Here is a 62,220-nt window from a genome sequence, read left to right on the forward strand (position 1 = left end):
TCCACGTTAAGTAAAATAATGTGTTATCCACATTTTACGATGGTGATGACAGATGGTGCGAGGGTGAGGATAGTGGTGTTTTTGTAGATGATGTTGATTGAATAAAAAAAATTACGAGTAACATATGTAATTAGGTAGCTCATACAACATGTGATCCATGTAAATTAGATATTAAAAAGAAAGGGTAACACATGCTAACACAACATGTTACCTGTGTAAAACATGATTTTTTTTTAATAAAAGTAATATAATGTAAGACAACGTGGTACCAGTGTGATATATATATAGGAGAAGAATTTAGGTCATGAAAGACTGCGTAAAAACTTCCCATAATGTCCTTGGAATTGTGCAAGTCATGTAAAATTCTGATTTTTATCACATTAGAATTGTGCGTTCACTTGAGTCCATTTTTCTTCTTCTTTTCTTTGATTTTGCTCGTCCATTTTCTATTCCTGTCTTGCGTTATGCCAATGTCCCTTCGAATAACCAAACTTAGCATATTTTTCATTCAAACCTCATCCCAAAGTCAATATTCATCCTACAAAGCAAAAGCGTGGAAAAAATTAATCAACAGAATCTCGAATCATAAGATTAAGAGCTCAGGTAAGTGTAAAAACTACTACTATCATCCCTAATAACATGTTTGGTCTGAAAATTCTATAAGCACACTTTAAAATAAGGGATAAATATTTAGTCACGCTTTTATATTTGTTAAATTTTTTGTTGCATATTTAAAATGCAATGGACGTATATATCTTTTAATCCTTATCAACAAAAATTTCGGACGAGAGTGGAAAAAGTTACATAATTGTTTACATTCAAATGAGGTGTCAAAAACAGAGTGAAAAAAGTTTTTTTTATTTGGTTGAATAAATTATAATCCAATTATATCTCATCATATCATGGGTATGTAAATCATTATGTAAACTATTATATATATGTAACATAACTGGTAAAAAAAACTATTGTGTGATCAATATCGATTATGTTATATCTACATCACAGTTTATAGACTTTTTTTACCAACAGATGATATAACAAGATTTGATTAAGTCAAAATTTCACTAACCAAATGAACCAAAAAAAAAAAAAAATTCTCTACTTTCCGTTTTGCCACATCATCAATTTATAAAATAAAATCTGTAAATGATTATATACAATAAGAGTGTATTTGATTGCCTATATTTTCTATGAAAAATGTATTTTTTCCATCCAAATTCCTACTTTTGTACTGTTTGATTGCCATTTTTTCCATGAAAGATAAGTTCTCACTTTTGGTCACGTGATCATATTTTTCTCAAAATCAAGGAAAATGTTTTCTTTAGGAAGAGTATGATTTTATTTTCCAAGGAATTTACTCTCTCTTATTTATTCACTTTCTTTCATTAACCCATCAATAAAAAATAGACGAGTATAATATTTTCTATGTTAAAAATTAAATCACTAAAACACATTTAATTGACAATTTTCACACAAATAAATTCTATGCAATTGAATTACCTATAATTTATTTTCTTTTCATACAAATCCCATGCTTGCAATCAAACGCTTCTTAAGTATTTATTTATTTATTTATTAGTATTTTTTTTTTATCACTATAGCCATCAAAAGAAAAAATAAACAAATCAGCAGACTCGCCGCCCCCAACTACGTAGCCCAACTCAGGCACGTTTCCACTTCTGCCCTAATAAATAAAAATTAATGTTATGGAATTGACTTTAAATTTCCTACCTCAAAGGTTAAAAAAAAAAAAAAAAAAAAAATAGAAGATGTTCTTTATTTTAAAGAATATATGTATAAATAAGTTTTAATCGACTCTAAATTTTAATTTTTTAAAACAGATTGAAGATTGGAGAATGAAACTCATTTTCTATTCTTTTTATTTGCATAATTGCATCTAATAAGTTAAAGATTTAAATACTGTAATTCTCAAATTATTCAGATCATTTTATGAGTTGATTGATATTAAAAGAATATATTAAATAAAAGATGAGTGTAAAATAATAAGTATTTAGTGAAAAGCAAAATAGAACGTCAAAATAGAAATCCTATTAAAACTTATAAAAAAAATTAGCTTCTAAATTTAAAGGTTCTTTCTATTATATATGATGTTAATTATAAATAGAATTTCTCGAATATATTCTTATATGATTTTGGGGGTTCGAAGTACCGATGGATTCTCATGCATAGCCCATCTAAGCCTTAGATTTCATCGAGTACAGAAGGTCAACAAGGTTTAATGGTTAAGTTAGTAGGTGGTTGTTTGGTACAATGTCGAGTTTGTCACATTGGATCATTGACCATATTTGAATCTCAAAATTTGATTAATATGTTCTTTGTATGATTTCGAGTTACATGGATAAAATATTTAATCAATATGAGTTAGCATATGTGAACTCGACCAGTAGATATTTTGGATTAAAAGTAACATAAATTCATTAACAATCGAATTTTATGTAAGTTTTAATGCGTGAAAAAATGAAATTTTTATAGTTGTCTCTACGTATATTTAACAATTCATTAAGATCATCATATCTGTTCTAAATCGAAATTAATTTATAATATAGTGAAGCAAACTACAATCATTAACATGCTTTCAATTAATGTTAAATGTCAACAAAGGAAGAAAAAAGGAAAAAGGAGAAAGTGAAAGATTTGATATTTATGATTACTTCACTTTAAACAGATGAGAAACAGAGACCGTCCAAAAAATTTCACTCATAAAAAAATAAAAAAAATAAAAAAAACCCTAAAACCATAAGTCCTACTAAAATATTTGTTACATCCCTGAACTTGCAAGGGGCTTCAATTAAGTGCCAGCATTACATTAAACGTCGGCTTTAAGGCATGTGACTAGATTTGTTTTCGTCATCTTCTTAAGTGAAGACCATGACGCATTTGCCTCTATCTTCACCTCCAACGTCATCTATCTAGTCTTTGTGCGGCACTACACTTCACGTGAATCAGTGACGACCAAAGGTCTTTTACAAGCAGATTTCCTAGTCGCCTGTATTCATAAAGAAGTCTTCCAAAGCAATTACCATAATAAGTTCATAGAAGAATCAAGGAGAATCTTTTGAGATCAATCTCCACTAGAAAATCGATTGCACAAGAAAACAAGTTCGAAGGAGGAAATCTACCATAACTAAACAAGGAATCATGCAAAATAAGAGCAGGACGCATGTATTAGGGTTGCACGTCCAATGTCTTGTTATACTAGTATTCTTCTCCAATAAATATTGACACACGTGTACAGGCTAATGTAAACTTTTCATTATTATAATAACTGTGGCCTTATCTCTACTTGCTTTTCTCTTGCATACCAATTCTTACGCTTACAAATCGTATCGACAGTTGACTTGATCATCAAAATGTCATCAATCGTCGACCCTTTTTCTTCTTGGCTAGTGCTCTTGGCACTAGCATGTCAACTAGGACATGCTCGAGGTTTTGTCAACAGCAAGATCCTAACAATTTTCAAGGTCAATATCGATTTTTACTCTTTCGTATAATAATATTTTGATAATACGTACTCAAAGAATGCGTATTTGTGAATCTTTGAGATTTTTACTCTTTCGTATAATAATATTTTGATAATTTGTACTCAAAGAATGTGTATTTGTGAATCTTTGAGATATACAACACAGTTTGTACAAATTAAAATTCAGCTTTTAATATAATCAAAGTCAACAATTAATTTTAACCACACATTTTATGAGATTCACAACTTTCCAATAATATATTTCATTAGTTTTTATCAAAATCTATCAAAATTTCAATTTTAATCCCCAACAAACAAGGGCATAATATGAACATGTGAATTAAAAGTCAAAATTTCCGCTCCAAAGACAATTATGATAGAAGAATCACAATTCTAATTGAGTCAATCAAGTAGAAAGCAAAGCCGATGTTGATGGATGAGAAATTTTAGGGGAAGGAAATGATCACACAAACATTCCATCGAATCATTCTTTACAAAAGACACTCAACCTTTTCTTCATTTCTTTGATTAAAATTTTACCTATTAAAGTATGCTATAATCACTAGAAAATCATGTAATCGTGTTTCACAAATCACCTTTTCCAACAGGTAATATCACAAATATGCAAAAGCAATATCTTAATTTTGTTTAATATCAGTTAAAATCTACCGTTGAGGATTCAATTACTACAAACTTGATGATTGACGAGCCACATGCTAAAAAAATGGTTTTATTAATCCAAATGTTTACTCATGTAAAGTTTGAGGGCATAGAACACCGATTTTATTAAAGTTTGAAGTCATTGTACGTAAACAATTTTAACGACAACTTGAATAATCCAAAATCCATATTAAAGAGTCATTAGATCATTAGTCGGGTTTGACCAAGAACGAAAATAGGCTAAATTTAACACGAAGACACCAAACAATACCAACTAAACTCGAGAAGCAAGTAAACTAGCCAAGAATCATAGTCACGTAGAGGAAAGTTGGATAATGACATTAGTGATAACATTTAAAAAACATGGAGTAACATGAGTGGGGACACACCCTATACAAGGTAGAATCTCATTTCCAAAGAGTTAAAATTTCAAATCATTCTATAAATTAATAACCATTTAGCCCCATTATAATTATTTAAAATCTGGCTTAAACATTAGTCTCAGATATTCACCTTCAAAAGATTTCCTCTCGATCTAAATTTTGATTGATTAGCCCTTTTCTTTCCTATTCCTACTCTAATAAGTCACTTTCAAATGGATAGATGGCCTCAATCAGAGTTTGACAATTTGATTAAGATTCGACAATTTCAAGGATTTATTCAATGGTACTAGTAGATAAGGGACTTGTGGCTACTTCTCTAATCTTATATTTAATAACGTAGCCTCGAGTGTTGTGCTCTACCGACAAGGATCGTTACATACTTGACTTACGAGAAGCAACGTTGCCAAAACTGAACCTTCAACTTCAAAACGAGTTAGAAGATTAACCTTACATCGGAGATAATAGATCAAGTCCCTTGTTCTATTTGTGCTGGTCGACGAAGCAAGAATATTATAGCCATGTTATTAAGATCCAGTTTGATTTAATTAAAATCAAAATTTTAGTAGTTTTTTACACAAGTTGATAAAATGTGTAAATGAAAAGTTGATAATGGCAGTACATACCATGAAATGTGTGGTTGAAATAAGTTTGAAAAAAAAATGAGTTTGAGAAAATGAGTAAAAATGATGGGGTAAATGAACACCCCATATTGATGGAATGGAAATGAGTATATGCATGAATATGGCCAACTCAAGTAACAATATTCTTTGTATTTTCTCCTTGAATTGATCAATATTAAAATTAATGATCGACAAATTTTATTATGTAACTTTTATTTTTAATTTTGTTAACTATAAGATAGCCCTTGACTAGCTCAACCAAGTATATCTCATACCAATTTTTAAATATGCGATTTTCATACTATAAACCAACATAGTCGGAGACCAATTTTCTCGATTTTTTCAGTCTAATTGATCAGCCAAGTCCATTTTTCCAAATTAGAGACTCGAATACTTGTAAAAATAACACACAAATATAAGAATGGGATGAAATCAACCCTCATCATAACTCAATTATATATAAAAATCTGCAAAATCAAACCATTCTAGCAATCAATGATCAATTCCAATCCAAAAAAAAAAAAAAAAAAAAAAAAAAACTGAAAATCAAACCATTCTAGCAATCAATGATCAATTCCAATCCAAAAAAAAAAAAAAAAAACTGAAAAAAATGCTCACTCGATAAATGAATGACTCAGGTAATTGATCACTAACCAAATTCAGATTTCAAAATCTTTCTTTCTATCTATATATACTCTCATTGAGAAGTATTTGGGTCGTCTTCTCCACTGTCATTAGCCTGAATCTGCTGATGCTGTATCTCCAATGGATGATGCACTTGCTGAGCCTGCCCAGGATTTATACTCAAACCACCTCTTGAGTAAGCTGCCAACATTCTCAAATTGGACTCACCAAATCCAAGATGCTGTGAAGGTGGTTGTTGCTCCTGCATTAGTCCACCTTCAAGTTCAAAATTCCCCGGGTAATTAAATCTCGCAGACATGGGAAATTGCCACACTTGTGAGGGTCCTGCAGCTGGCCACGGTGGGCCTGCCGCACTATTACCTGCTAAAGTCTGCACGTTGCCGCCTGAGCCACTGGCAGTGACGGGCAACATCCAGAAAGTACTGCTGGTGGCGGTGGTGCTCGGTTCTGGCGCCACTGCCCACATGGCAGTGGTAGGCAGCATATTACTATGCCTCAGCGAACTTGTTTGCATGTCATAGCTCTTGAGTTTTCTATTGGAAGGTGAACTGGAGCCTTCTCCTTGGGAATTATTGGTTCTTTGTTCTTTGAACAAGTCTTCTCTATATCTCTTTTCAAAGTAATTCTCTGTCGTACCTTGTCGAACAAAGGCGCCACCTCCGCCACTGCCTCCGTCGCCTAAGGTATTTGTAATTTGAGCCGCTTGTAAAAGATTAGGGGTTTGATGCTGGTGAAACCCTGACAAGTGAGAAGAATTGTCTTCATAAGGGCGGTGCGTTAGTCCAAGTGCACCGTGAAAAGAATGTGGAGCCGATATCGAAGGCGGAGCCGACAGAGTGGAGCCGCTGCTTCGGAGAGAGAGATTGAGTGAGGAAAAATTGGCTGGAATGGTTCCTGTCCCCGTGGCAGCTATGATAGCCGGCTCGGCTTGTTGCAAGAGCCATTTGATGGTTTCACCATCAGACTTATGGCCTAATTCTCGTGTCAGCTGAAAAACCCTAGCTGCACAAGTGACCGGCATCCGGATGCGCCGTCCTCGACCGTCAACTTTCGTGTGCCGGTCCTTGGTTGTACTTTTGGGTCGTTTCTTGGTCGAATCATCGTTGGTTTCCGATCTGGTGGTCACGATGGCTAAGGAGGACTCCACAAACTGTGCTGTTGGTGGTGGTTGAGCGGTGGAGGTGTTAATTAAAACAGCAGCGGAGGCTGGAGACGATGATGAACAATCACGACCACCATGTGGTGGTTGGACTTGAGGTGCGGCTTGTTCGTTGGTATTTGAATCAGTGACTTCCATTATTTGTGGGGTAATCTTAGAATTTTCTTGGTGGGTTCAAGCTTTGATATTTCTATATGTTTCCTTTTTCTCTGTGTGATGACTTATCCACCCCATCTTCATCAAGAGAAAAAGCCTTTAAAAAAACTTTTATGAATTGGAAGAGTTGTGAAATTGTAGGGTATTTCTCATTGACCTGTTTTCTTTTCTTGTAAAAATCACAAGTATAGAATTGCTGTTTATTCACCCTTCCAACACGATGTGCATCCATTTATAGTGCAAAATTAAAGGCCCGAAATTGCCACGTGTACACTCTTTTGTTGACATTATTGTTGACATTCCAAACGGTGTCAAATGTTGATTGGAGGAAAAAATTGTCAAAAATTTAAATTGTCCAATGGTGTATTGCCACGTAAAGGATGATATACGCCTAGCATCATTGCTAGAGGTTTGTACCATCAAGATGTGTGTGTGTTATACCCATAAATATTGGTAGGTTTGAAAGGATTGAGTGAGGCCAGGGTGGCAGATAGAAAACTCAGATAGAACAGCCCATCTCACATTTTGGTGGTATTAATTTTGATTATAGTGACACCCAGACATGTTAACAATATTTAAGGATGTTTACTACGATAGTTGGACGTAATTCATTAATTATCATTAATAGAGACGCATCATCAATCACGTGACAATAAGTCATTTAGATCATTGTCCAATAGAATTGTGATGCAATTTTATGCATTGGACAGTGAACACATTATTACTTAATATATCGGTGATGTATATCTATTAACGTTGGATAACATTAGTCATAAAACATATACCCGCTATTTGGTTTGAATTAAAATTTAATTAAAATCTTAAGTCAAAGTTAACAATTAATTTTAAACACTCACGCATTTCATGAGATCAGCAACTTTCATCAATTTCTACTAATTATTTGATTTTAATCTACACCAAACAATGGATAATATATTCCAACTAACAAGCCAGGAAATTAAACTTGGAACCTCTTTCTTAAGTAAAATAATTTGATCATAACAGATAATCATCAAAATGTGATTAAATCAATTAACCCCAGAAATCAACACACATCCTCATCCTCAATCATATTAATGATATTTATTTAATATTATAAAAATGCATAATCTTATCACAATATTTAAAGGGTGTGGATTTGAGCATCTTCTTCAATCTAAATATTTTTCTATTTTTGGTCCAATTTTGTCTATTACATACACACTTGGAATAAACTCTTTTTCAGTCTTTATTTATTAAAATAAAAAATATGGAAGAGAAATGGATAATGCAAGTTTTATTGGTTCTTCAACGAGAGCAAACAATATAGATTCAATAGATTAATCAAATCGTATTTAAAATTCACTACATAAATCTTATTCACACGAGATGTTCGACCTACTACTATATCTTCCACAAAGTTACTATTGTCCATAACACGAGAATTTTTCTTGATTGCACTCCTTTGTTGTGGCTAATATTAAGTTTAAAATTAAGGGCTTATACAATAAGTTTTTTTTTTTAAAAATAAAATAATAGATTTTGTGAATTATTTTATTTTATTTTTAAGAATGTGTCATTAAGAAATTAAAAAAAAAATAAAGTGTTTACGTGTACAAAATAATTTCATTGAAAAAAATATGTACTTAAAAATGAATTTTAAAGAATCGGTAACAAAATGGTGCTAAATTTTATTAATATTTCACAATTTTTTTTTTTTTTTTTTCAGAAATAATAGGGGCCCCCAACCCTGTTTGGACTTCGTTTTCAAGAAAAAACAGTTTACTGGACTCATTTACTCAGCTGTCACTTGTACGTTGATACTCATATTTTTCTGTTCCTACCAACCTTCCCATTTTAGCCTTTTTACCCCAATTTATTTACCATTTTAGGTAAGAAAAGAACAAATTTGTACCAATATCAGATGTACAAATCATCAACTTAAAAGAGTGAAAAGGCTGCAACTTTGATTGTACCTTTTTCAGTGATTTACGACTGCTACTGTCAAGTCTCCTTATGAGACGGGGTGGTAAAAGTGAAATTTGATGGAAAGAAAAGTGGGTTTTACATTAATACCCCTTTATTTTAGTGCATTTGTACTTAGCATTGGATCCACAAAGTTGATGCGTCAATGTCAACAGCAATGGAGCTGTGCTCATGTGTTGCTACAATGTGTTGTGTGTTGTAGCATTTGAATATTGCCTTGAGTACAGGCATTATTTTTACAGGGCCTTACAGGCTTCTCACTGTAGAGGGAGGTCGATGGGTTCAACCTGTATTATTAAAAAATAAAAATTGAGCGGACTACACCAATGTGTCTAACCTGGCAGAGGCTTACTGCCTATACTTGAAGCACCATTGATAGAATTTTTACATTTCATAGTGAAATAGGCATATAAATGACACGACTTTTGAAATATCATCTTACTATTTATTAAAATTATCCAATGTAGAAAGGTTGAGCGACTCGTCAATTAGAATTCGTTTTGAGACGAGTCATGACTGAGTCGAAAAGGTCGGCTCCCTCTTTGAATTACTTTATTAATTTCTTTTAAAAAAATTCTTGTTTTTGCACTTTTTTTTTTTTTAATGAGGCTGCTCGACTTGGTCCATGTGACCTACGAGCTAGAGGGTCGAACAAAATTTAGAATTTGAACATAAGCCAAGCTCAAGTGTTTAAGTGCCGAACCAAGCTAGTCAAACTCGAGTGTTTAAGGGTCAAGCCAAGCCGATTTGGTCCATTGCCAATTCTAATAATGTGAGGAAAACAACAAATGTCAACTCGCTATGTAACACTTCCCCCTCACCTCCGACACTAAAAAAAAATGACAAATGTAAAATAATGCATTCATCTTTAATGGAGCTCATCTCCGGTTTGTGACAATATGTTGAACGGTTGGCAAGAATTTAACCTCCACCCTACAAAATACAAATTATAGTAAAAGAATATTAAATTGCTAAACAAAATACTAAGAATTAGGAACTCGAGATTTTCTAAAAACCACGAGACATACTTTTTGTGACCATCACAAGTCATTGTTGCTTAAGTTTATTAGCATTATATGACAATTACTAGACTCTAAATTTGCATCACCTTTGCTAAAGTTTAAATGAAGTTAATTATTCAAGCAGATGTGATGGTTCTCGAAGTAACCTTGGATGAAATGTTTGAAGAATAACTCAAAAGAACTAAAATTAAAAGAGTTGTCACTAATGAATTGCTCCAAGTTTAATGGATTTTTGTAACATATATAAATTTGCACGGCTTTTCTCCCTTGTTATGCTTTTAGTTGAATTGAATTTGAACTGCTTGTCTCAGATCTTCTTCTCTCCTTGTAGCTCGTTCGCTTGTCATTGGAGAGAAAATCATTTTGATGAATCTTAAATTCATATAAATAAGACCTAAATTTAGAATTATTAAAATACAACTTGTGTTATAAGAATAGGAGAAAATTCCTACCGTACATTTTAATATAAATCATCATTTTTATCTATTGTCTTCGTAATTCTTATTTTCATAAAGTCTATTTTGAATTAATTTTAATTTTTCTTTATTTCGTCGTTACACATTTTACTTTATTGCAATTTTCTATCAATACAGGCAGTTTATTTAGTTTTGTTGCATTCACGTTATTTCACTTTAAAAAAAAAACCACATATTTGGTGGAAAATATATACTCTAATATGTCAAGTCATTTTATGTTTGGATGCTCTATGTCTAAGTTTATAAGTATTATGAAATAAATAATTTAGAAAAAAATCATTGAATTTTTTGTTATCAATATCCAATGTGTCACTCGTGAAAGAATTCGATTTCCTTTTGAAAATTATATACAATTGTATATGCTGTTGAATTGCTACCATGATTAAAAAAGAGCCTAGCAATAAAGGTAGTTTCAATTTTACTCGAAAACCTACCATCTTTTGCCATCATTTTGAAATGAAATTCTACAGAATATTAATTATTAAAATCTCCTTTGGAAGAAAAAAAAAAGAAAAAGAAAAAACAACAAAATTAAGACGAATTATAAGAGGTTAAACGAACAATAAATTTTAATTTGAATGGTTTGTAATTTCTGAAAATATTTATATTAATCTGAAACAACATGTAAATAATATTTATTTTTCTTCATGTCATGATATTGAATGTCATCTTAGAAAATGAACCCATTAAGTGGAATAGTCAAAGCTCATTATAATATGACATAATTTGTGTGCCTACTTGATATGAGACATTTCTTCTCACTTCCGGAGTAATAACTTTTGAACGAAATACTATAATTTTATGGATCACACATAATCACCATAGTCCTATTCAAGCGATGACCTCTATCATTTATATTTGAATAATACTTGTGGTACACCGAGTTGTTCAACGGGGTATCCAAAATGGACACCCGGCACCTCGGTATTGGCCGAGGCGCCGGTGGGCCCCGGCGTGGTAGGCGCCTCGACCAATGCCGAGGTGCCGGGTGTCCATTTTGGACACCACAATGTACCCATAGCATGATTGTTTATATTTATTCAACTATGAAGATCTTGTAGTCCAATGAGATTTACACAATCTCTTTCTTACATGATTTACATTATCATCAAGACTCTGCTAACTTGATATAAATTTCTCTTTATAACCATTAGGTATACATTGTTCGATAAAAATCGTAAGTGTATGATCTTCAAACGAGTACTAGAGTGGATGTTTCCTATAGAACTTGAATTATCACTGTCACGAAGACCTTATTACTTAGTATTGACTTAATTTAATCATATAATTTATTTCAAATCAAAAGTAAAGTAACAGGGAATGGTTGTTTTTTTCTAGTTTCTAAACTAAAATAAAGCTAATTTCAAATTACTCAAAATTGAGTTTTTGAGATTAAAATATGGAAACAAATGCTAGGACATCACGAGCTCACCTTAATTTTCCCCCTTCATAGCAAATCTTCATATTAGTATTCAATCCAATTTTTTTTTCCTAAAATAATTGAGAACCTCTCGCTAGTAAATCCAATTCTACCTAATTAAGTAAATGACATTATATATACGTGAATTTTAAACTAATTAAATGTTTTATATTTTACCAAAAAGTTGAAGTCACGATCACAATAAGATTTTAAGCTTATCCTATGTGTTGGGTTTTTTTATACCCAATAATTCGGACGATGATTAAAACAGTTGTCGGATTATTTATCGACACCATGGACTTGGCTTGGCTCGGAGACGAGCTACACTTTTGCATGGCTCAGGTTTGGGTTGGATGATTATTTGGTTAGTTAAATCATTTAGTGATTAATATAGAGTTGGAAATTGGCCTATTAGTTTAGGTTATATGGTAGCCCACTTAGAGATCTCTTGACCCATATTTGATGACCTAAACTAACCTATATATATGTATTTATCTCCCATCCATTTTTGGTGTGTGTGTGTTGTAGCAATGGAGAGGAGAGTTGAGAGAAGAGAGGCAACCGAGAGAGTAAAGCCATGTGAGGTTGTGAGTTAGATTCAACCATTGTGATATCTTCTTTTTTCTCTCCATACCTTTGTGGATTGCTAACACCACCACCCTTCTCCTTTGTGGGGTTTGAGGGAGTTTGGGCAGTCCAAAGTGAAGTCGAAAGTCTTGGGTCGAGTCAAGGTAAATCGGTGTTCGTTTGATTATTTTCTAAGCCCGGAATCAAGATTTATCGAGGGATTCCCACTACAAATGATATTAGAGCTTGTGTTGTTGATAAATCTGTGGTTTTTGGGGCTAAAGTCGAGTTGGAAGTGGTCGAAAACGGATCTAGAAATCAGAGGCAGAAACTGTCCAGTTTTTCAAATTTCTGTCGGATCTGTTTTGGTATTTTCTGGTGAAACCAAAAAGATTTTGAAGAAACGGACACCACCATTGGACTGTGCAGATGGAGACAGTTCAGAAAGGTCAGGGCATCGCCGGCGCATTGCCGGCCGACCGTCGGCGCGTGGCAACTCCGGCATCGACGCATGAGGGCACCTGGAGGAGATTATGGAGATGTTGTCTTCAGGCAGTTTGTTCCTCTCATTATTTCTAACATTTTTCGTGTTGGAAGTTTTCTGTTTCAGGTTACGTAGAAAAAGTTGGACGATTTTGCCCTTGGACATTCGGGTGCCTGATGTCGTTTTATGTTGTCGGGGTTGCTAGAAGCTTTGGGATGGACAGGGATATTCCTAAAGCAGTGAATTCGCATGTCTCGATATTTACGGACCTTCAGATGTGGTCCGCTCGGTATCGTATTCTTTACTTTTTATTATTATAGTTAAGATTAATGTGTAGGTTAATTATTTATTTTTCGCATTAGAAGTTATCGTATGGGGTGACGTTAGGTTTGGGGTAACCATTGCTTGTTGTTAGACTTAGGAATTGCATGTTAATTAATTGCCTTAAATTTTATGTGAATTTGTCACCAATTTTTCTACACCGATAGAATTGCATGTGATCTTAGGAAAATTTACTTGACTATTCTGTGTGAATTATGTATTAGTACTTTGCTTGTGGTCATTATTTGATATTGTTGGCATGTATAGGTCTAAGGCAAGTGCGAAAAATAAAATATGCTTTAACTGTGATAAAATTTGGGCATAGTTGAAAGAGATTGTTCTAGAATGATAATAAAAAGAAAGATGAGGATAGAGACGAGATGAATGTGACTTTAAGGTCGAGTAGTGATCCTAGTGAGGTTTATTGAGAGAATAAACCTGGTTCTTGCATTGCATCTGTATGTAATCCTTTCTGCATGTATGTGGTCACTTAATTTTGTTACAATATGGATGTTACACTTTCAGTTTGTTTGATGTGTGTAATTGCATGAGTTGAGAGTGATCTTGTTACTTTGTGTAATATGTTTACATACATAGTGTGTTGAGTTTTGTGGCGTACTCTGTTTCCTCTGTGAGTGGTGTGAGTGTGTGGTAGTGAGAAAAAAGTTGGGCAACCGTCTCTCTTCTTTATCTTTGTGAGCCTATGTGATTTGTGAGATTATGTGAGGCGGCCATGTTAGGGTTATATTCTACTTTTTTGTGAGCCTCCTTTGTGAGTGTTGTGAAGTAACCGACTCTTTCTTCGATTTTTCTTTGTGAGTGCCACCTTCGTCGTTTTCTTTGTGGATTTTTAGAGCTTTGGTGATTGGAGAACCTTTGTGTCACCGAAAGTTGTTGTTTTGCCGCAGTGAGTTTGTGATGCATTAGCAGTGTGTTGTGTGCCTTTTGGTAAGGTAGAGTATAGATACCTAGGGGTACATGGTGGTTTATACCGGGGATGTGGAGTGTGACACTTGGATCACGAGTGGAGATGTGATCAAATATCTAGAATCCTTATCTGGAAAGAGATCCTGACCAGGTGGAGTATGAGAGAGGCACTTCTATCACTTTTGTAAGGTGGAATCCCATTATCTACGAAGGTTAGGAGAAGTGATGTGATGATAGAGGATTATCCCGTGGACTTAGGATCTATTGTGACTTACCAGTTAGGTATGAGTTGTGTAATCTGTTTAGTGAGCATGGTGGGCGATGAGAGGAGATATGTGTTCTCGAGATGTGAGCAACACGGAATGGGATATGATAAGTGTGGTGAGATCTTTTCTTGGGGTCATTTATGCATTTATTGCACATGTGTGTGATCATATGTTGATTAACTATGTGTTAATCTATGGTTCTGCATGAACGTGATTTTGAAAAGATTTGTTTGTGTGTTATTCTATATATTTTCATCGCATGATTATTTATTTACTGTGAATACTTATTTCTACTTGGGTATTCTTGACCTTAGCCCTGGTGAGTACATGGAGCAAGTATCGTATGTGTTTTAGGTTGGAAACACGAGATAAGGTCTGTTATTCCAATTTTATTGGATTACCTTGATTGTGCAAATATAAACTGTGTGTTTTGGTTACTTGCAGATTATTGGGCATTAAGGTGGAGATTGTTGGGTTTTTTGATACCCAATAATCCGGGCGATGATTTAAAATAGTTCTCGGATTATTTATCAACACCATGGACTTGGCTCGACTTGGAGACAAACTACACTTTTGGATGGCTCAGATTTGGGTTGGATGATTATTTGGTTAGTTAGACCATTTAGTGATTAATATAGAGTTGGAAATTGACCCATTAGTTTAGGTTATATGGCAACCCACTTAGAGATCTCTTGACCCATATTTGATGACCTAAACTAACCTATATATATATGTATTTATCTCCCAGCCATTTTTGGTGTGTGTGTGTTGTAGCAATGGAGAGGAAAGTTGAGAGAAGAGAGGCAGCCGAGAGAGAGGGAAGCCATGTGAGGTTGTGAGTTAGATTCAACCATTGTGATATCTTCTTTTTCCTCTCCATACTTTTGTGGATTGCTAACACCACTACCCTTCTCCTTTGTGAGGTTTGAGAGAGTTTGGGCAGTCTAAAGTGAAGGCGAAAGTCTCGGATCGAGTCGAGATAAATCGGTGTTCGTTTGATTGTTTTCTGAGCTCGGAATTAAGATTTATCGAGGGATTTCCGCTACACTATGCTCGACCTATTTGTGCACACGAATAGCTAAATCAAATTATTACTCCAATCCGAATAAAGTTATTGCAAAGAATTGCTCCTCAAATTGGCATTATTTTAACCTCCTTCCACTCGTGAGATGCATGCCCCCATTTAGATATTTCATATTCTCTCTTCAAGAACGCTTCCTAAAGTTGCACGCAACTACTTAATTCACTTTTTGCTCGATTTTAGAAAAAATTGAACCAAAAAGAGTAATTATCTAGATTAACGACGACTCTCCTCTATTTTGATTGTCACAACCTTCAGATGTCCACTAGACATGATAAAACAACTAGTTAATTAGTTCTCGAGTTATCACTGTCCAATGCCCATTTTCAATATGTATATTCATTTGGTCAACAAAAATCACTCCCAATTTTTTAACTGGACGCATGGAATCACCACTCCTCCAATAGATCCCCTTCATAGGCTTGACAATCTCCAAAATTATCCTCACCACGTGATTAAAGTGATTTATTTTGTGGTAAGAGAATTTCTAGTACACATGAGACTGCATAACTCTCTCTAACATATGACATAATTATTCTCCAAATCAAAGCAACAACAAGACCTAAGGACTTGTTTGATAGCGATTATGAGAATTGATTTTTGACCGTTAGAGAGAAAAAGTAAATCTCATCTGTGTGTGAAGAAGTCAAAATGAAAGTTTAAATAGTGAAATAACAGTCAAAAAATTGATTTTTTGTCGCGAAAAATTGCTACCAAATGGGGCGTAATTATGAGCTCAATTCAAGACTAGGATCTTACATGTATTAAGTAATAAGTCAAAATAAGCCAGCAATAGCAACATCTAAAAGTTCATCACATATACTAAATTTCAAACACCATATCATCGTATGCCAACTAAAATAAAAGGAAAAAAAAATAGATTTCTCTAGTTTTTTACTTAACTAATGACCAACTTACAAACTCAATCTAAACATACAACTTAAACACACAAAAGCAAAGAAGCAACTAAGACTAAGTGTCAACTGTTGACCCCTAAAAACGAGCCAACAGGATCCCGAGCCCCACTCGTGTCCATGTAGGATAAGCAACGAATGCCATGTGTTCTAGAAGACACGTCTCGAGACACATGCCAAATAAATGTTCGGACACTGAGGTAAATCAATCCAAAGCTGTTGTATTTACAAATAACCACCTCTGAAGCATATATGATTAATTGTTGAAGAACAAATAATCCCAACCAAAAGAGATAGAAATAGAGCAAAATAATTTTTAGTATCTCAAGTTGCATTAGCTTCAAGGTGTTGTAAGGGTTAGTATTTATAGTGTTATAATCATAGTCTTGACCGTTGGATGAAGTATACATGGCTCCATCCGACCCAATAGGATGTCCTATCGTAGCTATCCCATCATCCATTTGTCAGAGGTTGCATTTGAGTGTGTGGAGAAGAGAAAAGTCGCCCTTCGGAATTTGTCACTGTACATAATCAATTAGGCTAACATGATTTGGCTTAATTGGGTTGCAAGTTGTCTCATCAATCATACATCAGATACTATGATCTTTTTGGAAACTACTCCTAGTATGAAACCATGTGGAGGAAGGGAGTTTGGGATAGAGGGCTTTGGTTATTGAGTGATCTTCGATCTGTTGACTTCGGTCAACCTTTGACTTTCTTTTTAACCCATCACCCATGCCTTACATGGTTGTCACGTATGCTTGGACTAAAGCCTCTATGGTGAGGCGTAACATCAACAATACCAAACTTAAAACTAACATTAGAGAAGATCAATTATAAAGAGCAAGAGAAGAGAACTTTCCAGGGAGATGTTCAAGAATGAACCATGAATCAATCTGTAGAAGGTGCTAGATTCGGAAACAACTATCCTAAAACGAGCCAAACTTCAATCATTTGTTCCTTGTTCACAATGGCATTCTTACTTAAATAAAGATCACAATTGGAGATGCTATTAAGTATTAACTTAACTTACCCTCTCAATTAACAAAAGTTATCAACTAGGGACCCAAGTGTTGGAATCTAATATTTGATGTCCCAAATGTTATATTATTAGTAGGTTGGGGAATTTCATTGTAATATTTTCTCCTCTCTTAGTCCTCTACATTTTCCTTAATTTATTTGACCCCTTTAGTCATACATAATATGTTTGATACATAGTGAATGTTATTGTTTAATCCAGTGTACCAAATACATATATTTAATGTACGGATTCCACTACACAAACAGGGGCCTCAGCCCCTGATCTAACAGGCCCCTATTTGAGCAGCAAAATTCTTAATGTACTTACTTAGTTGAACAAAAGGGTCGATTAACTTTGCCAAACACTAATTCGTTCATACTTCACAAATTGAAGTTCGACATTTAGTGAAGTTAAAGAATGAAATAAGACCTTTTGCTTTGTCAATAATATACTATATAATTTGATATCAATATTACAACTTATAAACTTTTAATGTATCCGTACAAGTGATTAAATTTGTGGTAGTAATTCTTATGTAAATAATATAATAAATTAGCTAACTATAGAATCCCTCATATTTGTTTCATTTGATAATTAGATCAACTAAATTAAATTCAAAATTACCAAATTATTGTAATAAAGTCATCAACCATTTGCACCTCCTACATTGGGTCTAAGAAGATTAGGCCCTTTAAGGGTTTGAGTTGAGCTAAACTAAAACCCAAACTTGAGAAAAGATCCTTGAAATTTGATCTGACATTTCTTCTTATGACTTATGATGTTTGCATAGATGAAACATGTATTAAAGCCTGGCCTCTCCACTTGCAAAAGCTGAATTTCAAATTTGCAGAATCAATTAGCTTTCAAGCACTTTCAAAAAAGGTTCAGATCATTTCTACTGGTGAAAATGGCACCCGAGATTTGGCATGATTTCTGAAAAGACCTTCTCGTAGATTATTTGAAATATCTCTTGCACTGTTTGATAAGTTACACGGGAAAAAAATGGTGAAATTGTCATATGTTCTACTCAAAAATATCATCGAGTTGTCAAATATGGATTGAAGAGTCGAGAAAAACACAAAATACTAGTTGCCTTGATTGATGTGTCACCACCTCCTTTCCTCCACTACCACACCGCACCACACCATTCACACTGCGGGAACAAAAGGTTGTCAATTTGGGGTTGCAATAATAATGGTACAATTCAATTATTTTCATTTTTAATGTTCGGAAGTTAAAAATAAACACTACAAGAAAAATGGCCTTTTATAACATGTAAATGGCAACATTCACTAGTTGTATGTTGCCAAAAGGGGTTTATTGCAACATTCAGCAAATATATGTTGCCATTGATTGAGAAAATTGAGATTTAGCAACGTTTTTGAGTGGTTGTTGCTAATACACCCTTTCAACAACGTTCAAAGATCGTTGTAATTTTTTTTTTTTGGCAACGTGCATTGACTGTTGTTGTAAATGTTTTAGTAATGTTTAAAGAACGTTGCCGTTAATTATTTACAGCAACATGCATTGCCCATTGTAAAAACTTGTTAACGGCAACGTTCAATTAACGTTGCTGTTAATCAATTTTAGCAATGTTCATTGAACGTTGTTGTTAACAAGTTTTTGCAACGGGCAATACACGTTGCTTTATATGTTTTAGCAACGTTCAATGAACGTTGCCGCTAATTTGTTTTAGCAACATTCTTTTGAACGTTGCTAAAACAAAGAACGTTGCCATTATTTGTTTTAGCAACGGTCACATGACCGTTGCGGTTAAGTATTTTTGGTAACGTTTCTTGAACGTTATCGTTATTTTTCAAACCAAATGGATCCGATTCGACTCGACTCAACCCGATTTAAAAAAAAAAAAACTTGAAATTTCATTCAAAATCAAACACACAAGGAAACAACACAACCCTAAAATAACTTCCATCCCTCTCTCTTATGCAGCCACAGTCTCGCAGTGGTGCCGTCTCACCAAATCGTCGACATTGGTCGACACCGGTCACTGATTTCCACCGTCAAGCGTCGTCGGTAAGTCTTCAATCGTTTTGGAATAGTATTGCATAGGCTGTTGAGTCGTTGACTATTGTAAACCCTTTTACCCAAGGGGCTAACTGTTGAAGTTAACACCAAAACTTTTGTGATCATGAACCTGTAAGTCGGTGGAGAAAAGAGTTGCTAAATGATTTCTCCATATTTTTTCCAGTATCTATATTTACTTTGGTAAAGTTTATGATCTTAACTTTTTTTTTTTGAATTAATTTATTTTTTATTTTATTTTTTTGGTGTGATATTTGATTCAATTTGGTTTCATTTTGGATATGCTTGATTTTGTGAAGCCGAAATTGATCATAACTGAGTGGAGTAGATTTAATTTTTGAAATTTTTGCACTCGTTTTGATTTCATTTCATAAATAGATTTTGCACTCTCCTTGTGGAACATATTTCCTTAAGAGTTATAGTACTTGGAACATTTACATCAGGGTAACAATGTGATCTAGCTCATGATGGAGCAACCTTTATGACTTCTTAGTGAAGTTAATACTTGTAAACAAGTTCTTATGATTCAGAAGCAAAAAGTCAATGGAGTAATTTGTTTTTGCTGTTGTGAAATTATAAATTTTCTTTTCCACTCTTAAGTAGGCCTTCTTTCACTAGTTCATTTGAAAACTCATCTCAAAAAATAATTTCCTTATAATCATAAGTTGGAATTCAAGCTTCTTCATTCAGTGCTTGATAACATTCTACATTTTTAGTTTCTTCCTCGTGTGCTGATCTGGTAAATAATTTTGTTCGCATGCTATGCAGTTCCTTATGTGTTTGTAATCATATTTTTTCTTGATGATGCTCAAGGTACACAAGCAATCTTGAAAACAAGCGAGTAGATCTCTTTGAGGGCCCTGGTGAAGGATTTGCAGAAGAAAATGTTTTGTTCACTTCCAGTAAGCTACTTCCTCCACAATTCCCATCTCTGCACATCCACTGACACAAAATTACAATAGAAAAAGAAGAATTGACATTACATTGTGGCTTAAAACGTTTGTAACATATTAGATTATAACTATATCCATTCAAAAAAAGAAAAGAAAAGACAAAACAGAAAATTTCTGGCATTTGCCATTTCTAATTGTAATGTTACTAAAGGATGGCTCCAAGGAAGGAACAGCAAAGATCAATTTATCATAGTAACAATGTTTGTTAATGTGGGTGTGAGAAAGAAATTATGCCAATATTCTGGGGGCAAGCCTTAATGCATTTGTTATTCGGGATTTTAGAATCTGAAGAAGGCATAAACGGTAGAAAGAGTAATTTGTTTTCACCTTCTTTTCTTCATGTTATGACATTGAAAATGCGATTGATGCAATTTTATTTTCCTAGCCTCCATCGCTACTTCAATATTGGGGTAAAATTGGACATTTTTATAGCCTACTTCAATATTTGGATAAAAGATGAGCTAAAGAAAGGATATGACTAGACACATTAATTTATACTTTAGCTTATTGAAACGATTCTGCAACAAAATTCTGTATATAAAATGGAAATTGTTGAGAAGAAGGGTAACCTATAGCCCCTGGACTTTTTGTGAAATGCCATGTAGTATTAATAATTTCATAGCTATAAAAATGAGGTAAATAATTTAATTTTTGACATTGCAGTGAAGTTAGTGGGTATATAGAAGGAGTTTCTAACAATGAAATTGTCTTCTTGTTTATTTGTAACTTCGCCAAATTTCCTTTTCACTTGTGTTCTTGATCGCTACATTTGTTGTCTTCGTAATATACTTCTTTCAATTTGTTTTGGAATTTGCTTGAAATCCATACACAAGTTTTCACCCCATGAATATATCTTAATTTTGTTACATATGCTGCAAGAACAAATTCTGCTTTTGGTTTACACCAGTTGCTTTGATGATTTTAAATCCTAGTATATTTCTGTCTGCTATGCACAAAATTCACATTTTCGCCACAAATTTTGTTTTGCTTGTTTAATTTGTTTGATGAAGCCTTTTGTTGATGAACACAATGTTGCAGATATGACAAATCAGCAGCTAATGGATCAGGGAAATCAGATGATGGATGAGACTGATCAAGCATTTCTGGTAAAATCCTTAAATTAGCCCCAAATTCTTCAAATTCTTCATCCTTAAACTGTGTCTAGCTTTTGAACTTCCAAAGATGGCTAGACTAGGACTTGAGATAATGATCAGTCATATAGAGTTGTGGAAGTTAGTCATTGTTGGTGTCTTGATCAGAATGTATCTCTAATGTGTTAGTTGCAAATTGAGAACAACAAGGTAATTCTTTCCATTGATTCAATATTTGGTGTTTTTGAATTCTTGTTGTATTCAGTCGCCATGCCTTCAGCCACTTTATGTTTTGTCCAGCCTTTAACTTATTTGAATAGATAACTAAATCTCTATTGCATTATCTAAACTCAAATTCATACTCGATCTAAGGACAAGCTTCTCTGTGGTGATCATGAGGTTGAATTTACCCATTGCATTTAAAAGATAGATGCAGGCCAAGAAGAAAGCAACAGGAAGGATTTTTGAGAGCTAGCCAACCCAACGGTTTGAAGATTAGAAGTTGTAAATTTTCTTCTTTTATACAATAATTTTCTATTGTTCAAGAAGAGTGTAAGATGATGTTTATTTGATGGGCAATATGTAAATCAAAATTTTTCTTCCATTTATTACAATGATGTGTTTTGACTATTTGGCATGAATTAATAAAATTATATCAATTGAACGTCCAAAAAGTCTTTTTCATTTTGTGGTTGATTTGGTAAATTGTTATACAAATAGGAAAATGCAAGCACAAAAATAAAAAAATAATAAAAAAAAATTGTAAACGACCTACGGCAACGTTCAATGCATGTTGCGGAAACTGAGTTTTGGCAACGTACAATGAACATTGCCAAAAGACCCTTTTGGCAACTTCCATTGCACATTGCGGAAACTGAGTTTTCGCAACATGCATTGAACGTTGCCAAAATCAAGTTTTCACAACATGCAATGAACGTTGTCAAAACTCTTCGTTATACGGCAACATTGAAATCCACAACAAACGACTGAACATTGTCATAGGTCTACGACAATGTTTTTTGCCCATTGCTAAAGTGATTTTTGGTGTTGTGAAAATAAAATCCTTTGATCATCCAAGAGTTATTAAGAATATTACACTTGTTAATGGATATAATCCAACTTTCAAATTACAGGCCAAACTAATCTTTAGTGTCACTACTAAAAAACAACTTTTCACCAATGAAAAATTACCAATAGATCCGTTGGTAATAAAAAAAAAGGATTCACCCTCGGTAAAAATTATCCACTTTTAACTACGGTAAGCAGCAACGGAATTTTCGTTGAGAATGATGATATCTCTTTACCAACTGATATTATGTACCTCATGTAGCCGTTTAACAATTGGATGTTTCACTATTGTTGTTTTGAATTGGTTTTGCAAGCACTGTGTCACCAACTAATGGAGGTTATACCGATCAAGCAAGTCAGTAGAGATCCATACAACATGGTAATAAGGCATCTGTATACGATGGATATGGTAATCATAAGGCTAATATTTCCAATCATGAGATTGAAGATGAGTAGATGGATGATGAACTTTATCAAGAAGATATATCTAGATCTCATAGGCCCAAGGGTGACAGGTATATTTAAGTGTCCATCTATCAAATATACTTGATATCCCTTAGTAGGATATAAAGAGGAAACTAGACTTACAGAAGGAAATATTTTTAAAAATAAGAAATGATGATGGGGAAGAATTCCTGCCTATACTATTTCTTTCATATTAATTAAATCCATGGATGAGATTTCCTTGGCTACAAATTGCTTCTCTTTACACTTGTAGTTGACTACAATCATTGTTTATAACCAGAACATTATTTATCCAGTTTAGGGGAAGACTTGGATAACTATGGTGCTTTTCAAGCTTAATGTGGAATCCAACAATCACAAACCTCAAGAATTCGACACAAAGTCGAACTAAACATCCTCAACTCCAGTTGCTTTAATGTTTTCCACTTAGGACACACAATAAGGTGGTCATTACAGCCATGAAGGCAGCCACACAGGCCAAGGAAGAAGATGAAGAAGACACAGTGAAGTGAAGCACAAAGCTGGCCGATTTTGCCAACAAAGGAGAGGATAGCAATAACACACAAGGTCACAATAAACCAAAGGAGCCAGCCATATAATGGGTGACGTTAGGCCATCTCCAAATGATGCACCAAATCACCAAAGTATACTAATTTTTTGTACAAAAACTCTCCAATGTGACAACAAAGTTTGCATTATTTGGTGTAATACTATTCACTTTGCAGTATTTTGCTCCAAATGGTGCAAAGTGAAATTTACCCTTTTCTTTCATTTGTCAAACTAATTGATGGAGGGTATTTGTGTAATTTATTCCTACAACAAAAATAACATTTTGCAACGTTCCGATATATATTGCAACTCTCAATGTTGCAGTAAAGTAGAATGATACGGCAACGTTTTTTGAATTTTGTTAACAATTTTTTTTCAACATTTTTTGAATGGTGCTAATAATATTTTTACAAAAATTTTTGAATGTTATTAATAACATATTTGCAATGTTGCTAATAACTTTTTCACAATGTTTTTTAAATGTTGTCTATGCTTATATCCTTATTTTTGCAATATTTTTTTTTATTTTTTTTTTCTATGCTTATATTCTTATTTTTTGCAACATTTTTTTTATTGTTGCCGTAGGTCATTTTACAACCTTTTTTTTTTAATTTTGCATTTTTTATTATTTGTATAGCAATTGATACAAATCAACCACAATTAAAATGGTTTAAGGCCTTACATGAAATTGATATAATTTCATTAATCATACAAAATAAACATGACACATCATTGCAATAAATCGAAGAAAATTCTTGGTTTGCATATTGCTTATTAAACAAACTAATAAACACAAAAGAAAATTCTTGGTTTGCATATTGCTTATTAAACAAACTAATAAACACAACATACAAAATAATGATACAAGATCCAACAATAAAAGAGTATTAAACCATTAGAAAGTCGACTTCCCCAAAACTCCCAACTTCATTTTCAAGACATTTCTTTACATTGTAATTATGGCCGCCTCACACGTTCATGTGGCACTTTGTATTTCTCAACCTTTCTCTGGTATTGAGATGCCAGTCTTTTAGCCTACAAGATTAGACATACCACAGTGCAGCAAAGACTTGCTGAGTACTGAAGCAGCCGAAGGCAAGATCAATGGCTTCAGGAGGCATCTGCTTATGGAAAACCTGAACTAAAGAATTCAGTCATTCTCTTGTGCATTGAAAATTTATGATATCTCTAAGAAAATAGCATGTAGCAAGTGCAAGCGTACCTTGTGCCATAGATGGGCTTTAATTTGGGAAAATCTAAAATCATTATAGCTTGAATTCATACATCGTATTTCTTCTCGAGTTGGTGTAACAAGAACCTATTAGAGAAAGTCTTCTAATTAGTATAAATGAAGAGATCATTACAGTTGTAGCAATCTGATCCATAGGAAAGTAGAATTAGAAATGATAGCATACTTGATAATCTCTACAAGCTGACCAACTGCATTCTCTCCATGAAACAGTGGCTATAAAAAATAAAGAAAAGGAAATTATTGAAAGTAAAAAAATATGGTAGAATAAAATACTACTCACCGAAATGCAAGAACGATATGGAGGCTAGAGACCTGTCCCAAAAGCAGCACGGCTAAGACATAACTAGCAGACCAAAGATCAAATGCTGTCATATATTCCGTAGCCCCAAAGATGAGTTCTGGGGATCGATAGTGACGAGAGCAAATGTTGGATGTATTAGCTTCACCAAGCGCCTGATTATAGAAAATTTTCAGGGGACATACAGTGAATTAAAAGACTAACTGAAGCAGAAGTGTTGTTATCTATACGAAGAGATATTTAATAAACAAAATGGCATTTCAAAACTATAAGACCCGAATTAGAAAAACTATGGGCATTGATGACAATGATGGTCAATAATTAAGCCACTTGACTACCATTAAGAATAGATAAAATATAAGGCTATGCCCTTGTTTTGATAGCAATTAAATACAGCAAAACAGCCTGTAGTCCAATGGAAATCAATTTGCTCCTATTGCACTAGAGTGCACACTATAATTGAACCACACTTATTAAAAACTATGGTAATGCACACCCAGCATAAGAAAATAATGCAATTCGTATCTAATAAAAGGAAGAGAGAAAAAATGGAAAGACATGTCACGTGATCGACGTACGAATACACATAAGACACACAAAAGCATTTAAAAGATGCCTTGACAAAATTGATCTCAGGAACAACCAGATCCTAATTAAATTTAGTCTTCCCACAAATAAGCCAAGTTAGCAATTTATCCATATAAAAGGCATAGAAGCATTGCAAGATACAAAAAAAATAAAGTAAGAACTACCAGTAACAAGACATAGAAAAATGGTGGCTCCAGCTTCATCGATTGCTATTGTTTTGGGTGGCGGGCAATAGGGTTTGGCTCATTGCTGCACACAACCGGACAAAACGGCTCCTCATCATGGCAGAACTACCGCCGTGATGATCTATTTTTTGTTTTCATCCGATGATGATTCTGATACGGTAGAGGCGAAGAAAATTGTGGATTTGAGGTGGTCGTGATGGTGAGTGTTGAAACAAGCAGTGGTGGCGATGGAGGCGGGGCGGCTCTGTTGCGTTGGCTCTGGTGGTGGTGGAAACGGCTCTGTCGCGGTGTTTGCTGTTGGTTGTGGTCGTGGTAGTGTAGGCTGTGGGTGCGGTGCTAAGAGATGTGGGTACAGTTGTTAGGTGTTGTTGGTGTGGTAGTGTTGAGGCGTGGTGGTGGCTCTGACGATGGTGTCATGGTTACTGTGGTGGTGATGTGGTTGTGGTGGGTTATGTGTAGTGGTGTTGTAGTTGATGCGGAGGTGATGGCGGTGGAGGTGGTTATTCTTGATACAAGCTGTGGTGGTAGTACCAGGTGACGCATTTAGGGATTTTTTTTGTGGAGGTTGTGGTGGCAGTGGTTTCAGTGGTGATGCGACTGATGACAGTGTTTGAGGTGGTAGTTCTAATGTTGGCTGTGGCGACAATGGGACGATGTGGTGATGTTTTTTCTCCAATATGTTGATTTGTTTAAGGTGGTGGTATTGTCATTGGGAGGAGGTGGTGGTGGTGGTGGTGGTTTTGGTGGCAACGGTGACGTGCTACTGGAGACAGTGGTGGTCGCAAGTGTTAATGTCGGTCACAAATTATATGATTGATTGTGACCATTAAACTGGTTAATCTGTGACTAATATACAATATATGACCAATGAAAAAAATAAATTGTGATCACAAGATAATGTGAGACCTAAGAAAACCTAATTTATGATTAATAATTTGATAATATATGACTGTCTAATAAGATGTGATTTATAATATTTGTAATCTGTGATCGATTACTAAATTATGACGTATAAATTTTTTATTTGTGACCTATGAACAAATTGTGATCTATAAAATTTTTGAACTATGATTGTAAAATAATTTGTGACATATAAAATTTTTTATTTTTAATCGAAAAATAATGTGTGACTAACTAAATCGTTAATTTGTGATCAAATTGTATAGATCTATGACCTTATTTAATTATTAATAAAATATATAATTAATTAATTAAATCATAAATAAATTTAAATAAATATTAATTTTTGAAATTTGAAACTTTTGTTCTTAATTTTGAAATGGGTGATATATAATCTCTTGATTATGAATTTTTCCCTTTAGATTTTGCCTCGTTTTAACATATGTATGTTTTAATTGGTCTTCTACAATTTGAGCACATATATTACTTCATTTGAACAAAAGAGAAAAAAAAAAAAAAAAAAAAAAAAAAAGAAGCAAAATTTTTCACTATATTCAACAAACGTTACAAAAAGTCAAACTTTTGACAACATTTAAACAACGTTGCAAAAAGTAAAACTGTTCGCAACAATTAATAAATATTGCAAAAGGCTATATAGTAAGAGTTTCGGCAACATGTACTGAATGTTGCAACAAAATCAAATTTTAACAATGTTCAATAAATATTGCCAAAAATAGAACTTTTAGCAACATTTAAGGAACGTTGCAAAAGCGAAATTTTTTGTAACATTGAATAAACGTTATAAAAGACTATATAATAAGAGTTTCAACAATAGTCACTAAACGGTGCTATAGAACCAAATGTTAACAACATTCAATAACCGTCGTTGCAAAAAATAATACTTTCACAACAATCAATAAACGTTGCAGAATTTGACATTAGCAACCTTCATTTAAAAAATGTTGACAAAACTCAATTATGTTACCAATGGCAGCATTCACTTATTAGAATGTTGCGATAAATCTCTTTAACAACACTCAATTAACGAATGTTGTCTTTTGATGTTGCAAAAGTTCATTTTTGTTGTAGTTAGTGTGATATATTTTTAATACAATAAATTTTTATTATTTTTATTAATGCAATTTTTATTATGATTAATAATAAAAATTTAAAATATAACATAATTTAAAAATAATAATTAATGAATTAATTAAAATAAAAATACAAAAAAATTTTAAATATAACAAACGCGATTATTTAGAGTTAATCCGAAATATATTTATTAATGATTTTAATATTTTCGTTAATTTAACATAATTATTTATTTAGTAGTTTATGCATTTGTAAAATAAATAAAGAAATAATTTTTCACATAAATAAATTATTAAGAAAATAATTACACACTATATATTTGGTGTAAAATGATGTAAAATCACCCATATCTGTTGTGATATAATATCTCTGATGAAATATAGCCTAACATCAATGTGCTTGGTGCGTTCATGAAAAACTAGATTTTCACATAGACGTATAAAAGATTGACTATTCGAATATACTGTCACATAATCATTCAAAACACAAAGTTCATAAAGCAAGCCTCTAAGTTACAAAGCCTCTTTAATTGTTTCAGTGGTAGCAATATATTTTGATTTTGCCGTGGATAGTGCAATTATGTGTAGTAATTGTGATTTCCAACCAATGCAAGAGTTAGACAAAATGAACACATAGATAAGATATTCAATTTTTATTGAAATATGACATCGTAACACAATGTATTACCCGTGTGATATAATATGTTATATGTGTAAAACGTTGATTTTTTTAATAAAAAGTAACATATAGTAACACAAGTACTGTACGTGTAAAATATTGATTTTTAATAAAAAGTAATATAAAATATCATATTCCTAAAATATTGATTTTACGATATAAAATTGAAATATTTCAATGTCACTCTACAAGTAATACAATAACACATATGTTGTCCTAATATGTAATTTGTAGAAATCAAACATTAGTTTTTAAAAGAACAATTGAAATATTGATTTTAAATGAAAAGAGGTATATTTAAAAAAAGAAATTATAAAAGGAGGTAAATGTAAAATATTGAATTTCAATGAAAAGAAAAGAGAGAGGATATTTTCTAAATTCTCTCTTAATTCATAGCATTAATATCAGCAGGCTACGGCATTTTTTTCTCCTTAATAATTCTGATAAATGTCATAGATTAATGAATGCGTTCGTGCATCTATCTTATCTTGTGAACTCGTCAATGTACTTTTGGTATATGAAAAGTAACAAACAAAGAAAAGATGAGGATTCGTTGTAAAAACCACGAAATAATTCTCCCAAATTATCTCCAAATTGTGGAAAAACTTTTAGATTCAGCAGACAGCATTGCACAGTATGAATGAAAAGAAGAGAACTTTTCCTTTGCTCATAATTTTTTTTTTTTTCCTTCAGCTTTAATAAAGCAATTGTTGATAAATGATTTCTAACCATTTTATAGATTACTTGAAGAATCTTTTACTGTCCCAATATTTTCTTGTCACCATAGCTGGAATGGAATCAAGAAAAAGCAAAAGGTAAAGTTTTGGGGGTCCAAAAACAGCTAATATTTGCATTCTCCTTGTTAATGCTTCGTCAGGCATCTTTCCCTTTAGTTAGAGTATATTTGCTTTTATAAATTTCATCTTTTATACTTTTCTTTGTTCTTGCGACACGTCTCACACAAAGATTCCCTCCCGTCTCTTTTTATTTAATCTTATCTAATCTTAAAGATAAAATATAAATAAATAAATGTTTTTTTCTTTTAAGTGTTTATGCCTTTTGATGAAATAGTGAAGTTACAGTCTTTTGTTATAACTAATTTTTTTTAAATTGTACTAGCATTTAACTCAAGTTTTTAATGAGAGTTTTGGATTCGAATCGCCAAGAACACGAAAGAAATTTACGTTGGGATCAAACCTTTGGTGGAAAATTTCCACAATTGGTACCAATATTAACCTTAAGTGCCTCACAAGTTAGAGATTTCGGTTTAAATCATTGAGGAGACACACTATGTAGACTAAATATACATGAAATAGCCTTTGTGCGATATTTTAAGATGAAAATTTATAAATCAATTTATAAAGAGGAATAGTAACAAGTTCCACGAAATATATAGATAATAATGTGTAGTAATTATGAATTTGTATTTGAAATTAATATTTGAGTTTGATGAAATTTCTTAAACCAATTTATACGTTGTATCTAAAAGGAAGGCTAAAACCCTTTTACCCAAGACGCTTATAATTCAAAGTACATATGCCTAATATATATTATTATCCTCTTCTTTCCAAGATTCTTTGTTCTCTTCAGGATGTTTTCATTTTCTTGCTTATAAAATAAAACTCGAAGCAAAAACTGCAACAGTTTAGTACAAGCATATGAAGTACAAGAAGATCAGAGGAGAGTAGAAAGAAGAAGATAGTGCAAATGAACGAGTATAAGTTGGAAGAAATTGTGGAAGCAACTGAGAATTTCGCTCAGTCTCGAGTTATTGGCAAAGGCAGCCATGGATTTGTCTACAGAGGTATGCTCAAAGATGGTAAGTTCGTAGCCATAAAGAAGCAATCTCCAGGCCTTCAAAAGCTTCATGACAACACAAAGCTCAAAAACGAAGCCTGTATATTATCATCACTACCCCATAATCCATATCTAATCAGCCTACTCGGGACGAGTCATGACTCGTTCAAGAACAAGCTTCTTGTCATGGAGCATATGCCAAAAGGCACACTTTATGAAGCTCTTCATTTAGCAGATGATGATGACGAAAGAACCCTAGATTGGCCTCACCGTTTGAAAACGGCTGTACAAATAGCAAAGGCAGTTCAGTTTCTTCATGAAGAAAACCCTCCAGTTGTCCACAGAGATATCAAGTCGGCTAACATTTTGTTTGATCAGAATCATGATGCGAAGTTAGCTGATTTTGGACTTGCCATCAGAATGGATGGTGAAGACTCACTGAGTCGACCTGCTGCTGGTACTATTGGGTATTTGGATCCTTGTTATACAGTTCCAAGCAAGTTGAGCACAAAAGTCGACGTTTTTAGTTACGGGGTTCTATTGTTTGAGATAATTTCAGGCAGGAAAGCCATTGACGTTTCGAGAAAGCCTGCTGCAATCGTAGAATGGGCAAGTACATTGATCGAAAAGCGCAGATTTTTGGATATCTGTGATGAAAGAATTGAATTGCCACACTACATGGAAAGCTCGATCAAGAAGCTGATATTCATTGCTTCACACTGTGTTTCTTTAATAGAAAATCTTCGTCCATCAATGGCAGAAATAGTCGTGCAGTTGGGAAAATCCGCCATTGATGAACGGCCAGTGGTCCGATTCCCTCTGTGGACGAGTTTTTTATGTGGTTTTGCTCTTCAAAGGTGGCAGAGGAAATTGGGATGTAAAACTGATTCAACAGAGATTAATAACAAAGGAAACAGTAATGGTGTTAATATCTCAAAAGGGGCATTGCTCGTGAGGGAAATATTTGCTGAGATTACATGAAAGTGAGTTGGAATGAGTCATGGCACGAGTCAAAAGAAGCCTGCTAATCCAAACAGAAGATCCCCAGAAGTAGGTAGCAGTGGGAATATAACAATGGCGTGTCATTCCTCCCTGATGTTAACATTTCTCTTGTATGTGGGGTGCGTAGGGTGGGAGTGGGTGATGTGGGGTGGCGTAGTGTAGGAGTAGGGTAGGGTAAGGTAGGGTAGCGTAGTTGTTGTATCTATCAAAGTTAGTACATTGTAAAATTATGTACTAATCTCAGTGATTACTGATTAGACTGGAATCTTTGCAACGCTTCCCAATTATCTTCCATGGCAGTTTGTGCAATTTTTATTATTATTTTTATTTTTAATTTGCAGGATTTCTTGAAAAATAGTGAATTTTTATGTTGGTAAATAAAATAAGTCAAGTAAGATTCGACTCCAGAGTGATATAGTGGTGAGCAATCTATAGCACCAAACATGACATACATTAGATAGTTGAGTTCAACACAATTCACCTCTCAGACGTATCGGTTATGCATTGACGAAAATATTATCAAGTAGCTCACATCCTACTAATTGTGTGCTTCTAACTCTTAAAGATCAGGGAACCTTACTTATAGCATGTCGAGTGAGTGATTCAATAGAAAATCCGTTGATTTTAAAATTAACGAAGCTAGAAATATTGGAGAAATTCAACAAGTATTATAGATGTTGTTTAAAGATTTGTATTATAGTGAAATTACAAAAATAACTGCTACTTCAAAAACTCGTTGGTTATAAAATTACATACAAGTTTGAAAACCAGAAATTTTTTAATTAATGACGAAATATTGAATAGTCAACTATTATTGAAGTAAATACCAAAGTTTTTATTGAATAATCAAAATACCCCAAAGAAAAATGAAATAATATTTGGTTCATAAAGAAACCCTACAACTAAACTTCATTAAAGAAATACCATCATCTTCCTTCATCTCTTAACAAAACTATTACTAAACTCTTGTGCAATAAAACAGTAATATTAATTAAGCCTCATTTAATAGCAATTTTTCACCCCCAAAAAATCAATTTTTTTTACTGTTATTTCACCACTTCAGCTCTCATTTTTTACTTCTTCACTCACATGTGGGATCTACTTTTCTTAGTAACGGTCAAAAAATTTATTCTCATAATCACTACCGAACAGACTCTAGAATAAAAAGGAAAATAGATAATACAAGGATATGAGCTCGATGCCACACATTTTTGATAAGTCCCCACTCTCTTCAAATGAGGTACGTATCTCTAAACTGAGACAAGACTCCACCACTTTGTCACAATAAAAATGACTTTTGATTATAGAGAATAAGATAAGGATTAATTGACAAAGTGAGATTTGATAAATAGTAGGATAAGAATGTCCAAAAGGTTAATAATCAATTACACCTCATTACGTATATCTATATAATAATAATTATAAAAAGGAATAAGGCTAACTAACTTTGAAAAAAATTAAATAAGTGGCGTTTTTCTTTATTTTATGGAGGCTAAAGTTGCTTTTTCAAAATTAATTTAGTATTTGATTTATAAAATCATATATGATCAAAAGCAGCATATCGTAAATTGGATTTGATATCAAGTTTAAAATTTAAATTCGACTACAAGTCTAACCTATTGAAAAGGTGTGCACGATTAGGTTGACCAACTCACATTCACAACTAACAGACGATAAACGAATACTCGTTTTATGTTACATCTAAATCAAGAGACCCTCGAAAGGGCCCTCGATCCAACTCTTGTCTAGTCTTCTCTATTTCTTTGTTGGTCAGATTCACATAGATTCACTCCAACATGGTGAAATCGAATACTATTGGTAAGGTTTGATCAAAGTTTGGCCCTAGAAGTACGCATATCAAGAGATTTGTACTACATGGGAGGAAAAAAAAGGAACAAACTTTATCCGGACTTATTGATCTACGTCCATGAATTTCAAGGCATTCTACGTCCATGAATTTCAAGGCATACTTTGTTTTAAAGATTTAGGGGACATTTTACGGGACTTTTGCCTATGCTTATGCTTTTTATAGAATATTTTTTTAAGGAAGTGACTTTAGATCAGTTTTATCTAAAAGATCTTATAGTCAGATAATGTATTTCCAAAAAATTATTTTATAATATTGAAAGTGGTTTATTAATATTAGAAGGAACTTTCAAAAGTTTTGTCAAATTTGTCCCTAGTAGTTACCTCCCTTTCGTTTTATGTGAAACGACGCAATACCATATTGTATAATTGATCATTATCTACAAAATCTATCAACGGAGTCGAACAACAATAATAAATAAATAAATAAATATATATATATATATATACACATATATATATATATATATATGTGTGTGTGTGTGTGTGTAATATAAGTTAGCCTAGAGAACTACCCCCAACGACGAACAAGGCGGGTCACTACACGTCGACATGAAGCTATCAACCCCCCAGGGGCGCTCTACCTTACACGAAGCCAATTTAAAAAGTTTTCGTTATCAATTATAACGATAAAATATTAGTCGTATCATACTAAAAAAGTGTATATTTTAAATTTTAATATCATCATATTAAAATATTGTTATACGATATACTAAAAAAATTGTAAGTGTCATTTATGCTTATTAAAATCATATTATATTTAAATATTACTAAAAATATTAACATTATTAAACGCTAAAAGATCTTAAATTTGACTTTATAACTTTGTTTTAAGTTATAAATTATTTTTTCATATTAAACTATGTGTAAAGAATGTTTAGAAAACTAGCTTTTGATTATAAGTTCGTACTAATTATTTTTATAATTTTTTATTATCATTTCCTTTCGACTTTCACATGATTAATATAAAAAGAGGTACATGTCTCCAATGATACCAAATCTAATCAGATCGTATTGAATCAAAATAAGTCAAATATATTTACTTGAATTTAGGCAACCAAAGCAAGAGATTAAATATGTCACTATTTTCGACAAATTAAATGAGGTATAACTTTTTATATTTTGTGATTTTGGATATATTTCATAAATATAAATTATGCATCCATTTTGGCATTTTAATATTCACGTGTATACATACTTTACTTTTTAAATTTAATTTGACATATTTATATTCAAACAGATCAGATAAGAACTTTGTTATGTTAAAGTAAAAATTTTGTAATGTATATGAAGTTGTCATTCAAAATAAAGCAAAAATGATAATAATTCAATTTTACGAATTTAAGCACGTCATTTGTTTGTAGCAGTAATAGAATTTAGTTATTTTTTGACATGCTTACTTATTATCAATTCAATTCAATATTTGATTATTTTAGTTCTTCATCCTCAAGGTATGTTCTTTTTAGTGATTTTGTTTATATTTGATTTTCATTGTTATTTTTTGCATGAAATCGAAATATAAATCAATATTATCAAGAGAAGTTCCTAAATACATTGTTGTCAAATAGTATTCATGCATCCCATTAACTCCAACAAATAATGATATATATTTATTCAAATTTAAGAAACAATTTTCAATACATCTATACTTGCAATTATCATTAACAAAGTTTAAGGGCAAACGATGCTTACTATTAGAATATACATTTCTGAACATGTATTATCTTATGGTAACTATATCTCACACTTTTTTTTTTTTTTTTTTTTTTTTTTTTTTTTTTTTTTTTTTTTTTTTTTGTGGAGTTTCAATGCAGACAACAAAAGTCTTGATAAAAGACTAAAAATAGAAAATAAAAAGGAGAAAAGTTATAGGATGTTGACAAAAAATATTGTGTACAAAGAAATGTTATTAAAATGAAAATATTACATTTCAATTTATTAAAGCTTTCACAGCATATACATAATTTCGTAAAATGTGTTCTTCATATACATATTTTTTAACAATTTTAATTTTCCTTTAGTAATATTAATTACATCAATTACTTTCAAAAACATTATTAGTACTTAAAAATATTAGGCATATCATTTGTCTGATACGTAAAACATGCAACGCACGTACTTACTACTAGTACCAGATATATATATAGTTGAATACTTCACAAGAATTTAAATTTTTCATTGTTTTTAAAGTGATCGACCATTAAGAATCAATATCCTAGAGGATTATTAAAGATAATCAGGTTATATAGATTTTCGTAAGAATTAATTTTCAATCAAGATTTTACCATTTATGATGTGTTCCATAATTAATTCATTTTTTCGCCGTTGATCTTGAGTTTTGGAGTAAATTTTTGTTTGTTGCTTTATTTAATTGATTTTTTGTATTATTAAATTATAAGAATGATGAGTGATTTCATATTCTATTTTTATCTATTTTCAGGTTTCACTAGTAGTTTCAAATTTTATTTTTACAACTTTTCATTACAAAGAACCAGACCGAATCGAATGAAATCAGTTGGTATGGTTCTGATTTGGGTCTATAGTTGAATATGGAATCAATGATTTCATTTCAAATACTCTCATTGATATTTGGTTCCCTTGAGAACCGGACCGAATCAGACCACGCTCATTCCTAAACTTGCTTATCGTAATTGAAAATAAGAACAAAAGGCTACTTTCAACCAGCCCGAAGAGCTATATGAAATAAAGAAAGTTTTATTGAAATAATTGAGTTTTATATTACTTCAAAATGCAGCTTTTATTTTTATTTTTTAATAAAGGAAGGTTCATAAAATTAATTCGATTGCAATTTGTTGTTATTATAAAATTAGTAACACCTAATATGTCTCTATTTTTAACAGGAGGGAATTTTTTAATTAATATGATTTTGGGTTCTCTTTAGATCAAAAATTAAAAAAAAATTGTGTTGTTTTTTCATTATATGGCAACCCGACTATAGAATCAATTTTTTCTGGTTGGGTTCAAGCCCAATCCAAAAATTGAACCGATTACACACCAATGGCACAAACTAATCCAATTCTGTTTGGATCGGGTCGGGTCAACTTCATGGGTTCATGAATAATTTATTCATCCATAATTGTACTCACGTTTGGAGTGGCAAACGGACCAAGTTTCGCAGACTTGTGGGCCCAATTTGGCCCCTGCTCATTCCGTGACCTCTTTGACTCCTGTTAAGACAAGCCATGGATCGAGTCAAACTAGATTGTTAGGCCTATGAACTGACCTGTCTTAAGCTCCTAAGTTGGCTCATTTTTCACTCATTTTTAAGTTTATCTTACTAATTTAATAAATATTATTCTATCAATTAGATTTTTATTTTATGAGATTCCAAATTTTTACGTCCTTGTTGAGTTTGGGCTTTAAGGAATCACCTCGTCTGCCTCAACTCAGGTCCAGCTATACCCGCAAATAATATCCTCTTATTTACTATTCATTTTAAATTATTTATAATTTAATTAATTATATACAATTACTTCCCAAACTTGCACTATCACCATCTGCTTAATATTACAAAATGTATATATTTTAAAAATAATGCTACTTTGCTAGAATGTATGTAATATAATGGTTGACATAATATGTGTTGGCAAAATATGATTAGATGAAAAAGTTGACTGTATTTTAAATAGTCCAATGATAAGTTGTCGTGTGACATTATGTCAAGGATTATGTCAATTATTATGTCTATATAGCATGATTGGTATTCTAATGTAATCCCAATCTCTAGTTACGTAGCCATTTTAAAAATAACAAATGGATATGGAAGCATATATGACATGCTTATCTGTTTTTCTAGTTTATTTTTGCTATGAATAATGCTTTCTAGCATTACTGGCACTACAACATCAGTTTAGATGGCATTGAACGATAGACTCAATGAAATGATTAATTAAATAACTCATTTAATTATACCCATCATTTAATGTCATATTAGTGTCACCTAAATTGGTGTTTTAACATTAATGTTAAACAGCATTACTTATTCACTATTTATCGGGAAACGTGGTAGAGGGAAGGGTCAAACTTTACAAAATAAAATCATTAAATTCTTTGAAACTAGTTAATGACTATCACTGGCTCCCACAATTATAGTTGAAGGTTATCAATTAATATGTGGAAAATCCATTGTTGACTTGGGAAATTAATTTTGCAAATTCCAAATGAGGATAATGGCATTTAAGTTTCCTTTGCAAACTTTTAAGCCTATAAAAACTAGATGAAAGAGTTCATAACTCATCAAGCAAAGATGTTAAAAGAGATTTTTTCCAGGTTTTTGTTCTACTTTTTCTATTCTCAAATTCGACTTACATTTTCCTCACTCGGTGTACTTTCAACTAATGGAAACTCTTTATGTTTAAGGTTACGATCGTTGTTCATTGCATATCAAATGCCTAGAATGTGTTAAGAAGAAACACTAAGCATTTCCCATCTTTTGTATACTCTGAAGTTGGGAAATCAGCACTAAAAATGTACATGGAGCCCTCTAAGAAGCGTGCATCTGAGGAATTAAGGAGCATGGTTCGAAGAAATTACAGGAACGATCTGCTTTAAGAATGAGGGCAGATATCAAATATCTGTCCTAAGAGAAAACACGTCAATGGAGAATCAAAGCTCCAATCGAGGTAGAGCTACCCGAAGAACATCAACAAGCAAATCAACACCCTAAGAGCTCCAAAATAAATAAATAAATTGATCAATCATTGTAAGGGCCAGAGAGAAATAGGTTTGATGATTCATACGAAGTTTGCCAATTAATTCTCATTTCTATTTGTCATGATTTATATAATTCATCTGTATTGGAAAGAGCAATTAGCAATACAAAATAGAAAGATAGGCTAACTAGATGCCTGTCGTAAAATTTCACTATACATATAAAGGAAGGATTACGATGTTTTCTTCTGATCTCATGCCTTTGTATTTCTCTCTACTACAGAAAAAGACGATCATCCTAATAATCTTTGTATAAGAAAAAATATTAGGACGACCTAAAACCTGCGCGAACTTTTGAAAGTAAGCCTAATAGGTGAACTGCAATTTAGAAAAGTGTACAACATAATTTGCTCTGTGTGGTAACAATCCATTTTGTTACTAGAATCAATTACGAAAATATAAGTTATTACATTCACACAGTATCGCTCATTTTAAAATTTCAAGTAGCCTCGAGAACCTACAAGCTAAAAAAATTAGTATGTGTATCTATAGAGTCAGTAATCATGCTAAGCCTAACAAAATAAAATACTAGATTGAAATTTTAGACTACGCCAAAAATATTGTAAGCCGTAGATAATATAATCGGTTTATATTCACAATTACTTAACATTGAGATCAACATGTTAGTGAGCAATTTTGGTGAAATTCAACAAAATTGTCTAAAGCCATCAAATTATGTAATATAGACATGATACACATTATTTGAAAAAGTTCAACGTCACCATCAATATTGATATCATCATCTAGAAAATCTTTAGACTTGCTACAAGGAACTTGTTTACAAATAACGTAAAATAGGACACACTATATAGAGCAGCATAGCGGAAATTCAACGCTCAGGCTCGGCTTGAGTAAAATAAAGTTGGGCTTTTTTTTTTTTGCCTGAGCCGAGCCGAACAAAAGCTTGGCCAAAAAATAGAGGCTCGATCCAAGCTTTCGGCTCAGTATTTTTTTTTTTAATTTATTATTATGCTTGATTCAAAAAAAAAATAAAATTGTTTAAATAACACATGAGCTGCATATGTAGACGCAGCTGCACGCTACTGTGTTCCCATTTTTTTATATGAGCTGGCCCACGAGCTACAAGGGCCGGCTCAGGCTCTACCCGACACTCCAAGATGGCGGCTCGGCCCAAGCTTGGAACCGAGCCTCGAGCCGAGACGAGCTGGACTTTTCCGGGCCGAGTCATGGAAGGCCTGATCCAGCGAGCCGACTTGATATCGCTACCAATAATGAGCTAAAATAAACCAATTTACAAGATTCAAGGTCAAAAGAATTGAACATTAAATTTTGCTGACTGCGTCTAACAGTAAAATCTGAGTAGTTTCACAAAAATTTTCCTTTGGGAAAGTTATAATCAACTGTAAAGAAAAACATTTACCACCTTCCTCTAATCTGATAACACATAATATCAACATATTAAACAACACTAATATCAGCTTCTTCTTTTGGAAATATCTCTCTAAGTACAAGATCTGTGCAACTGATACCAGAATGCAGACTCCCAACTAATATCAGCTTCTTCTTTTGGAAATATCTCTCTAAGTACAAGATCTGTGCAACTGATACCAGAATGCAGACTCCCAACTAATATCAGCTTCTTCTTTTGGAAATATCTCTCTAAGTACAAGATCTGTGCAACTGATACCAGAATGTAGACTCCCAATGACAAAGATACTGAACCATGCCACCCAAGCATTTGCCGCTTCACTCATAATCCACATATCAGCTTCTCTGGATAACAATTTAGTGAAAATTTTGAATATCCAAGGAATGTGGGTAAAAAACACAATTACAGTTGAACAACAAAGATAGTACATTACCTACTCTTAAGATACAAAAGATTTTCATGGATGGCTTCCACTGCTCCTTCCAGCTTTCTCAACTCAAGTTCAACACCCTTACAGAGGCACAAAATAAAGTGAATGATATCCAGACCGTCACAATTATTTCCCACATAATCCTATTCAAATATATAGGTAGTTATGACTTATGTATCAAGCACTAGTTCTCTCACTGCTAACACTCTGGAAATCATGCAAATTGTAATGCCCCATCACCGCGTATAAAAATGATTTTGATTTCATCCGCTACACTTCAGAGGACTTCTTACATTAGAGGGAACAGGTATTAGGTGACAAAAGTCACTTTATTGTTCGATATCTAGCTTTTTTTTGAATGGATGAAATTAGGAATCTTCACTAACAGAGAACATATGAGTTCAATTCTTATATTTATTAGTTCATCTGCATCAACTGCAGATGATAAGCTGAAAGGGGTGTTACTGAGGGAGATTTTCTACAAACTGTTGCATAATTCATTATTCGACTTCAAACAGCAGTACAATTAAAAACGTAAAGATCTTACCTCAATTTTCTCTTTTCTTGCAACTGACTCCCAATCTTTTGCTGCAATACCCGTCTTCCAGTCGATGTTAACACTTATTTCACCACCTCCTTCGTTATGGCTATCAATCCAGAAGCATGCGACATAGTTCCCAGCCTCTGTAGTTGTAAATGCAAATTCACCGTGTGTCACATTGTCCTTGCGATGAAGGGCCTTCCCATATGGTGATTGAACCTACAAGAAAACCATAAACTGCTATTTCTATTCGACTTGAAAGAAAGAAAGTGATGCTCGTCATTTATCTTAATTCAAATGGTTAAAGTTGCAAGTCCATTTAGACTTTCGATGTGATTTATCTTGACATAGAAAAATACTTAACAGCCATCCCAGCTCACGCCCAACCAAAAGAAACACCACAGACAAGGGAAAGACAGGAGAGACTTGCAAATTCATATTGAAATTAGCACATCCAACCAACAACCAAGGAATTTGCAAAGCAATCATTTAACTTCTCAAGAAACTAGAAAGAAGTTCGACATCGCCTTCATGAATTTCAGCCACTCAAGGACCATAAACATAGGCAGTAAAGCAGGTCTACTACTCTCTTCCACATTCTAAAAGTTGTCTACACTGAAATGGAGAGAATTATGAATATCTCTTCCTTTCCTTTTCCCAATAACGTGCTTCACACGGACATATGGTGAAGAGAATCAGACTAAAAACACAGTATGTGATCAAAGATTCACTTATCAAGAAATTCTATAGAGTGAAATCATTTGGTTTTGCATTGCTCTCTCGGTGCCACAATGATGGACTTGTTTCAATTTTCACATTTGAAAATATAATTTTACTTTGAAATGAAATATCCCTACACAGTGTAGAAAATATTTTGAAATGAAATCCCCTCCCTAATATTACTCAATAATAAATCCACCAGAAAAATTCAAAAATCTAGTATTAAATTAATTTTCCAAAAATATCCCAAATTCGCAGATAAACTATTCATTATATAAACATACAAATACGTCATAAATTACATGTATGAATACAACAACATCGACATATGCATGGACAAACACTCACCTTAACGGCAATGATGGGATTACGGTGGACACGATCGTCGGAAATGACTATGTAATCCGCCAAAACAACAACGTTGTTCTGGATTTCCTCCGAGATGCACTTGTTCCCACTCGTCGGCATAGTCAACCATATGGCGTCGCCCGGTTGTAAAACGCACACCAATGTTAATAGGATCCCCGCGCGCACGATAGAACCCCGCCACCGTCATTTCTCTATCCATAACTCTCTTCGTATATCTTTGTATATCTTGAAGAACGAGGATCTATTTCCGTATTTCGTATTCTTGGAATCAAATAGCATTTTATTTTCTTATTTTTTCGACAAAATATGATTATAATAATTACAATGCTTAAAAAGGTAATTAACTAATTATATTCGTACCCCATTTCAATCAGCATAAGGTTTTTAATCTTTGCTCGTTATAATAATTACGTCCCAGACGATTTTTCATGTCATTCTTATTCTCAAACTTTTCATTAGTTAATTCATTTTGTATTTGATAACAATTTTATGTCCAAAAGTTCGTTGAAATGATATAAAACATTTTATTTTTTCATTATAGTTTTAAAAAATAAATAAATAAAAGTGCGAAAAAAATATTTTTTCTTCATTTAAAAGCATAAAAACAAAATATTTAGTATAAATCATCATCTAGGACAAGATGTGTTTATTATTGAAATTACAATCGTTACTTTCATTTCCTTTTCGTTTAGAAAACTAATCATTTACAAAGTACAATAAGTTGATAAGTGTTTTTATCTTCCATAATTTATTTAAGCCATATCCAAAAGATTAAATAAAAGCCCATGATTTATTTATTTATTTATTTGCTAGCTTTATTTCTGCATAATTTCTACAAACTATAAATCAACTCTTAAATTTTATTTTTTTGGTTTCGACAAATAGATTATAACGGGGGCCTAACAATTCTTGACTGTCAATATTTGTTGTTTGTAGAGCTTTGATGGTGGATAAATTTTTCGAGTGGGTGTTATTTTGTCCAAATTTATTCGAATGCAAAATTAAAATTTCGACTTTTTCATATTCGTTTAAACAATTATCTTTTTATGCAATAAAAGAGAGTGGATGTTCACTTTATTAAGTGCACATTTCTAGTCAGTTTTTGAACTTAGAACTTGTTTGTTTGAGATTTCAATCCAATTAAAATCAATTTTTGACCGTTATTTCACTATTCAAGCCGTTATTTTTGAATTCTTCTCTTATATGTGGGATTCACTTTATCTCTAACGATCAAAAAATCAATTATCAAAATTCCTACCAAACAAGCACTTAATAAAGTGAATACACCCTCATCTGATACCCACTTACTGAAACATCTAGTTGATAAGTGTTTTTAACTTTCATAATATATTCAAAACATATACAGAAGATTAAATTAAAGCACGAGATTTATATCTTTTTTAGCTCTATTTCTTCATAGTTTCTACGAACTATAAACCAACCCTTAAATTTTATTTTTTTTCTGGTTTCAATAAATAGATTATAATGGTACATAACAATGCTCGACCATCAATATTTTATGTTTGTAGAGTTTTGATGTGGATAGTTCTCTTGATGCAGGTGTCATTTTGTATAAGTTTATTCGATTCCAAATTTAAATTTTCATCTTTTTCATATACGTTTAAACAAATTATGTTTAATTTAAGAAAAGCTCCATTTTTGGCCTTACTTTTTTTTGGTCATTTGTCAAGAATGCTCTGAGACCTGAGTCATCTTCTTAATCTAACTTTATTTTGTACTAATAGCATTATAATATATAAAATTAATCTTTCCTTTAGTTGTTTAATAAGTATATATCATTCATATATAATTAATTGAAATTTTTCACTAACATGGAAATGTAAGGTGAAAAGACATACTTGAATCCAATGAATCCCACAAAAAAATTTATTACATATTACCTCTCCATTTTCATTTCCTACACCTACTTCTTCCGCCCTACGGTCTTCTCTCTTACTCTCACTATCTTTTCCTCTCAACAAATTATTTTCGTAAGAATAGGATTTAGAACTAGCTTTTGATTTTAATTTCTTACCAATTATTTTTATGATTTTTAATCATCATCCCATTTTGATTTTCACATGATTATTAGAAGAGCAATGCATATATTCAATGATATAGAATCAAATCAAAATGAATAAAATATGTTTACACTTGGATTTAGGCAAACTAAAGCAAGAGGCTAAATGTATCACTACTTTCGACTAATTAGAATGAGATATAAGTTTTTATGTTTTATGATTTTGTATATATTCAATGAATATATTATGCATCAATTTTTACATTTTAATATTCACACGTGTGCATACTTTACTTTTTAAATTTGAATTTGCATATTTATATTCAAACAAATCAGATAAGAATTTGGTCACGTCAAAATAAAAATATTTATAATATATTTTGAAGAAGTCATTCGCAATAAAGTTCAAAGGGGGAAAATTCAATTTTATAGATTTAAGTATGAAAGTTATTTATTCATATATATTCTTTTTAAAAAATTAAATTTCTTATTTAAAAATGTCAATTACCTCAAGTGCTTTTAAGAATAATATTAGTACTTAAAAAATATTATGCATACCATTAATCTAATATAAGACATGTAATGCGCATGCTTATTTCTAATTGTATAAAGTGTAGAAAAATATTTATGTAACAATAATGCCTTGAATAATTTTTCATATATTTTCTAATTCATCATTTAATTAATACTTTTTAATTATAATTTTATAATTTAATATTATATGCCTCTTCATTACAAAACCTTGGGTTCGCTTTTGCTTTTCCAAATTATGCGTGGCCCCCATTTGCTGTAACTAAAAATCAAATTTTTAGTAGATTTCGTTTAAGATGAAATGTGTTTTCGAAAAGTTAATAAATGTTGTGAAATTACATAAAATGTGTGATTAAAATTAAATGTTAATTTTGACTTACATTTTTTTTTCCAATTTTTTAGCTACACGCCTAGACCTTTCATAGGCATGGTCTTCATGTCCAAAAATGGTCATCTATTTTGATAATCTTACATAAACTGTAAGGGTGGCACAATGATACAAAAACCCTTAGATGAATTAATGTGTTGACTGGCTGAATAAAAACGTGTTTCTGTTTGTTAAAACCGCACTTGGACCCTTCTTGTTTAATTGGAAACCTGAGATGATGTCATGTGTTAACCCCTCAACCATAGGATGGCTGACCATTGGTGACTCTTATATAAGGCTTCTCTAGGGTTTACTGTGCGTTAATTTTTCATTCTTCCAGACTCTTCTTTCTCTCTCAGGCTGCGATATTTTTTCGTCTTCTCTCTGTAAAATTAAAAACCCTCGTTTGATTTTCTGTAACTCAAAAACAGTGTTATCTTGGGTGATTTCTACTACTAGAGGGTTGTGTTCTTGTGTGAACTTTTTCGGTTTAGTTGGAAGACTGTACTCTTTCCTGTGATCTTGTGTGGTTACGGTCTGAGTGCTAAAATCCTTATTTCGAACCCCTGGTTCTGAGATCCACACTAAGCAGTGTGTTCCTGGAAACTGAAGCACTCATCATCTTTCAAAGGCGTGAAGATCTGCTGGATCTTTGGGTGTATTTTGCCTTACGGCAGAGAGAAATAACATCCATCTTTATTTCTGTCCAACTTATTATTTTTCATTAATACATGTTTTCGTTTTAATATCTTGTTGTAATAATTGCCTAATACTCTGGAATCTCCTCTTTACATAAACTATAATTATCTCGGTTAAATTAACTCCAATCATGTGATGGTAATCTAGAAATGTCATTTTGATTGTGTTGGTTAGAATATGATCCAAATTCCTACTTGGATTATGTTTGGATTGTTTGATTGATAAATGAGACAAACAATTTTTGTTTAGAAGTCCAATTTGAAGATAGACCAAATTTCATCATGGATTGAGAGTTTGATTGGAAGGACTTTGGAATGGACAAAAATGCTTTTGGAAGCGTTTGGGACAGAGAAGAGAAGCCTGGTCACTGGCTAGTAAAAAGAGAAATAGAAGACTAGCACTGGGGCGCCATCTCCGTAGGAAAGCCTATTTGGGACGAGTCAGATTTTAACCGCGATTTTTGTATTCTGCTTCATTCAAAACATCAAAATTTGGCTCTTATATATAACTCTACATGGTTTAGGCTCTTCAAAGGCTTGAGTAACATCGCAAAACATCGTATAGCATTGAGAGAACATCAAAATAAGAGGATCTAGTTTATAAAGAGAGACTCGCATTTTATGAGATAGGTTGAAAGTGATGTGGGATCCTCTTGTACTTCTTTGCTATTGATTATAGTGAATTCTCCAACTTTGTTCGTGAATTTTCAAATTTTGGTTTTCCACATTAAATGTTATGTGATTCTTTTCATCTTGTCATATTTTCTTGACTTTAATATTCATAAAAAGTGGTATAATATTTATCATCTGGCTGTTGCAAATTGACTTATTTTCCAACAAGTGGTATCAGAGTCCAGAGTTTCAACAGTTCTTGGAGAGTTAATTTGGTCTTGTATTAAAGCAACGTTAGATTGTTTTAAGATGATAAGCATGAAGTTTGAAATTTCGCTTTTGGATTGCAACACCATATTTTCTTTGTGACAGATGAAGATGCAAGCAGTTTTTGTCCAATTAGGTTTGGATGATGCTCTACTGGGGCTGGACAAGATGCGATGACTTTGACGTTGGAAGAGAAACAACGTAAGGATTGGAAGGCCTTATCACAGAGACATCTTCATTTTTCAAATCAAATTCTATATGACGCGATAAAAAAAAAAAACTATCGCTGCATTATGATTGAAATTAGAGCAATTATATATGACTCGGAGTCTAACTAGCAAATTGCATCTAAGGCAGCGCTAATATTCTAATCGCATGACAGGAGGTGAATCTTTGAAAAATCATCTATCTACATTCAAGGACATTGTTGTTGATTTGGCGACCATGGAAGTCAAATACGATGATGATGACTGAGAATTGATTTTGCTATGTTCATTTCCCGCTTCATATATAACATTCAAAGACAGATATTGTATAGTCGAGACATTCTCATCATTGACAGGGATTATAATGCGCTTTATTTTAGAGAGAAGATAAAGCAGCCGGTCATCGGATGTCAAGCAGAAGGTCTTGTTGCTCGTGAGAGGGATTCTTGTGTTCATGAATGGGAAAGGTCAATGGCTAATGAAAGTGATATAGTTTGTTATACTGCAAGAATAAGGGGCACTAGAAGAAGGATCGTCTGAAGTGACATGAGAGAAATAATTTTTTTGCTACAGATTAGAAGGGACAATCCTGTAATTTTGGTGAAACTAGTCTTGTAGAAGAAGATTGCAATGATGAAGATTTTTTAGTGATTTCTGACGATAACCCCAAACCTAGCGAGGATTGGATTCTTGATACAACCTACGCTTTTTATTTGTGTTCTAACAAGGATTAATTTTCAACATATGAAATTCTTACAAGGAGTTCTGTGGTGATGAGAAATAACTCGCCTTGTAAGATAGCAGGTATTGGTAAGGTCAAAATCAACACGTTTGATGGGAAGATCAAAACAGGTATACCGGTGGAGGTATAGTTTCGAAAGTTAGCTCTATAGTTGTGCTAAAGGATGGAGAAAGTCTGGATTATATGTTTTGGAGGTTCGACATCACTTTAGATAAGACTGCTGCTTATGGTGAGATAAGGAATAACTCGAATAAAGTTGGTTGTAGTCGTGTTGCTCATGGTGATTCGAGCAATGAAATTGAAGAATCTGCCACTGGCTCCGGTGCAGCTAGTTTTGATCTTATGATTGTGTAGCTCGTAGTGATTTGAGCAAGTTTAGTAACTTAGGTAGAGTTGGAAGTAAACGAGATGATTCAAGTAGTTTTGGGGCGCAAAGTAGTTTTGCTACTAAGTATGGCTTGAAATTTATTCACAGTTGCTGAATATTCCCAGAGGGCATGGAGGAGTGAAGACTAATTCCTTGCTATGGAATTTGTGTCAATATAGAGATTGTTAGAATATGACCAAAAAATCTATTTGGATTAGGTTTAGGCTATTTGATTGATAAATAAGACCTAAACAATTTTAGTTTAGAAGTCCAATTTGAAGAGGGATCAAATTTCATCAGGGATTGGGAGTTTGATTGGAATAAGGAGTTAATAATAGATAAAAATGCGCTTGGAAGTGTTAGGAACAGGACTGGACGTCTGGTCACGACGCCAAGAAACTGGCCAGCAAAAAGAGAAATAGGTTTAAACTCTTCAAAGCTTAGAGTAACAGAGCAAAATATTGTATAACATTGAGAGAACATCAAAGTAAGAAGATCTAGTTTATAGAGAGAGACTCGCATATTTTGAGATAGATTGAGAGTCTTACGAGATCTTTTTGTACTTCTTTGCTATTAATTATAATGAATCTTTCGCCTCTGTCTCTAGCTTTTCGAATTTGGGGTACTCCGTTGTCATGTGTTCTTGTGTGATACTTTTAATATTGTCATATTTTCTTGACTTTAGTATTTATAACAAGTGGTACAATATTCATCAATAAATTATTGCAAATTGGCTTGTTTTCTAACAATGTTAAATAAGGCCATAACATTTTTTTTTCCAAATCATCATTTGTCACGAGCTTTAAGCAAAAATTCATATTGGACATCAAATTTCATTTCGCATCAAATAGCCGACTATGCAAATGCACATACACTAGGGGAAAAAATCATGTTTTGAAAAGCGGTTTTGCAAAATCAAAAGAAAAAAAAAAGGAGCGAAAAAAGATAACTATCGTTACTTGTTAATCATTATCCTTTTCGTGTCCTCCAACCACTCCATCAATCCGCTTGATGTCTTATTCGCTCACGTTTTGTACCTATTCCACCCATCCCGGTATATCTTTTCCCGCTTGTGCCTTTTTGGCTCAACCATGGGCCAAGCATTTTTCTCGACATGATCAGTAAAATTTTAAATTTTACACAAACAATATTTTTACATTGGTATACAATCCAACTCACTTTTCACCTATATCCAAGTTCGTAATTATGATGAAACGTATTTTCGAAAGAAGTACAATAATTCACATAATGGTCCAATTGTGGGTGGACGAGTTGTTGATAAACTAGTGTGGTCACAAAGGTGCTTTCTTTTTGCCTCTTCTTTTCAACGGTCATCTTACTGACCCATAAATGAGTCTTATCAGTTATCACATTGACATTAAAGGACCCTTTCTTAAATGTTTGGCCCATATTTAGAAACAGATCGCTTTATGGCCATCTTATGCATGTGAGCTATTCAACTTCTACTTAATCATGCTTATTTTTGGAGTATTTACCAAAATTATCGAGTTCAAAAACATCGTTTGAAATCAAACATACAAAATTACTATCCCAATCCGCTATATCTTTTTTAGCCCCCGTTTGGCCCCTATTTGGGAAAATGAAAATTGGTGGAACAGCATTTTTTTTTTTTTTGAAAAATGAGTGGTTGAAAAAGAAGAAAAAGTTTTCGTTTTATATGTAATATTATTTTATGAAAAATTGTGTGGTTGAAAATAAGAGAGAAAAAAATGAAATGTATTGAAATTGAAATTAATGGGTGACAAACGGGGGCTTACTTGAATCTGTATTGATGCTCATACTATATGTGCTCATATTCAACTTCGAGTTAATCATGCTTATCTTGAAGTATTTCGCAAAATTATCAAGTTCGAAATCATTGTTTGAAGTTCAATGTGTAGAGTTAATATCCCAACCCACTATATCTTTTTGGCTTGAATCTGTATTGATGCTCATACGATTTCCTCGATATCGTGTTTGCTACCCAATGTTGTGTTTATTTTTAACCCAAAAGCGTAGCCCTATTTGATTTTTGTTAAAATCAGCATTTTTTCGTAGATTTTAATAAAAGTTAACATGTGGTTGAAAAATTGGTAGAAGTTGTAAGTCCCTATAAAATATGTCATTAAAATTAATTGTTGATTTTAACTTATATTTTTATCAAGTTTTCTAAGTAAACCAAACAACGTCAAGTAAATTTCTATCACCTTTTTAGGTAAACCAAACAAGGTCTTATAGGGTTAAAATCTATTTAACTTTTGAAATTAGAAAACTCATGCTTAAATATTTAGCCGTTGGCCTTCTTAAAGTAGAACTTTATGGTTTTACGCCAAAGAATTCTGTGATAAATGTGTAGAAATAACATCACCTTGTGACTTGTGCGATTTCCTAAACTATACACACTTTCTCTTCACAAAACACCAAAGCAGCCAACCACTCACCCACTCGCTCACCAGAAATATGCAGACAATTGAATTTGAGTGATTAGTGCAAAGAAGTTGCTATTTATGTTCTCTGATTTACATGATCACTTGCCTCGACCGGAGAATGGCCCCTTGTGGCATGACTTAAGCTTTATCGAAGTTCAGATATGCCTTGTGAACAGTGTGTGTAACTTTCCACACACTCCCCTTCTCTTACTCTATATCTCATGAACATATGATTGAATTTGTGTGATTACAGATTCTTTGCCTCTTTCATCCCTACATTTTGCAGAAAGATACGGCATTTTGGTTTTCAATTAAGCTACTCAAACGAAAAAATTTGACAAGAGGTGATGTGGCGAACTGTGATTCGCCTGTTTTTTTAAAAAAAAAAATTCTATCTTCCAATGAATGAATGCCAAGTGTTATTGGTCACCATTCTTTGTCAAATTTTCTGTTTGAGTAACATGATTGTTTGGTTGTTTTATCTTTGAGGCCGCTTAAATGTTGAGGTCCTAGGTCGTTGTCTAGATGGCTTTGGTTGGGGTCGCGCTTGCTTATGTAACATATCCCTATAATGTCACCAAGTTGTCACATAAATGGTGCACCAGTTACCATTATTCTTATTGTTTAATATCTTATAGTTTATCTTACATGTCATTTTGTTATATTCTAATACGGTTTAATTAACGGTTTATATTCTTATTCTCATTTTGGAAGATAGAGATTTTAATTTAAAGTGTTACCAACTATTAAAAATTAATAGCATCACATGCTTATGAAGTCATCATGTTGAACTTTCAAGTAATTTACCAGGAATAGCTAGACCTCGCATGTCAGATCTACTGTAGACATGGTTGCACTATATAAGGTACTATCTTACATGTTCATGTGTCACAATCTTTGTGACCATTTTTTTATTTTCGGAAATTAATAAAAATCATAAAAATAAATGTTATTTTGGTGACAATAAAGTAATTATGGTGTAAAGGCAAAGTTCTATAATGGGTTTGTACGTCTCAAGTTATGGCTTATTCGTCTAAATAGAAAATTAAGTGCACATGAGACGAAATGTGACATTGTCTATGCTTGAGTTTGACTCAAATCGTCCATGTTTTGTTTTTCTTGATTTTTAAGAAATTTTGTATCATTTTAGTGATTCTTGCAAATTTTTCCAATCATTGAAATTGGACTTTTCAATTTCTTAGTTTTAGCAAAATTACAATGGGTGATGTGCGACATTTTTGTTCTCTTAACAAAATTTCCTAGATGCTAATTTGCTCACGTAAGATACACGAGCTTTTTTTTTCATTTTTTTTTAAGAGGATGATAAAATACTACTTAAGTACTTATCCGAATCTTGCACACCATTTTTTTTTCATTTTAAATTATAATTCCCAAACTAATCGTTCGAACTTTTTTTCCCCTCATTTGCATTTCCAATTTCAAATTTTGAAACAAAAACCACTTTCTTTTAGTTATGCACCAATCCTATCAAATTTTGCTTGAATCCATGAATTTTTTTTCAAGAAGTTGTGCAAAATGTATGAAAAAGACGACTCTCTGCACTTCATGACAAATTATTTGCAAAATATACGAAATTTTGTATGTATTATTTCATATTTATGTGAAATTTGAAGGTTTGATTTTTAAAAGTGAACTCGAATTTGAAAATCGCATGTCATGCATCACCCAAAGTAAATGGATAATACATTGACATTCCCGCCTTTCATAATTCACCGATTATTAAGTCAAGTCACTCATTCTTTTCTCATTTCGAATTAGTGCAAGTAGTAGTCTACATGGTAAAGCATCATTCAATATCACAAAACCTCTCAAACCCATAAAATTGAAGGGAAAAGATCATGTAGCGGAAAGGATAAAATTTAATAAATATTTCCACCATAGTTATCGAACTCGACCTAAATCAAGTGAAAACAAAATAATAATAATAATAATAATAATAATAATAATAATAATAATAAGGTCTTGCTCGCTCGTTTTTTCCCCTAATTTGCGAATATTTGGATCGTTAGCCCAAATTCTTGACATTAGAAAGTCCAAGCCAGGGCAGAAGACCCCTGCGAGGAAATGCCATTGATGTACCTTATTCACGTGGAGATGAGACTTCATTGAGGTGGCGCACCCTCATTCTTACCTTGTCATCTACTGCTAATCTATCTTTATCAAAAATCCTTTTCCTTTTTTCTTCTTGTATCCCCGATTCTTCAATTTCTCTCCAACTTAAAGCAAAGAACCTCTCTTAATTTCTCTGTCCAGCCATGTCTGAGGTACTTGTAGTGCCGCTACTGTTAATTTCATATTATTTTAATCCAGGAATTTCACTCTCTGATTTTTGTAGCGATATTTCATTTTCACTTGCTGACTTTGCTTCAATTCAGATTTATTTTATTTTATTTTTGTTGGGCTGGTTAATTGAATCGGATTGATGAATTGTTTACGACTGATGCACTAATGATGCTGATTTTTTATTTTTCACAGGAGACTAAAAGTACTCCATCCCGGACGACAGGTTTTCTTCCCTTTACAATTTGAAGTATATGTATGTGTTTTTGTGTGTATATCATTTTCTGATGAATAAATTGATGGGCTACTGAAAATATGCATACATGATTGTTTAACGAATGCACTTATGCCCCCGCAGAGTACGAGGTTTTTAAGAAATGCCTCAAAGCTTGCGCCTTTAGTACCATTTGTTGCTGATTCTTAGGGAAACTAAGCTGTTAGCCTGTTTGTCGTGCATTTTTTTCTCTGGATATTTTATTACTGTCCTTCGCCTTATGGACTATCTTTTATAACCTGGAACATTTTATGTGTTTTCCTACTTTCATTTTCTGCCATTATGAGGACGGTAAAAGAAAGGAGAAGCCTCCATTGCAAGTGGAGTACGATGACAGTTAGTGTGAAAAATTTGATCGTTTGGAAGATAATAGCAAATCAGTTAAGTTGATAATTGCCTTGAAGATCATACTACTGATGATGATATTAATAGATTTCAAAGTTTTTTGTACTTATAGTAGTAGATTATAATTTTCTTAATTATTTACTTCTTTATTGATCTTTTTTTATGTTTTTTTTGCAATTGTAACTTTTAAATCCATTAGAATACAATTTATAAATTAGTTTATAAATTCAATCAAAGTCAAATATTAATTTTATCCACACATTCATAGCTACTACTCATTACACATTTCGTGGGACCACTATTATCCTCTTACTATTCCTCTTTATTAACCAACCATCAATTGTTAATTTGTTAGGATGGTAACTTATAGTTTATCATGAGCATAATTGCATAGTTTAATATTCAACTGAATTATTTTATGGGTTTGTCAAGAGACTAACCCCTTAAAACTTCTCAAGGCTTATGCCTTTCCTTGTTGAATTAAAACACCTCACAATGAAGAGTAATTATGTTAGTAAGTTCTAAAGTTTCCTTAATTTTTACATGCGGTTAGTGAGCTGTGATCTAAATTGTTATTATTACTACTACTACTATACTACATGGTTTGGATGCAAATGGTTGTAGTGCATATCAACTTATCAGTTTGACATTAATTGGCATAAACTGGATTTGATGACATGTTATTGGTTTGAGAGTAGTCACGTGGTGTGAACATACTGGAGATTCTGTGTAGTAGTGGGGATAGAAGAGTCAGGAGGAATATTTAGGACCCATGTTTGCCTATTCCGTAGTATCTACTTGCTTGAAAGGATCACTTTGGAATCACTAGATTCTAGGTTATTTGTACGGAAGGTTGATTGTTGGAATTGTTACAAAAATAAATTTACTGGCTATAGAAGTAGGATGAGAAAAATGGGAATAATATTTTTAAATTATATTTTGAGTTTCATGGTTAACAGTAACTAGATGAAAACCAAAACTATGAAGTACAGAATGAGTATGGATATTATAGAATTTCTACACAGAACCATGATAAGAAATGAGGCTTTGTGGTGAGAACCTGAAAGAGTTTGGAAGAGTTAGCGATGGCTTTATTAGACTTCGTTCTTCTTCTTAAGTTCGTTAAATTATAGTTCTGAATTTGATTATTCACACTGGAAAGTGTTGGGTTCTGAACCTCAAGGACAGTTCCTTTGCGGCCTCAACAGTTCAGTTAACAAATAACAAAGTTATTGTCCAAACTAGTCATATGGTTTTATGTCTTCATTTTTTTTAAAAAAATCTGAAAATGGGGATCAAAGGATTTCAACCCCCCACCCACAAAAGGAGGTTCGAACCGAGTCTCTTTGGCCTGGGAAGGCTTTGCACTTACCACTTGAGCTAGACCTTGGTGTTTGTGTACTTCACTTTCCAATTGTAAATAAGTCTTAATAGCCAATGAGACTTTGGTTGTGTTACGTGCTGACACACTAACCGACCCGATGAGGCCCATGGCCCACCTATGACGAACCACGTGGCATAGTGGCCGAGGCCCTTAGGCCCACCAAGATTCAGGAGCCACTCGAAACACAGCCTATAACGTGGCCTCGATTCTGGAATGCCGAAGTACTGTAGCCTAAGCGGTTCATATTTTCAAGGTTGTTCATACCGAAGCCATCATGCCGAAGCCCTGAAGCATCTCTTGCATCACTTCTCCCCAGAGATCCAACCTTACACAAGAATCATCTTTGAATGATTGATGGGACACCCATCACAGAGTGTCAGTCTCTTGTCTTGTCAAAGTAGAGGCGGCTCTGCCAACTAATAAATGTGTAGTAAGCTAGGTGGTCAAACTTGATACCTACAATTTGACATGTAAACTAACAAAATGAGGCCACGTGTACTCCCAACCGAGGACCACGATCTAACTTGTAACATTATAAATACTCCCTCATCTGCCCCAAACAAAGGTTAATGCAAGATTTAACACAAGAACAAGTAAAAAATTCTTTACATTTTACTCTCTTGCAAAATACACGAATTCATATATGCATTCTACAAATATCGATTAGTAATTATTGTACAATCGTTATGCAAACATCTCGCCTAATTCCGAACGTTCTCGTCCCGCACCTTGTTGGACCAAGCTTACATGTGCTCCGGTGGATCTGATATCTGTTGGCAACATATTCTGGGGTCAACGGGTAGATTATGGAAAAATAGATTGAGGCATGAAAAATGTATGTTTTTTGTTGAATAATATGTTGGCTGTACTTTGTTCAACCTATTAGGAAAAATGAAATCTAATGACAATTTTTGCAATTTGTTGATGCAAAAAAAAAAATAAAAATAAAGTATTATTCTTTTTCCTTTTCAATTTTGCCACTTTCTTTAGGGGCCGATGGGATTCCTCATAAAAATTGCTTAAAAATGCTTTCTCTGGTTTTCATAGTACTAATGTGTGCTGATAACTTCTTTATTAAGTATAAGCATACATCTTAAACGACCATTGTGATCTGTATTGCCACATATCATTTCTGGAAATTTTGTTTGTTATTTTATTGCCTAAAGAAGTTCACATAAGCTTTTGTTTCAGAAGAGAAGTCCGATGCAACTGAGAGTAAAGCTTCTACTGGGGCAACCTCTGTGGAAACACAATCAGGGGAGAGAAGATCAACCCCATCATCAATTTCTGGGATGCCTAATCCCTTTGATTTCTCAGCTATGACTGGATTACTCAATGTACCATCTCTTCACCCATATCCTGTTCAAGTTGATTAATTATTTGCATGTTGATATGCTCTTCCCATTCTGACAAAGGGCGATTTCGCTATGGGATTCAAATTTATATTTTTTCCTGATGAATGTTTTGCTTTACCTTATATTATTTCACTGAAGAAATGGAGAAATAGATGAAGCTGAAAAACAAAAAGTGACAAAATATTCGTGTATGCGTGAGAGTGACATTACCAGCATACACAGTAAATGGTTCTCTTTGCAGCACTTGCAGGTCATTTATTTTCTTAAATTCTTTACTCTGTGCCTGTACAGGATCCAAGCATCAAGGAATTAGCTGAACAGATAGCAAAAGATCCTTCATTTAATCAGATGGCAGAACAACTTCAAAAAACCTTTCAAGGCGCCGCAGTTGAAGATGGCATCCCTAACTTTGATACACAACAATACCATTCCACAATGCAACAGGTTATGCAAAATCCTCAATTTATGACCATGGCTGAGCAGCTTGGTAACACATTAATGCAGGTATCCCTCAGTTCAAATTCCCGAGTTTCTGGTAAATTATTCAGAAATGGCTTAGTGTTGGCAAGTGAATTATTGCTCATATTTTGTAAAGGATCCATCCATGTCTAGCATGATGGAGAGTTTGACAAATCCAGCTCATAAAGATCAGCTTGAAGAAAGAATGGCGCACACAAAAGAATATACATCGTTGAAACCTATTTTGGAAGAGATGAAGAATGGTGGTCCAGCTGCTATGAGGAGGTCATAAAAGCTTAACTTTAACTCTCAATTTCATAATTTCAGGATTAATATATTCTATCTTATATGAAATACTGTGATATATTCGATTTAAGACGAACATTCGTTCCTGGGGGCTTGTCAGCCTTTTGCTAACTAAATTTATTGAGCCAAAGTATTTCACCGCTTGGTCTACCCTTCTGGTTTAGAACACAACATGATGGAGAATGATGTGAAATTGAACTGTCATAAGCTTCCTCAAATGGTACTTGATGGAAATGGAAGATTGCTTATTTTAGTTGCTTGACTGAATTTTATGAAAGGATGAAAAAAGCTAGCACTTTTAAGGGAAAATTTAACAGATCATGGTTAGCTAATCGACCATTGGGAACGTTTAGAAATCCTCATAGGCTCATGCTTATTTTATAGATATTTGTGTTTGTAACTGTATATGCATCGTCCTTGCCGTGTCCATGCAACAAATGTTAATGAAGAAATTTATAGATGCCGTGTACTCCCATCTGTGGCTTTAGGGATGAAACAAATCCCAGTAAAGTTATAGACAAATCCCAGTAAAGTTATAGAAATCAAGTATTTGAACTGGACATTCGTGCTGATTAATGACACTTGTCTCCACAACATTTTAGAAATTTCAATCATTTTTCTAGAATCATAGAAGGAACTTTTTATATTAAGTGTCCTTTGGTGGTTGTAGAAGATCACTGAAGAAAGAACATGCTTGAATGTGTTTTATGTTCACATTCTTGCAAGGTCCACAAACTATAAGTGAATAGGATTTTTGTATTTCCATGCTCTCTTGCACATTAGCAATGTCTTTATTAAAGAATGCTGAATTTCAATGGAAATATCTTTTCCATCCTTGATAGTTATCACTGAATTTATTTGGATACAAAGAAACTATAGGATTTATTAAAATTATTACTTGATTTCTTTTACACATCATTTTCTTTTCTAGTATCTAGTGGACATCATTTTCTTCATGGTGTCCTGTTAACATCAGTTCTTTTTCTACATGTGGATCATGTTTCTTGATTATTGATTAGTACGTCCTTAGATCAATATGAATTTATGACCTAATTGCTAGGACCATTCCGAGTTCTCTTGTTATTAGGTTTAGGATTTTCGATTTACTTCTCAATTTCACTGTACATAAAAGGCCTTTTTTTCTATCAGGGACTGGAAAACTGGCACTTCTGCTGAAGAAGCTGCTGGAGAAGATGTAACAGAGGAAGTAAATGAAGATGAATCCATTGTTCATCAAACTGCTAGCATTGGTGATGAGAAGGTACATTTTAAAGCTAATTGGTGCTTAGTAATGAAATTAAAAAATAAAGCATTGGATGCTGGAAAACAATTTTAACAACAGAATTTAATTTAAAATTTTAAAGTTTACTTGTATATTTCCTTCTAGTCTCCTAGTTTAGGTAATTTTGCTGTGAATGTGATAAAATTTCTTTCAAATATAAGCCACTTGCTTTTCATGGAATAAATAGGGCTTGAAGGAAGCGCTAGCAGATGGTGCTGATAAAGACGAAGAAGATTCTGAGGGAAGGACAGCATTACATTTTGCATGTGGATATGGTGAGGTATATGTGATCATACACCTCAAGTTGCGTTTTTGGCCTTTCCTTTTCACTTTTCTTAGGAAGACAGTTCGGTGCATCAATATTTTTGTATATTGTAAATATGTTTCCTACAATGTAAGAGAAGATTGGTTCATCCCGGTGAACTTTTCTGGTTTGTTTTCCAGCCAGGAGTTTCTTCTACTTATAGTTTCATTGTCCCTTAGGGTACTTTTTCAATCTTTTGTATCAATCTTCTCTTTCAGTTTTTGTTGCATTAGCTATCCCTTTTGTTTCATCATTAAATCTTTTACTTTCTTCTTACGTCCCTACTCTTCTGTTTTCTTCTTCTTTATGTTTCTTATTAATTTCATCCATTCAGGTGGGAGGGGGTTGAAGTTTTGAGTAAACTTAGTTTCTCATTTTTCTTAGATGATGTACCCTTATTCTTTTTAGCGCACTTGTTCAATTTCAGTTCAATTGTGCTCAAGTTCTTCTGGAGGCCGGTGCTAAGGTGGATGCTTTGGATAAGAATAAAAACACTCCTCTCCATTATGCTGCTGGATACGGCAAGAAAGACTGTGTTGAGCTACTTTTGAAGAATGCCGCTTCTGTGTAAGTTTCCTATGTGCAAAATTTTACTGCCATTTGTAGGTTCATTAATGATTAACTGTTTCGTCCTATGTTTTGTTATCTTTCTGTAGCACTCTTCAGAATTTGGACGGCAAGACACCCATTGATGTTGCTAAACTAAACAATCATCGGGAAGTACTAAAACTGCTTGAAAAGGATGCATTTCTGTAAATTGGAAGATGGCTTGAAAAGGACGCATTTGTGTAATAGGGTGTGATTTTATAATGCCCATGTATTTTCATGAACGAGATTCTTGACGTGCCAAACTTGTTGATGCCTTTCTAAGTCGTGTTTACTATCATGGGTTTTTTAATACTTAAATTCCATAAACCGTATATTCCAGGAATGTTTTACATTTGCATGTTTTCATGAGTTGGATTTGGCTGCTATCTGACTTGTCTAAATACTAAGACGAGTTGATGAATGGCAGAGATGATGCGAGTTTGTTCTTTATGGTCCATGATGATGAGTTTGTTCTGTGAAGCCTTTTGGAAGTAAACAGGAATGATAGGAATGCAGTAGGACAATGCTGAGTATTTGATAAAAATAAATAAAGTTACAATTTTTCTGCTCTTACAGAAGCAAAAGTGCTAGAATTTCACCAGATGCTGATGTGGTTGAATATATATATGACAACACTAAGTAATTGATAACAATAAATAAAGTTACAATTTCTTTGCTTGTACAGAAGCAAAAGTGCTAGAATTTCACTGATGTGGTTGAAATATATATATATACACACTAGTCAATGTCACGTGCGTAGCACAATTATTGTATTTAATGTGTCTTTATTAGCGTGATATAGAGATTTTAGTTTTCTTGGTTGATTATGCTTTTGAAGTTTGAATTAAATTTTTTGGCATGAATCGTCTCCGGTAGTTAGTAAAAATTAGATTTAAAATTGTGGGAATATAAGTAAAAGATAATTTATAATTTTGCTATAGTAAAGAATAATTTAATTTTCTTTATCTTTTGTTTTAACCAATTTTTCTTTAGATTATTTTATTATTTTTTTACATTGAACATTTTAAATGCATTTAATTACAAAGAGAGTGAGTTTGGCTCCAATTTTCTAAAAATGTTAATTGAAAGAGTGTTTTGGAGGATAATTTTAAAGATTGACTCTTTATTATAGAGACTATCTCATGTTTAAAGAATTTCCTACAGATATTTCATTTAAATAAATCTGAATATTAGAAATGGGTTTGGTTTGAAAGTAAGTGGGAATGTGGATTCTTGTGGTTGAGATAGTGAAATTTCAGTGTGATACATTGCATTTGTGATAGATAATGAAAACAAACATATATCTTTCTTGCAGGCAAAAGATAAATGCCAAAAAATGAAAGAATCTTGCAAAATGCCAAATGTAATTAATGTTAGTAACTATTTCACCAACATACTTCATTTCTTCACCTCAAATTCATAACTCATTTTTCATCTGCATTTTCAATTCATTCATCTCAAATCTCAAACTAATTACAGTCTGGGATTAAGCAACAAATTTTAAGGTAAGTTGATTTTTATGAATAATGTTATTTATATGAATAACTTACTATTTTTAATCGTTGATATTTGTGGAAGAAATGTGAAATTTGTGTCGAAAATGAAGTTGGTGGTATGGGAAGTAAGTGGGGAGTGCAGGACTACGCACAAAAATGTGCGAAGTGCCCGCACGCGGTGGTGTAGGGAGTCCCAGCATCACTTGCGGGGGCCCGCACGACTGTGAGGGGATTCCCTGCACCAATTTGGACTCCCCGCACTCGAAACTTACTTTTTTTGTTTATTTTTTTAAAGTTAAATTATAATATTTTTTATATAAATTGGAGACAAAATCTCGGAATTAGAAATATATATTAAATCTAATGATTGATATACATTGACAGTAATTTTTTTTCCAGCTTACATGATATATATGATATATACTTATATGAAATCACGAAGATATGTTGGTATATGTTATGTCATTTTTCATTTCTATTATTTGTGCAAATGTCTTTATATTATATACTGTCACCAAACCAATGGTTTTCTGGTACTATCACTCAATTCTCAATACCCCAATTACCAATATGTAAAAGATTGTATAGAATTGTTTCAAGCAAATGAGCAATCACTTTTACTCTCTAGTGATAGCAGTTTTCATGGATTTTTTCATGGATTTATGTATAGAGATGAAGAGCAACAATTCACCAGTAAACTAATACATGAATTTATAATGATGTTTGTTGACTGTGGTAAAACAAATGAGACGTGGGTGAAGTTGGACAATCATTTTGCTTGTTTTGGCTTGCAATAATTTTGTCTAATCACAGGATTACCTTGTCATGAAGAATCTGTTAATCTTGATCCCAACAATTCTCGACTTAGAGATCAATATTTTGAAAGCAAAAAAAGAATTAACATGATAATGCTTTACGATGCATTCCAATTATGTGAAGATCCAGAGGATAAATTAAAATTGGGATTGGTGATGTTGGTAGAATGTGTTTTGACACCAACGAAAAGATATATTGATTACAGAACTTTAGGCATGGTTAAGCAGTTGAATGATTTTTTGCTGTATCCTTGGGGCCGTAAGACATACTTTGTTTTGTTGAAATCGTTGCAACAATCACATATTGAAAGAATACAAAGAATGCAACAGTCTGGCCAAAATGAATGTAAATATATACTGGATATCCCCTTACCTTTCAGGTAATTTTTTTTAATTTATTTACTCTATATTTTGATTTTATACGTATTTAATATTGATTTTGAATTCTCTGTTGTAGTTTCGGATATATAGAGCATTTCCTCAAATTTGGACGACGTATGTATAAGACATTACAGGCTCCAAGAATGCATAAATGGAAGCCAAAAAAATATTGAGTGAGAGAAGAGTAAAGCAATTTTTCACTACCCAAGAGGCATGATAATTTTAGATATACATTTAACTATCAATTATCTAATTATTTAATAGTGGGAGAGGAAAGTATTATAATTTTTTATTATATTTGTAGATTGAAGTACTTGCAGTGTTAGCACCCACTGAAGAAGAATTGGACAAAGTTTGGTGTATGACTTTATCATTACTAACTGATAACCAACATACTATTTTAGATGGCATCGTTGGTAGAGAATTTGAGAATGCACATCAACAAATTCCATAACATATGGACGAGCAACAAATTCCACATCGTATGGATGAGCAACAAATAGGTGTTGCTGGTAGTTCAACAGCACAAATTTCAATTGGACTTTAGGAGTCTGGTTGTTCTTCTCTTGATTTCAACTATGTAAGAAGAGAAGAAATAGAAGAAATGTTCAGTATGTATAGGCAGCATATAGTGTCAGATATGTCTAGAATGCACATCAACAAATTCCACAACATATGGACGAGCAACAAATTCCACATCGTATGGATGAGCAACAAATAGGTGTTGCTGGTAGTTCAACAGCACAAATTTCAATTGGACTTTAGGAGTCTGGTTGTTCTTCTCTTGATTTCAACTATGTAAGAAGAGAAGAAATAGAAGAAATGTTCAGTATGTATAGGCAGCATATAGTGTCAGATATGTCTGGCTTGTGTCATAATCTGAAGACAGACATAGTTGATGAATCAAGAAGACAGGAAGCAAAAACTCTTCAAAACCAGAGACAAATATTTGAACAACATCAAAAATGGTACGAAGATCAATACGAGCATTTGGGCTTCCAATCTGGCATGCATTCCTATCATATTGCTCAAGAAACAAAAGAACAAGATGCTTGTTATCAAGCATTTCTTGACCAACAGAATGAAATGTTTCAACAACAACAGAAATGGCATGA

At 33.0% G+C, this 62,220-nt stretch overlaps 4 protein-coding genes and 1 long non-coding RNA gene across 6 annotated transcripts; 2 read left to right on the plus strand and 3 right to left on the minus strand.

Moving 5' to 3' along the window:
- Positions 1–5,692: 5,692 nt before the first annotated feature.
- LOC111411782 (transcription factor TCP8-like) lies at positions 5,693–7,291 on the minus strand. Its single transcript, XM_023042380.1, has one exon. It carries the CDS (start codon positions 7,084–7,086, stop codon positions 5,842–5,844), a length of 1,245 nt encoding a protein of 414 aa, XP_022898148.1. The 5' UTR covers positions 7,087–7,291; the 3' UTR covers positions 5,693–5,841.
- Positions 7,292–24,645: 17,354 nt separating this feature from the next.
- LOC111412778 lies at positions 24,646–25,694 on the minus strand. The gene is made up of 3 exons (XR_002706099.1): positions 25,153–25,694; positions 24,960–25,055; positions 24,646–24,873 (listed from the first exon to the last, which is right to left on the minus strand). It is a non-coding gene; the product is annotated as an uncharacterized LOC111412778 (long non-coding RNA).
- A 4,743-nt stretch (positions 25,695–30,437) lies between these two features.
- Positions 30,438–31,508, plus strand: LOC111412515 (serine/threonine-protein kinase-like protein At5g23170). The gene has a single exon (XM_023043453.1). The coding sequence runs from the start codon at positions 30,438–30,440 to the stop codon at positions 31,506–31,508; it is 1,071 nt and encodes a 356-aa protein (XP_022899221.1).
- Positions 31,509–39,545: 8,037 nt separating this feature from the next.
- On the minus strand, positions 39,546–41,723 carry LOC111412516 (transmembrane emp24 domain-containing protein p24delta3-like; the record flags this gene model as incomplete). The annotated part of the gene is made up of 5 exons (XM_023043454.1): positions 39,546–39,706; positions 39,787–39,860; positions 39,950–40,026; positions 40,494–40,706; positions 41,556–41,723. Coding segments are annotated over 5 exons (693 nt in total), but the record flags the coding sequence as incomplete, so codon positions are not given.
- A 10,183-nt stretch (positions 41,724–51,906) lies between these two features.
- Positions 51,907–58,859, plus strand: LOC111411783 (ankyrin repeat domain-containing protein 2B-like). Of its 2 annotated transcripts, XM_023042381.1 has the most exons (9): positions 51,907–52,100; positions 52,312–52,342; positions 55,311–55,456; positions 55,766–55,978; positions 56,070–56,218; positions 57,389–57,500; positions 57,709–57,801; positions 58,253–58,392; positions 58,482–58,859. In XM_023042381.1, exons 1-9 carry the CDS (start codon positions 52,092–52,094, stop codon positions 58,579–58,581), a joined length of 993 nt encoding a protein of 330 aa, XP_022898149.1. In that variant the 5' UTR covers positions 51,907–52,091; the 3' UTR covers positions 58,582–58,859. The 2 variants fall into 2 exon arrangements, with proteins under 2 accessions (XP_022898149.1, XP_022898150.1); XM_023042382.1 differs by lacking the exons at positions 51,907–52,100; positions 52,312–52,342 and adding an exon at positions 52,383–52,770.
- Positions 58,860–62,220: the final 3,361 nt, after the last annotated feature.

Source organism: Olea europaea, chromosome 16 (genome assembly GCF_002742605.1).
Source record: "Olea europaea var. sylvestris chromosome 16, O_europaea_v1, whole genome shotgun sequence".
Lineage (NCBI taxonomy): Eukaryota > Viridiplantae > Streptophyta > Magnoliopsida > Lamiales > Oleaceae > Olea > Olea europaea.

Coding starts and splice junctions, on each gene's coding strand:
- LOC111412515 (XM_023043453.1), top strand. CDS start 30,438: ATGAACGAGTATAAGTTGGAAGAAATTGTGGAAGCAACTGAGAATTTC.
- LOC111411782 (XM_023042380.1), bottom strand. CDS start 7,086: ATGGAAGTCACTGATTCAAATACCAACGAACAAGCCGCACCTCAAGTC.
- LOC111411783 (XM_023042381.1), top strand. Junction 56,219..57,388: donor GGTCCAGCTGCTATGAGGAG/GTCATAAAAGCT, acceptor TTTTTCTATCAG/GGACTGGAAAACTGGCACTT. Junction 58,393..58,481: donor TTGAAGAATGCCGCTTCTGT/GTAAGTTTCCTA, acceptor ATCTTTCTGTAG/CACTCTTCAGAATTTGGACG.